Source organism: Curcuma longa, chromosome 8 (assembly GCF_044706935.1).
Source record: "Curcuma longa cultivar G26 ecotype Majalengka, Jawa Barat chromosome 8, ITB_CL_G26_1.1, whole genome shotgun sequence".
In the NCBI taxonomy this organism is placed as follows: Eukaryota; Viridiplantae; Streptophyta; class Magnoliopsida; order Zingiberales; family Zingiberaceae; genus Curcuma; species Curcuma longa.
The window spans coordinates 9,050,628-9,118,985 of record NC_133868.1 but is presented as its reverse complement, the minus strand read 5'-3'; the positions used below and the strand labels follow the sequence as shown (position 1 = coordinate 9,118,985).

The following is a 68,358-nucleotide window of genomic DNA, read 5'->3' as shown; positions in this document are numbered from 1 at the left end:
TAAATATTCTAGTGTAGAAAAGAAAATTAGGAGGAATAATAAAATCTATTTTAAAAAAAAAAGTGGCTTCCTTTCAACATTTAAAAAAAAATAAATTTATAATTTTATTAACTAAAAAGAGTGCCAATAATTATTAAAATCATTAAAAAGGATTTTCATATCGAAAATATGTTATCCTAATACCATTTTAATAATCACGAAGTAGTTATTAGAAAGCGTTTAAATAAGTCATTTTTTAAAAATAAATTGTTGTCAAAAATATTATATATAAAATTTATTTATCAAATTAATAATATAACAATTATTTAGTGATGACTATAATATTATATTTATTAAATATTTTTTTATAATATTATAATAATCACTTAATGGCGGGGTAATAGCTACAATAATTTTAACATGATTTTAATTAGATTTATAAAGAATTGATATAAAATGTCATGTGTATAATATTTTTAGGGTAAAAATTATAAGGCGTTCCACATTTAACGAATCGATGCCTATTATATATTTTATCTAAAAAGTGTCATTATTTTTAATATTATTATAACAATTATGATTAGATATCAATATAAAAAATATTTTAATATAATAATATTTAATATCTACTGCTCAATTTCTTCCCGAGCAAGCAACCCTAGAAAAAAACTAAAAGCAACCAGTGACGACAGAAGAGAAGATTCACCATCGTAAAAAAGAAAACCTAAGTAACAAATTCCAATGGAAGCGACCAACAAGGATAATCGAAACGATTATAAAAAAAAAAGGAAATGAAAGTTCAAAATTTCAATTACAAGGATTAGATCGAGCGATCGACGAGTATCTCACCGTATTTGCGGCCATTTTGCAGTTATCGCACCGACCAGAACTACCAAAGTCAGAGAGAGCGCGAGGAAAGGAGCAGCGCAGGTTTCGCTTTCTCCGGCGCCACCGCCTCCTTACGGTGCCGATCGCATTGCTTTGACCCCAATCTTAATACTCCATTGGTTATCTGTAGAGCCGTCGGATCAACATCGTGCGGTGAAACACGAGTAAGAGCCGGCCCGTTAACGAACCGGGGTAGCCGTTGGATTAACATCGCGCGGTGAGAGATGAGGATGACCATTCCGATAGCGAACCGGAGCAGCCCCCGTTGGATCAAAATCGTGCGGTGAAGAGACGAGGATGAGGTTTCCAGTAACGAACAGGATCAGCCGTTGGATCGACATCATGCGGTAAAGAATGAGGATGCGTTATCTGAAGTAAAAGTAAACCTGATCAACATGGTTGATATCGCGAAGAAACAAGTAAAATAAATTTTATGCCTCTGGATTTACGATTCGATTATTTTTTTCAATTGAAATAAAAAACTTAAGTATTTATTAAAATTGAATTGAAATTAAATAAATCTAATTTTTTTCGAATCGATTAAATTTTAAAATAAAAATTAAATTAATAAATATCAATTAATTTGATAAAAAATTAAATTAATTAAAATTTTTAAATATTATAAATTAGAGATTTATAAGTTTATTTATTTAAAAAATTATCAATTATTTTTTTATTTTAATTTATTTAATTTAATCAAATAAGAGATTTTAAAATAAAAAATGACCAAATTAACTGATATAATTAATTTTTTTTAAATTAAAATTCTGAAATAACTAACTTAAATTTTTAAATTTCATCAATTTATTCAATTTAATTGAACTTTTACTCACCTCTACTTGCACTTTTAGATTTACTATGATAGCCAATGAAAAATTTTCGTAAAACAAGATCGATCATTTTCAAAATTAATCGATCCAAAGAACTAAATATATAAATTAAAAAAAAATCTACATTATGACTTCTTATCAACTTCCAAAATTAAGGCTAACTTTTGAATACCTGAATTACTAAAAAATAAAACTAACAATAAAATCTACATTATTCATTTCACATAAAAAAATAAATGTAATAAATTTGACGACGCTCATGGCCTAGAAAAACACATTGAATCCAATTATTCAAATAAGCAACTGGATGATGCTCTTTGGATTCACTGATGCATACATATATACAAAAACAGATTCTGATCACAAGGGTTTCCAGATCCAGATGGTTGGTCAGCAGTTTGTGCCACTTAGAGAATCAATGCATCTGTTGCTTTTCTTTTTTGGTGTACATGTAAGGAATTGAATCAATGCATCTGTGGCATTCTTTCCAGACCCACCTTTTGCTGCATTGGATTCACTGATGCATACATATATACAAAAACAGACTCTGATCACAAGGGTTTCCAGATCCAGACGGTTGGTCAGCAGTTTGTGCCACTTAGAGAATCAATGCATCTGTTGCTTTTCTTTTTTGGTGTGCATGTCGAGATGTAAGGAATTGAATATAGGCATTGATCCCTTGACACAGCATCCGCTGAATCTGCTGCACTTCTCACTGTGGTTGAATGCTACTTCCTGCCGTCCTCCGGTAGCAATCGTTGACTTGGTGCTGACGATGCAGTGTTTCCAACCTCCGATTTGCAAAGGGGGCACAGTGCATTTATCTCGAGCCATTTATCCACACAACCCTTGTGGAAGAAGTGGCTGCCCGGCAGTTCACGGAGCTCCTCGTTGTGCAGATATTTAACCAGGCATATGCAGCAAACCTACAAAATTACAGAGCATTAAGAATACTTGAGAATTTTCAAACTATAACTTGCAAAACATACGATCTTGCTTGCAACTACTCTACATGTTTTAGTAGTTAGACAACTCACAGCATCTTCAGCAGATAGAGTTCTCTCTTTATCTGTGCCAGGAGCAAATATCCTACCATCACCTTGACTATGCTGCCGCTTGGATTTGAATTTGTAGGTTGGAAGCGCATTGATTGATTCTGGAGTGGCACCTTGATCATGGCCCCTGTCTTCTCGAAAACCCATGATGGATATTATAGAGGGCAAACAGCAGCAGAAGATTGCATATCCAACGCAGTTGAATGCAAGACCATACATAACCTATGATTCGAGAGAGTGTTGATAAAGAATACTGGTTGTGGGAAAATCAAGTTGAAAGTTTGTATGTGTACCGATATAGATTAGGTGCATCCTCGGGGGAGGAGTGACCAGTGACCACCAAATATCCACACATTTCCGGCAACAAACCGCAAACCATCCAGCAAAAAAGCAATCCAAGCCCATCTTGAAATGATAAAAAAACGCATTAATCCTGAAAAAAAAAAAGCAATTCACAAAACAGGTGTGTGTGTGTGTGTGTGTGAAAGGTAACTCTATAGTTGATTCGATAATGCCCACTAGCAAGGACATTAAACAGGCTAACAGTATGAGACAGCATGTGCAGGAAAAAAATGAAAATGGAAGGGGGAGAGATTAAGAACTGAGAACTTTGATAAATTTATTTGCCTGTGAAACAGCAACTCCTTTAATACAAAAATAAAGAGAAAATGGAAAGGATTAGAGATTATGAGGGAAAAACATTCCAGCTACTAAATCATTATACCAAATGATTTTTCAAATACAACCCACTTTTACTTTAAACCAATGTAATGAAAAAATATACTGGACTAATTGATCACTGGAAAATTCAAATGAAATGCTGACTAATCTGGTTCATCTCCAAGACCAGAGATACAAATATCCCAGATCGGCTCTGCCAAGTTGAGGCTTCCCATATTATATCCAATCTGATCATTAATTTCTTAATTTGGACCTTGGTTTGTAGAAGTTAGATCGATGGTCAGTTATGCTTGACTAGTACACTATTTTCTTGCTATAAGAATTCACATTTTTAGGCCATATCCATAGTGTACCAATGGATTGGGGATGACAATTCCAAGTTTAAATTTTGTTTTGCTTATATTTGGCATTTATTATTGCTTATATGTATTAACTTTCAATACCTATTGTTCCTATGAAGATTTTATATTTTGGATCATCTTAATGTCACAAAACATTCAAACATATTAATATGGTAAATATATGAACAATGTAATATACATATTTATGTGCTAAACATTTATAGAGCAAATAGTAAGTTCCATATGAAGGATTGACAATGTCAGGTAGGAAAAGGTTCTTCTATTTCAAGATCAAAATAAGTTTTCATATAATTAAAAAATGGTATAGTAATGGTCGACTTTGAATAAATATCAAATTAAAAATGATGTTAACGTAAAGTTATCCTGTTGTGAAGGTTATCATGATGGAGATCCTATATGAGAATAATGAGAAGAAAAAACAAAGGATAAGATCGTAAGTATATAAATATCACAAACAATTGCAGATCCTACTTGGGATTGAATGTAAAAGTTAATTTGGGTTGTAGGATCCTGAGACCTAATTATAAAGTTGAAACACAATTTCGACAACCATGTTTTATATCCCTCCAGAATGGAGTTAGCAGATCCTAGAGAAATATCTCACAGCAAACTATTTCATTTTCCATGATCCAAATCTATTCTGGATGATGTAGCTCTCACTGTTTTCTTTTATGTTAATTTTTTCCTCTTCAATTTGGTGATAGCTGATAGTTCTGCATAAGAAGATTTTTATCCTCTTTTTCCAAGTAGATTCACTGTCATTGCTCTTATTCTATGTGATTACATTGACCAAAAGTCCAAGCACGGGCATGTTCAAGATTTATGTATTTTTTGTATATGTTAGGCATCAGAAAGGCCGTAGGGGTAAATCTCCTGGTCTGTATTGTCTATGTGTTAGTGTTGACCCATGGGAGTAGATCTTCTTTACTAATTCCAATAACCACCTTTAGTTTTATTTGCTTAGTTTTGCTTTATCAGACTCAGAACACAATTAGTTCTTCTCAGAGTTCTCACTTTGATCAAATAACTTGCATATGTATAATCAGATACTTCATACTATAGTTGATGTTGCGCTAGTAGTTCTAGTTGAAGTCTCTTCCACATTCATCCCAGCAGATGAATGATCCACATACATTTTATCTTGATCTTACAATTGCTCATTTGAAGACCAAAAACTACCGCTTGATAACCTATGTCATTTCTGTTGAATGGTTCTTTGACGTCTTATTTCTTTCCTTAGTATTTTATTGTAATATACATTCTCATGATAGCAGTAGAGGTTTAACTTATCACACATATCTAATAGCTATGCTGAAAATAACTTCATTGATAATAATAGAACCTAAGACTTGGTATCTACAATGAAAAGCTACAGGTGTTAGTCATCAAGTGAATAATATTATAAAGGGGACTTCTCAATTGTCTTTTTCGCTTACTACCATATCAAGTTTTTTGTTAATAGAAAAAGTCATTTATATTTGTAGGGAAGTTGCTTTACCTTAATTACATTGTTGAAGTAAAGAAGAACTCATTATACTTCAAAGTTCAAAACGACTCACCATTGGGGAGGAGCACCTCCTTAAGCATACCCCTGATGCCAAAACTTGTCCATGTCAGACTATAAGCATGAGCAATGCTACTTCAACACGCCCTTTCATGCATCATCATAAATGTTTATGCTATAGTAAATGGTTTAGTAAACTTAAACAGATTAAGTATGATAAAACATTAAATGAATGTTAACATATTGGTTAACTAAAGAGGGATAGTACTAGTATCTCCCACTCTCCTTGGAACTAAGTACACTGAATAAATGATTGTGCCCTTATGGTGCTTGTGCTCTAAACTTTGCTCTTGTTCCCTGTCTGGGAGGGTGGATAATGAGAGTAGAAGTAACCAGCTGCATCCGATCTTAATTCTAGGAGATCTAAGCTCATATAAGCCTGCCCTAGGCACAATCTTCGATTTGACTAGGAATTTAACATATATTGCCTATATCTGACTTTCCAAGGCAAAATCATGTCAGCTTGGTCCATTCCATTAACTGATATGGTTCGAAATCGATTGATTTTGGAAGTCTTATTTGATACACATAGGCAATTTAGAACTTCAATCAGCAGACTGGTCATGATAGACCAAAATTACAATAAATTAACTATATATATTGGAGTTTGCTTAAATTACAATTACTAAAGCTTGAAGTAGCTGTAGCAGTATCGTTCGTGTCATGATAAGGTAGAAAGCAAACATGTAAATACGGCCCACAATTTTGTAATACATTAAGTTCAAAGCCTAGCTTCAGAGCAGCAAAACCCAAAAAATGGGGAAAATATGAATAAACAATTTCTACATCCTTATATGTTCATAGAAGAGTACCTTGGATTTGTCCAATTTGTGCAACAGCAGCAATGGAATGGTTGTTTTCACGCCCTGAGTTTGCAGTAACAGAAGCAATTTCATATTCAGGAGTATTGTCGTGGGTGTTTGTCTGATTTGAATGAGTTGATTCTTGACTAGAACCTTGACTGTTGCGGTGAATGTAGCGCCAATAAAGGTGAGGAAGGGTAACAACACAGCCTACTGTATAACCTATAATCCATTCGAATAATAGAGCATGTGGATGCTCATTTATAGACAAGCAGATTACTATGATAGCAGCTACAATCTGGGTGACATTGACAACAAGTTCAACAGAAATCCAAAAACCAGAATTTAGAGGGTTCTTGTTCCTTCGAGCATAATTATCTGCACTTCTATTCATAGCACCATTTCCAGAATTAGCATTGTCTGTTGACACTGAAGATGTTCGAGAGACACGGGGAGATGTGATGTTTGAATATGTGCCAACATGATGTAACTCTGCTGACAAATTGGTATTGTCTCTCTCATTTAACTTGTGGTATATCAACCAAGTGCTCATGGGCAGCTGTGTTAACACCTCTATCCATTAGGAGAGGATGCCTGTCAGTCTCACCTTCACTATGAATTTCCATAAAGGGAACTATCATAAACATCCACAAATATTAGTGAAAAAGAAACTAGCATGAAAAAGTAGTAGCCGACTACCTACACTTATCCTTGCATGATACTATCTCTTTTTTTTTTCGGGAAAATGCCTTTGCACGATATTACTAATAGTCCTTTGCAGTTAATACCTAGTTCATCGTCCAGATTCCATTTCCATGAGACACCGAGGTTGGACAAACTCAATGGCGTATAATTCTAGAACTCTTCATCTGTTGCCAATAGCAATTGTATGATAGCTGCAAAAGTGTATACGTGTAGTGACATTAATAGATCACTTCACTGATTGAAACATGGAAGAACTAAATTCAAGTGGAATGAGAATTGGCAATAGTACTTGTGCATGCAAAAACAAAATACTTTTTTTCTTAATGAAAAATGAAAAGTTCAGGATCAACTGCAACATGATAGTAATCACTGTGGTGGTGTCTAACGGCCAAAAGCTCGGGAAGTCTTGTTACTGCCACCAAAGGTAAACACGGTATGCACATCAAAAGCCAAAACCAAAATTCCCATTTGACCATTTGAATCACGCTAACACATCAAAACGAGACCTTTAAAGGACATAGCGAAGAACGAGCAGAGACAAATCAGCCAGATTATATGTTCCATAAACTTGCAAATCAGAAATCAACCTAGCGATGAAAAACAAGAAGCCGGCACGAAGACACCACTTGGAAGAAAGAACTCACTCAACAGAGATCGCAAAGGCTGCGACTTTAGCTTCTAGTAAAAATCCTACGTTTTTTCCTCAAACCAAAACGGGTAATCTCCTCACGGTAAGAGTTACAAGACTGCATCCATCGCCGAAGCTACAAGTTAGAGGCGGCACCCGGCAGGCGCCCGTCCGTCGCGGGAAGTGCAGCGGCCCAGGACGTGGAGGGAGGAGTCGAAGAAACCTGGCAGGCTCGTCCGAATCAAAGGCCAGTGGCCCAGTGGGCCGTGGGCTGTGGCCCGCTGAAACAAATCGGGCCTTTGAGTGGGCCTGCAGCCCAAATTTCTTCAGTCTTCCGATCAGGGGTAAATCGGTAAAAGACTACACTTCATACCGATGACAAAGAAGACATACTCCCCTCCTCTGAACCCAAATCCATCCGGCACACCCACCATCTAGACGAATATGATCGAAAAGAACATCCTCGGTTCAACTCCAACTTATGCAACCAACGAACACGTCTTCAACTAGAGGAAACCAAGCAACCTTATTCGACACGATACGAAGGGCATTTTAGTATTTTACTTATTAAAATGATGTTCCATCCTTCGATACTACATACACTTCCTTCTTAATAAACAAATCCTTCGTGAACGTTGAACAACATAAACAAATGAATTTGAAATCAAACATTTGCTTACCCATCTACTCCACCAATTAATTAATACCAAAACTATGCTTGTTTGTTGTGCCACGCATCTTTAACTCCACGTGTCGGCGTCACCTTCGCCGCATATCTCATCATAGACGAGTTAATGCTCAATTTGGCGTGTGGTTTAATCAAGTAGTTCAGGCAATCTTCGCATTAAATGAAATAATAAATAAATGCAATTATTTGCATGCTCAATATCCAACTAATCTCGCCGATTTGCTTATTAATTAATTAATTAATTAATTATCCATGTAGATACGCCTTAAATATGATGATGCCACATATGGTTGGCAGTTCACAATTAGTCATAAAATCATTTACCAAAAATGATGATAGATTTTTAGATATCATTGTTAATTAAATGCCTTTAAAATGTAATAGATTTAATTAATGTAAAAAATATTTTATTAATAATTTGAAAGGTAAATAAATATTTTAGTCGCGGGAGGTTTGACTTAATAAAATTTTAAATAATTTTAGGAAAATGGATTAATTGGTCAAGATCTTCTTCGGGATTGATTGACGGTCTGGATTGATTTGGAAGCGACTCAAAGTCCAAGTGCTGGTGAGCTGGTGACAAAGGTAACGCAGCAGCAGCGCCTATTTAAGGACGCTCCGCGGCAGGCCGGAGACTGCTCCGACAAACCCTAGGAGGAAGAAGAAGAGGTCGCGGTGCGGTTCGTTGCGCAGAAGTTGATTCAGTTGGAGCTTCTCTCCTCTACCTGGTACAGTTTTCTTGTTCCCTTCTTGTTGGCTTCTTTTTTTCTTCTGCATTTGGATCGTTTTGGATTTTTTTCTTCTTCTGCGAAATGTTTAATCTTGCTGCGGTGAATTTGGGGTTTCCAGATTCTGTTTTACCGTGATTCGTGGAATAATTTCGCTTAGTTTGTATGAGGATTTGGCGGAGCGTTGTGTGGTTGTTATTCCGTCGGGAAACTACTGTTCATGTTGAATGATTAAAGGATTCTGTTGACAGCTGGATGCTGTGCATCTTTTTTGGTCGTATCGAATTATTTGGATGTGCAAAGGAAGGACACAGTATTTTCGAGTTCTTCTTGGTAGAACTCGATCTAGTTTTCACTTGGCTTGTGGCGTATTCTTGGTGTCGATCGTTAGCATATAACTGCTTGTTGAATTCTGCAAGGAAGTAATGTGTTAATTTAATTTAAACTTTGTAGATTGCCTTTTTCCCATCCCTCCCTGTTTTCTACCTAATGTAATCTCGTGTTGTTGTCTATGGGAAAGAAAATCCAGGAAATTTTAGTTTCTTAAGATTTTGATAGGAAAAATCTCTTTCCTGATTGTGTGTGCTTGAGTCTTTTTTGAACTTTTATTTTATTATGCTGGAGAAATTCCTTTATTTTGGACTCTTCAGGTGTTTAATGATTCTTTATTCAAGCTAATCATGAAAACATTTAAAAGGTTTAAGAATGGTTGCTACGGTGGCATCGTCGGCCTTTTTCCCTGCTTCGTCTTCGGCATCTTTGGTCTCAGCTAAATCAACACAGCCCGTTGGTGAAGGCCCTCAAAGCTTGGGTGTCAGAGGCACGGTAGCTAAATCTACCTTATCATCTGGTGCCATGGGGGTGAAGGCACAAGTATCTGCTAAGGCAGGTCGTACAAACGTTGGTCTGAAATCCGAGATCCATAAGGTTGAGGAAGATGCTCCATCATCTGCAAGGACATTTTACAACCAATTGCCGGACTGGAGTTTTCTATTTGCTGCCATAACAACTATCTTCTTGGCTGCTGAGAAGCAGTTTACCCTGATCGACTGGAAACCTAGGCGCCCTGACATGCTTGCTGATGCATTTGGGCTTGGGAAGATTATGCAGGATGGTTTAGTTTTCAGGCAGAACTTCAGCATTAGGTCATATGAAATTGGAGCGGATAAAACTGCCTCTATAGAGACTTTAATGAATCATCTGCAGGTTTAGTGGAAGATAATACTTTGGTTCAATTTGTTTCTTGTTTTTGTTAAAGTGTTATTTACTTCTTTATCTATTTATTATATGAAGGAAACTGCTCTCAACCATGTAAAAAGTGTCGGGCTCATGGGTGATGGGTATGGTTCGACACCTGAAATGAGTAAGAGAAATTTGATTTGGGTGGTAACCAAGATGCAGGTTGCTGTTGAAAAATATCCTTCTTGGTATGTTCTTTTCCATGTTCCTCTGTATTAATTTATTGCCAAAATAGTTGGTATTAGTCCCCTCCTCACTGCCACTATATTGCATGCCGAGCAATTATATAAATGTGTAAAAGAATTTTTTGGCTGTGATCAATATCCTGTTTGCTTTGGTGTTTGTTTGCCTACATCAAATATTTAATTTATGTTTTGAAGAGAAATTGTGGTTGATAATTCCTGTGGTAGCCATGTATTCCTTGTTACTCATACTGTTAAGCTACACAAGCAGTTGCTAAAATAGAAATTGTCTGAATGATTAGGTTTGTTAGGTTGTAATTCATTTGCAGATTGTTCCTTTAAAATCATTTGCAGATATGCTTTTAACTGAGATATAAGTCAAGTTGGCATCCTTTTGGTCATTTCTCTTATATTTGATCTAAATTTCATCTGACTTTCTGCTTGCTAGTTCTGTTCAACTTTTACATAATTCTTCACTAAATATTGTCCATATTTAGCTCCTATACTTTTATGTGTATTGATTGTTTCTTCACTTAATTGTCTATATGTTTTTTTCTTTCTCCTTTATTAGCTTAGGATGCATCAATTGTGTTATTTTCAGGGATGATGTGGTTGAAGTAGATACATGGGTGGCTGCATCTGGGAAAAATAGGATGCGCCGTGATTGGCATGTCCGTGATAATAGAACAGGCCAAACTGTTATGCGGGCAACCAGGTTTGATAAATTCATTATAACAGACTTGATTCTTTGTGCAAGTCGGGATTCATTCTCTCTGTTTTGAACTTTATTTTGAAGTGTGTGGGTGATGATGAACAAGCAGACCAGAAGATTGGCTAAAATTCCAGAGGAAGTTAAAGCAGAAATAGTTTGCTATTTTATGGACAGGGATCCTATTTTAGATGAGGATAGCAGTACGTTTCCGAAGCTTGAAGCTAACTGTGCAGATCATGTTCGAAGAGGCTTGACTGTGAGTCTTGTGTGTGTGTGTGTTTTTTTTAAATAGTTCTTATTTTTTGTAAGTTAGTTCACAATATCTTCATTTCTTCTAAACACAGCCTCGGTGGGGTGATTTGGATGTCAATCAGCACGTGAACAATGTCAAGTATATTGGTTGGATCCTTGAGGTAATTTATCTGACTTGCATTTACATGTGCTTGAAGCATCTAACTAAATATTTTGTCATTAAGTAAAAGTTCAAGAAAGTCACTCTTTGATGGCTGTGATCTATAGAAACTACTTTTACAGTAATAAATCATTCAGTCCGTTGTAAACGTAGCCAGTGACAAACCTCCACATAATAAACTATTGCCCGAGAATCTTATAACTTTTAGCCATTCGAGGAATTTAGATTATCTTATCTGCTTCATGCTGATGGGGTCACATGGTTTTGGTCAATGCAAGTATCATGACAACTATTGGTTCTTCCTTTTTTAAGCATTCCTTGCCGTATCGGTAGCTAATTTCACTGAAAACATGACAACTATTGGTTACATATGATCCACTTGCATCTAATAGTTTTAACTCTGTGGTCCTGCTACGATTGTTTATTGTCTGTCAACCTGTAGAGTGCGCCAATCTCAATCCTGGAGAGCCATGAGCTCTCTAGCATGACTCTGGAATACAGGAGGGAGTGCGGGAAGGGTAGTGTGCTGCAATCGCTCACTGCTATCTCCAACAACAATATTGCCGGTGACTTGGCCGAGCCTGGCATCGAGTGCCAGCATCTCCTGAGTTTGGAAACTGGAGCCGAGATCATGAAGGGCCGAACCAAGTGGAGGCCCAAGCGTGCCCAGGGTCTCCAATCCAATGGGCCAATTAATTAAATTGCCTGCCTGCCTGCTCTACTCCACCAGGATGATATCTTTCCCTGCTGCTCAATACTGTCAGTGTAAAATGATGGGAGTCCGTATAATGTCGCTTGTATTATTTTGTGCCCTTCTTTAACTTTCTCAATTCATATATTTTTCATTTTAGGGTGGTGGTCATATTTGTGCGCTGTGTAATTAAATGTCGTCACTTGGAAACTGTGACAGAATGCAATGCGAGTAGTTTCTTGACTCTATTCCAGAGTAATAATGGCTAAAAAATATTGTGCATCGGTGTTATTATTCATAAAGTAAGATGAATTATTCTCTCTCTCGATACACAATATAATTCAAAGATCTTGAATCAATACACAATATAATTCAAAGATCCAGAATTAATCCATCTTCTTCCGTTTCAACAGCACTCCTTCAGCAGCTCTTGATCGCCAAAATGCCCGTAAAAATGAAGGCAATGCGGCCGGCTGCGTCGCAGGAAGTCGCAGCAGACTCGGAAGGCCTCGAACACCACGCCGGCGGCAGCGCACGACTCGGAAATGTATGTCGGCAGCTCGACGTTGGGCTCCGGAACGAGGAGGAAGAGGAAAAGGAGGAGGAGGAGGAGCGAAAGCAGCTTCATGTGGCTCGGCAGGTGGTGGCAGATGCGGACGACTTGATGATAATGAGTGTAAATAGTAGATCTGGAGAGAGGCCGTAGGAAGTGTCGGTTTGTTGGGTCCTAGTGCTGTCGTACGGGAGATTCTTCGGCTGGTGGGCTTGTCATTCGGAAGTGGACGCGATTGTTTCTGCTTCCAGAAATCGAGTGACGCACTAAGAAGTACTCCATGAACAGGGCATCACTTGGACTTACAACGACTGAGAATGAAACTGATCGAATGCAGGGATGTTAGGAAATCGTGTACTTATATTTGGAATGCCCATCAGTTTCTAATATTAAATATCCTAAAGCTTTCCATTTTGTCATTAAATCGCTCTCACAATTGATGTTATTGTTTTAGATGTGATTTAAAGAGCTAAATATTTTGATCAGAAGCATTTTGATACTGAATTGAAAACTTTATTAATGTTAAAAAATGTCCCATCTAAATTTTTTGTTTTGTTATTAAAATTATCTCTCTATTGACAAATGAGTGACTTAAATGATAATTTAAAAAGGAAAAATAAGCAAATGACATTTTAAAAAGGAAAAAACTGATACATAATCTCGTCTAAAAGAAACCCAAAAAAAAAAAAATCAAGCACTAAAAATTTGAAATTTATTTAAATTCATCCTGTTTACGCCTTTCAATATAAAACTTTCATCCTTGTATCTTCACCCAAGCAAACAACAGAAAATTTGAATACATTATGTTTGGTCTGTTCCACTATTTCACCTAGGTAAACATAAGCTTAGGAAGGAATTAAATAAGATGCTTTGTGCAATCTCGACAGAAATAGGAAATGATTTTCTACTGTTGTGTGCTCATCCATGTTTATTACCTTCTCTCAGATAATCCTTCTAAGCTGCCAGTGTATATTGCATTGATATAGCATCTCTTTTCTTTGTCATGAAAAATGAAATTAACAGAGTTACTTAGGGTCGTTAATTCTGGTATAGATACAAGACTGAACAGGAACATCTCAGCAAACTAATGTACAAATGACTTCTTGGGAATATACCAGATTGAATAAAACAGCAAGGTGGATAATGGTGATAGGAACAAAAAGGGGGAAAAATCATTAAGCTACGGTTTAAAAGATGTATAAGCATGCGATTGAGGTGACGAGTGTTGTTAAGAGTATTGAGACTGCATTTACAGCATTGTTGTCTAGCATACTTGTTCCAGAGATCTTAATCACCGTGGGACCGTGTTTACCTACCACCTTCAAGAAGACACCACATTTCGGAAGAGATTAGCTAGGAACGTTGATGAAAACATGGGGGAAAATAACTGATAGACAAGTCGAAGATTTCATGTTACCTTCTTGCGTACTGTGCAATACCCACTAAATTGAAGGGTCGCACCCAATAGAGAATCAATCAGGCTTCCAATCAAACCAGCGGCAGCGGCAATGGGCACAACTAGCAGTTGCCTCCAAAGGACATCTAATGAACATTCTGTTGTAAGCAATCCAACCAGCGCAAATGTGATGCCAATTGCAAAGCCTGCTGCTATAGCTGCTACGAGTCCATGTATAGTGATAGCGCCATTTGTACCCTTCCGGACTTTCTAATGGAGAAAGTGTTTAAAATTATTAAGATCAAGCTAACTTTATTAAATCAAAAAAAAAAAAATCAGAAATAGTTAGGGCTGTGTTGGTTTAGTTGCACAGACAGACATAAGATTGCATGACATCTATGAGGAAAAATTTACTCCCAAAAATAGAAATTCATAGAGCCTCAGTAATTTTAGGCCAAGTTGGAAGAATGGCAAATCCATCTCTTTGAGATGGATATAGTTACTCATGATGAATGAATATTATCTGGTAAGTCAAGCTTAATGGCATTAGATATGAGGAATTAATATGGGCCATGGCTATACAACAGATACATTCATTGGATGGCTCCAAATATCAAAGACAGTTGGTTGTTCAATGGGACTAAATAAGATTGTAATATTATGAGTAGGAGAAAACCTTAATAAAAGCTGAAATCATGGTAAAGTTATGGGCTCAAGAAAATATGAAAAAAGAAAAGATTTCCTTACTTCAGGGGGTTGTTCAATTTTTAAAAAGCAAACACTAATACAAGAGCTGAATCTGAAATGATATAACTCTATAGTAAATAAAAGCACAATTAATGCTTTACCTTAAAGGTTGTGATTAGCCGAGGTTGCTCACTGCTAAGCATTCCCAATTCAGAAGACCAAGTATCTCCATTACAACAAGCGTAATGCCCAACAATACCTCCCAAGAGAGCCGTTACTACAGTTGAGTCTTTGGTATCCAAGCACTTATCCTGTCCTTGAGTTTTTATATTGAGTATCACCACCAAAACTGTGGCTATTATGCTATTTGCCAGTACTTGTATCCTGTAAAGTAAGATGAGCCAAACCTGCATTAAAAAAGCATGGTACGATTTTGTTGAATGGACCATTAAAGTGAATATTTTAATCAATTTTGGGTGAGTTCTGAGACTGAACATGGCCATCCATGAAACTGAATAACAAAAAAATTCCTTCATACATCGCCTAACTAGAACCCAAAACATGAAGCACTCAAAAATAAGGCTTAAAATACCTTCAAAGGGCGGTGGCAATTGCTATTTCCCAGGGCGCTGTTTAGCAGTGGTGAATCAAGGTATCCCTCACCCTCAGAATAGAATGGATTGGGTGGATTGGAGAAGGGATTTGGCGATGGCCTTAAGATTGAAGAGGGAGTAGAAGACCAGCTTGGGAGTGAAAGGAATGTCCAGCTTGGTTTACAGCAACGATAGGAACAAGATTTTCTTCACATGGGTGTAAGTACAGCTGATTGAACAAGGATGTTGACCGGTGATATTTTGACAGAGAGTAAATAGGGGGTTAGGAAGATCTAGTGTGAAAGATGACTAATGAGTTTCTTCAGCAAAGTGTAGTTGATTTGCTTCATAGAAGCCTCTCTGATAAAATTGTAGGAAGGTTGTTTGACATTAGTTGGTGGCATTAGGAGCATGTGTAGCCGGAGTGACATAATGCTTTTGATGAGGAAGTGATGGAGAAGAATCAGTGGCACAATGAAGATCTTATTATGCTTTTGATAGCATTGCCAATTGATTTGTGAATAGAGGTCGAAGAGGCTTGAGGCAACTAGAGCTGAGAGTTTTTGATTGTGTATCTTTTATCTAATATTATTGCTAGACTAGTTTAGCTTGGACTGTTAGCCTTTTGATTTTTTACTCGAAAAACTATCAAGGCAGTTCACTTAACAGAAAAAGACAAATTATATGTGAAAAATTACATTCTACGATTCAGAAATAACATATTAGAGGATAATCAACAGTCCATACATTCAGAACCTTATAGTTTTCTTATTGAATCAGCCCAATGCATCTTATCCAACTCTTAACACTATGGTGGCTTTGGTGCAATAACAGGTTATCTTATAACATAGCATGGATTATTATTCTGACAAACTATCAGTAAAAGATATAGCAAATAACTGGTTGTCTTCTGTTAATGTTTGGCACGCACAATAATATAGTCATAAAGTTATTTGACTACCAACATTTACATGTTTGATAGATAGCAGATCATTTCTACAAGTTTGATTTCCTAAACACTGCCACGTAGACTCATGACATCTCAAAGCACAACAGAATAAAATCATTAATAAGAATTGCTTCAGTAAGAATATAAGATAAATTGAAAGATAATCATGATATCACATAGATTTTATTCAGGAGGAAAAGGGCATTTGTGATAAAGATGTTACAAATTACCAAAGTAGATCAAAGGGAGGAGATATGAGATCATAGAGTTTGGTGAACTATGACATATGTTTTAGTTGAAGGGTGATTAGGTCTTGTTCAACAATCATATTTTCATCTTAAAAAACTACTATGAGTTATCAAGAAATTATAACCAAAATTATCCTTATATGTAGTGACAGAATTCACTAGAATCCTGAATCCATATGAGGTAATATAGATGACATTGGCAACCAAGTACACCATATTACAAGATTATAAGGGAACTTCTACAACCTCATTATCAAGCAATTCAATTCAACTTAGTGTATTATCTAGGAACTTTTAGCATATGTATTGACCGATAGTCAAGCTTCTTCTAATGATTTATCTTTCTACCGAGTCAATGGCCATTCAAAATTCCTAATATTATTTTCCTATTCATATCTGAGCTTGGTTTATATAATTGATTATTTAGCTTTCAATGTTATTTTATTCATTGTCTTTGTTAGATAATATGAATCAAATGGCTTATCTACATACTGATGTTAGATATAAGGATTCATTCTGATAAATCACTATAAAACGCATCAGGTATTCACGTAGATTAGCCATCATTCAGAAGGTTAATGATGAAGGAGATCTGAAAGTTCCTATATTCTGATCTCTCTAAAGGAAAAAAAAAATAATATAATTGATTTGCCGTTCATCCCAAGATCGAACCTTCTGGCATTGACATAACAGCATCATCAGTTTACTCACCAGTTCCTCTGCCCTCCCTCCTTGAAGTCCGCCTCGATTCCCCTCTTCTTCTCCTGTCCAAGCTTCGTAACCTTGGACGAGGTCGAGAAGAACACCAGAAGCAGAGCCGCAAACCTTCGCAGACACCCAAAATCATGATCAAGATGATGCGAATCGCTAAAACTTGACATAGGCGAGTGCGAGGGGAAAAAAACGAAACAAAACCTATATCCAGCCAACATGTGGATGACCATGGCGGGGATCCCGACGAAAACCGCAGAGAAGTCGACGGACTTGCGCTTCAGCGCTCTAGCGGCGATGGAGAAGGAGAACAACAACGAGAAGGCGAAGCGGATCAAGAAGCCGTCCATGGCGTCCTTCTCCTTCCTCGAGGGCGGCGATCAGGATTAGGGATCGGAGAGAAGTGAGGAGCTCATTCGCGATGCGATCTGCCACGCCAATTTATTCGCCCGGTTCGACGGAGACGACTTTTCTGAATTGATTGACAGACTTGAAGCAGAAGCAACCCCTTTATAACTTAAAAAAGTAAAATAAAACAGAAAATAAGAAACGGAAAACGCCAAAACAAAAAATTTTGCATTTTAAAAATATAGAATTGTACTTGGGGATTCAAGCTCATCCATGGCGACTTCTTGATCTATGGGCAAATCAACCATTCCACCAATATACCAAAAGGGAAAGAACATCGGCACGTATACCCCTTTACATTGAAGATAAATGAAATGAAGTGAATCTGAAGTAGGTCTCGAAAAAGGAACTCAGAAGAAGCTTATACACTTCATTTCAAGAACAGCATGGAAATCCCCCCCGGGCTCCATCATTTGGTTCGCTTCCATCTCCCTGTAAAACCACGGACTTCCCGCTGCCTAACACCGCCGCCTCCTGCTTCTGCGCTTGAGATTGAAATACTTTCCTACTTAAAATGTGGTAGATCTCCTTCACCACCGTCTCGAAGGCTGCAGCGACGTTGGAGGAGTCGAGCGCAGAAGTTTCGATGAAGAAGAGACCTTCAGTTTCAGCTATGGCCTTGCCTTCCGCCGCATCGACTTCCCTTGCGTCCTTGAGATCAGTTTTGTTCCCGACCAAGATGACCATGACATTCATGTCAGAATGCACTGTTGAAACGCCAAAAATTTGTCAACTGAAACTATCTTTCAAAATCGCTGGATCCAACAAACAAGAAGTGCTTACCGTGTAGTTCATTCAGCCACCGACCGATACTCTCGAAAGTCCGACGCCGGCTGATATCGTAAACGAGAAGTGCTCCTACTGCACCTCTGTAATACGCAGATGTAACAGCCTTGAAGCGTTCCTGACCAGCAGTATCCCAAATCTGAGCTTTAATTTCCTTTCCATCAATGAGCATCTTCTGAGTCTGGAATTCAACCCCGATGGTGGATTTGGAATTTGGATAGAATTCATTCCGTGCAAACCTTGCGAGCAAATTTGACTTCCCGACAGCAGAATCGCCAATCATCACAATTTTGAAAAGATAGTCCTCACTTTGCTGTTCTTCTCCATTGTTAGCCATCTTTCGACTTCCTCAGCGGCAGCTCTCCTGGTGGTCAGTAAATAATCATAGCCCAAACTGCAAATGAATGTATCACAGCTTGAGGCATCTAAATATTGAACTATTACATCAATAGAATCTATTGGCTTCCTATGAACATTTTGTATGCAATTTTTTTTCTTGATAAACAACAATAATTGGCATCATCATAAATCTTACAGCTCCACTGAGCTTTGTAATATCACCAATAATATCCAAACTATTACATAAACAAATGTTTTCTTTGGGCCTCCCTGTATTTGCAACACCTTCCCTTCTGTTTAAGCATCTATCACATCTAAAAGAATAACAAAAAGGGACTAACTATGCTCCAATGGACCAAACAAGGTGTACATGAGATAAATAACATTGCCTCAACATAAAATTAAGACACAATAAGCGAAAAGAAACTAAAACAGAGAGTTCAGGATGGTCTATTTTGGTTCATGCTATCACATTAATTGTCCATAAGTTTCCTTTGTCAATCTTCAGTTCATATATAAGATGCAATCCCAATTGAACTAACAAAACTTCATGGTTTCTAGCTGAAATATTGTGTAAAGGCCAAACCATTATGAGACATGTAACTTAACACATTTAAGAGTTTTCAAGTTCTTAGTACAAGGGTATAAGTTGAAGTTAATTTCTTAGAGAAAAAGAAAGATAATACTTCAAAATAACTGGTCATCCCACCATCAAATTTTGTAGAAAAGCAATGTAGCAAACCAATTTCAGAAAAAAGAAAAAAAAAAGAGAGAATATGTTCCATCTTCAGCGATCCATCTTCAAGTTGAAGAAATGAACCCAACACTGGAACTTGGAAAATAAAACTATTTATATCCCTCTTTCTTTTGTTCTTTTTTCCTCCAATGATCATTAGCCATTGAAATGGACTGATGCTAAATAAGGAGTTTCGAAAATCAAAACCCACTACCTTAAACTTAAGAACCAGTTTAATTAACCCATTTATTTCTTTTAAATGTTTCTACGCAGACAACAAATACTATGCATGCTTTGTCATTATTGAGAAATTAGTTCATATTAATTGTATTGAAGCAAACGTAGCATCATAATTTGTTTCACTAAAACAAGATAATTTATATCTACATATAATGGATGGCAAAATAAAAGCAAGACCAAAAATTTTTTTCACATATCAACAAGAAATACAGTTATTATGCAAAAATTTCAATTGCAAAAGTAAAAAATTAGTAATCTTCCATGGAAATCAAAATCTTGACTGAGTTTCATGACATTTCCTTGCCCTCTATCTGCACAATTGTGATCCATTGATCTCTATTTCAAGGTATATAAGCCTTTTAGTTGATAAAAAATACCACCATAATTCGAATTACAATAGCACATGATGCTAGAGAGTTGTCAAAACCCCACTAAACATAATCTTGTCTTCTTTTACAAATCATGGATATGAAAAAGGAAGGTATGAGCAAAGTCTAACATTTGGAAAAGTATATGCAGGGCATTAAGGAAATTCCGGAATTAGGAATTTTTTTTTTTTTTGTGTCAATTTCTTTATGACCCTCATGTTGGTCTTCACATCACTATTTAAGCAACATTACACTTCAAAATTACAATTCTAAGCACCTGAGATTCGTAACCCAATCTACTGAACTAAACAATGGAGGCTAAGATATAAAATGTAGTTTTCCAGAGAATACTCCACAGACAACCGTTCAAAGCAAAGCTTCGACAAGTACAATTGTGTATGTCACGAGAAGATCAGTTCATAAGCATACAACATGCAAAGAAAGGTCCCAGAATAATACGATGATGAAAAATGATAACTTAATCATACATTTCAATTTGATTCACTATAAACAAACAGAAGAAAGATGAACCGACTCGTAAAAAAAAGTTATAAAGCAAAAACTGAAAATTTCTTCAAAAGGATACATGTTTCACACGAAAAGTGATTAACCCAATTGGTCAATTTCACAGAGAACGAGAAGAAATTGGAAAAACAGGCACGAAAACCTAACACTTAATCTAAAATTTGCAAGAACCAGATCGCAATTGGAAGTAAAATATTCAGAATTAGACAAAGTGAACACGGGATTCACCGAAGTCCAACAGATCCGCCTTTGAGCACCCAAATCGATCGTACCACGTGCGGACGGCAATAATTGGCGCACCCTCATCAGGCCCAAGATCCGGCCGTCGTCCTCTCTCCTCGTGAATCCTTCTGCTACCTCGACGAAGCAATCTCCGAGCGCAGCGCCAAGGGACTGCTTCCCTTTCCGGGAAAAGAAAAACGGAACGATCGAATCGAAGAGGAAGGGTTTTAACGGAAGGCGGAACGGGGCTTCAACTCAGCTCGCGAGCGGTAACTCGACTAGAAACGAAGCCGGTGAGCGGAATCACGGCGTTGGCGTTCAGGAAATTAAAAAACAAACTGCGCAAGGTCAGCCGTCGGCGTCGTGCGGGCAACGCATCAGAGTCTGGACCTCCGCGGAGCAGTCTCACCGTCAGCGGAGTCAAATAGCACATGTGTTCTCATGGACGAAAATCAAAATAGCACCTATTTTATTCATATTATGAAAAAGGAGTTCTATTTTTAAAAAATATCAAAAAAGCCCTTCTTCTTCATACCAGACTGGAAGGAAGATTGTCAAAACAGAAGTTACATATGAAGAACAGTGCATTTTCTCAGAAAATTCCAAACAATTGAAACATATTTTGGTCAATGGCAACCAAAAAAGACACAAATAATAGCAGAACATATCGAAAAATACCCGAAGAACAGAGTTCTCACCACCTGTTCTTCATATTATTCCTACATTGATAGATAGCTACATCACCTACAACTTGTTACCATTCCTAACATCTTGATTCCTGGTGCTACCTTGAAGTGTAACTCTGCTGACCATGGCTGGTTCCTGCTGAAGTCTCCGATTCAGTAGCAAATTCTTGTTTTGCCGGTGACCCGTTCGACGAGTTCTCACTCGCTGTGGATTCATGAAGAGAACCATTCTCCTTCTGCTTCAGCATTTTCTCCTTCTCGAGCTCCTGCTTGGCCAAAGTCGAGAACTGAGAGTCCAAGGACCTCGCAGCACCTAACCATGCCAGAACAATCACTAGAAGTATTCCTCCCAGGTAAGGAGTTGAGTTTGCCAGAGAACCGAATGTCAAGATCATGAACTGCTGGATCAAGGCACCTCCAGATTTTCCCAGGGGGTTGCAGACAACATCAATGGCAGCCTTCCCTTTGACCTGTAATACAAAGAATATCGACAGGGCTAAGTGAAACTAGAAGATCTGTAGATTAGTGGATGAATTAGACTGACCTTCATCTCTTCATCCATAGGAATGTAAGCCATTTCTTTGCAAGGATCAAACAAGCTGTATTTGGCACTCTTGCTGAAAATGTTCTGTAGTGCACCAACAAAAACAGCTGCAAGCAGAGGAGTCATGCCAAAACTGCCTAATAGGGGAGCCAATGGCTCACCGAACAGAATTAGCGAGAAGAACCCAACTCCTGTGAGCAGTAGAACTGTGGGAGTGATCATAGCTGCAACTCCCCATCCGAATTTTCGGAGAATCCATCTTCCTACCAACATCATTGTGAATGTTGCAATTCCAGTAGCAGTTGAAAAATCGCCCATGAAAGATGAGTATTCATTTGGACTAGGGAACTGTCAAATGGATATGCAGAAATGTAAGTTCAAAGGCAAAATGACATCCAGTTTTTAAGATCAATCTGCAGACCCAATGGAGGAATTCGATTCACCATAGCAGAACCCAAATAGTTACCTGTGCCTTAAGCTTGGATTTCCATGTGACTTCTACAAGGTTGATGCTTATACCATAAGCAACCACCAAGGTTGCAAGGTCTCTTACATATCGAGACGACAGAAGAACTTTCAGGCTCTCATTCATACCTAGCTTCGGCTTCTCCTGCAATAGATGTATCTTTAATAACTAGTGCCACAGAAGAGAAGGAATTAAATAAAGCACAGTATTGATCATATGATGAACCTTCTTTTTGCGTTCTGTTCTTGGAATGGTTGGATCATTTACAACAAACTTATTCACACCCCAATAGATTCCACATATTACAAGGCCGAGGAGAACGACGATACTCATCATTCCTTTGAGTGAAATTGCCCAGCCATCGACCCCTGGCCCCAAATTCTTACGCATGTTAGAGAAAAACTTCACTGTGCGTCCGGAGAAGATGAGGGCAATATTAGCTCCGAGTCCAAACAATGGGTAGAACTCTTTGGCTTCCTCGAGGGTAGTAATCTGGAAAATGCAAGGCCTTAAATTAGGAAGAAACTCTGAATGTGATAAAGCTACTTCAAAACAGATTAATGAACTGTAGAAGAACACTGCAAAGTTGTTTTTGGATGAAATTGCGAAAGAAATTGTTCAAGAAAGTGATTCCAATGTGTCACCTGGTTGGCAAAACCCCAGAAGAGTACCGAGATAACCACACTTCCCCATAGCTCAGCCATCACATAGAACAGGCAGAAGCTCCAAATCCTCAGAATTGCAACCGGGCCAAGGAAGCTCGGACCGAGCGCTGCCAAGAGCCTGTCGGCGAGCGCGGTGGGATGGATGGCGTCGCGCATTGGATACAACAGGAACGCAAAGGCCCCGAAGAAGGCGATGAAGGGCATAATCACGGTGTAGAAAAGAGCCTCCTTTGACAGCACGTTCGACAGTTTGGTGTACAGAAGCATGAACCCGATGGCCATGGGCAAGTTCACCCAAGTCTTCAAGAATGGAATGATCTCGGCGCTGCTCCCCTTGGCCGTCACCACCAGCACATCCTTGGTGTCCCTAAGAATGGTATAATTGAACAGAATACAAAAGAACATGATCCCAAGCGGGACTATCTTCTTGAGAGTGGACAACTCGACGCCCAGGAACTTGGGGCTCGCCTTTTCCTCGACAAGTCCGGCTCCGTCGGCCGGAATCGCCGCGCTTGCCCTAAAAATCGGACCTTTCCTCTGTCCACCGGTGGTCACTGGGTAAAGGAGCGATCTTTGGGGATTCGCTACAGCGATCGAGGTGGGTCTGTCCTGGGAGCCGAAGCCATGGGGAGCGCGGAGGGCGGGGGAGGGGAAGCGACTGCGGAGGGAAGGGAGAGGATGGAAGGCGCGAGGGTGAGGCTTGGAGGGGACGGAAAGAATGGCTTTCGTGGAGACGACTCTCTCCATGCCTCCAAGCGACGATGGGCTTCTCTGCAAGCGCGGAGTCGAGCTGGGAGGAAGATATGGAGAGAGGGAGAGAGTCCATGTCAATGAGCGAGGAGCACGGGCGCGATGGAGGAGCTGCTACGGCGACGCTGATAGAAAAATTGCTTTTTGACAAGACTCTATTTTTGACTTCAATTCGCACCCAACGTGGTTTGACTGCATAGCGGTGGAAAATGGAACGAGGGTCCCATGTCAATTTTTTTATTACATTTAATACAACTTAAATATAAAAATTAATTGAGATTTATTATTTTTTATTATTTAATTTTGTTTTATTTGAATACTATCGGTTAGGTAGGAATGAATAAAAGCCACCGTGCATTATTTTTTATTATTTTATTTGTACCAATATAAATAATTTAAATTTCTTATACATCATTGATTTTAATTTATCTTTTATGATTAATTTTAATACATCCTCATCTCACCAACGATACATAAATAAAATAATTTATATTTTTAATCAAAATATTTCATTTTTATAATTTCATCTAATAACTTATAAAAATCTTTATTTACAGTTTCATCATTGGAGGATTGAATACAAATTTCGCTATTTATTATAGTCTTTCTTTATTTTATATTCCTGGATATAAAAATTATATTCATTTATAAAATATGTTGGTCAAGTTTGTATCATTACTTTTAAATTTGATGAAAGATGGACTAATAATTCTTGTTCAACGTGAATTTAATTATCATGAATCTAAAATTAAATTTTAAAAAAATAATTAAAATTTTAAATATGTCAAATCAAATTTAAATTTTCTACTCACGTATGATTTGAATCATAATGTAAATTCTTCATCGCAGAAGCTATTAAACTCTTATGTAGATATTTCAAATTTTAAATTTTAAAAAATTTTATAAAAATAATCATAATATAAATTATTTATGATCAAAGAAAAAAATTAAAAAATATATACTCATTCAAATGAGATTACTTTTGAATTCAGTAAAATATATGTGTAGTGATCAGTCCACTTGATCGACCATGTAAAGAGAGTGACCGAATGCTGATTGGCAAGCAGATGAAGTCACTGCATCACTTCTGATTGTTTCTCAAGGTGGCAGCACACTAGCTTCAGTCCAGAATGCTTTTGAAAATGAACTACTTGATGTTGCAGATTGATTGTGATGAGAGTGACCAGATGCAAAAGGAAATTGCATTGGGTACCCTGACCTACATGATGAACTAAAAATGTCCATTGATGAGGCTGAGAATGTGGAAACTTTTGAAGTTTATTGGAGGACAATCAGTGAGAACCCATGGTTGCAAACACTATACAGTATGCGTCATAGATGGGTTCCAGCCTATCTAAAAGATTCCTTCTTTGCAGAGTCATCTACAACACAAGCTCTTAATTCAAGATGGTCTCATATGATGCTAGTAATCGATATTTTGGGGTGGTTTTCCAAGAATCTGAGAAGAAGGCATATTGCAAGTAGAGGTGAGTAAAAATTTAGTTAAATCGATCGAATAAATCGATTTAGTTAAAAAATTTTGAAATTTTGATTATTTTTTTTTAAAAAATCAATTAATTTGGTTCGATTTTAAAATTCCTTATTCGATTAAACCGAATTAAATAAATTAAAAAAATAATTTATAAATTTTAAGTAAATAAATTTATAAATCTCTAATTAATTAGTAAAATTTTCATAATATTTAAAAAATTTGATTCAATTTATAAATCTCTTATTCGGTTCAATTTGTTCGATTTTTATTGAAAAATTCAGTCGATTCGGTTGGTTCGAAAAAATTTATTTATTCGATTTTTAGATTCAGTTCAATTCGATTTTAACCGAATGCTCAATCTTAATTGCAAGTGCTTTAAATACGAAGGATCAGGATACAATTCACCTGGATTTTTCTTACTGGGTGTTACAATTCTTCTTCCTGAATATTGCATATCCTAAAGGTGAGCTAGAAAAGCTAAGAGTGGCTTGATGCTATAAGAAAGTGATCATGAAGGTCAATATTTACAGAAATCTCCCATCTTGTGGTACAATGATATATTGCATGATGCCATGAAGAGTGTGGAGAGGGGAGCAGTCTCTGTAGAGACATACAGGATAGGTCTTTGCTGAAATTTAGGTTTTGAGAAAACTGAAAGTAAAGAGATGATCCCTCATGTGGAAAAGGTCCAAAACAGAATCGGTTGAATAGGATTCACCACTCTTTTTTAGTTGTATCAATTCATTTTCATGGTAGATCAATTGTGCAATGCTCTTGTTGATACAGACAGATCATGAAGGTGACTTGGGCGAAATGCCCTGGGATGATCAATTTGCAAATTGCCAATTTTCCTTTCTGTAATTTTGGTAATCTGCAACTATAAGAAGATTATGAAGTTTCATGATAATTTTGGTAATCTGCAACTATAAGACCACAACAATGAGATCTAAAACATACTAAGCATCCAGATACAGATCTGTATCATCAACGTTGATTCCTGATAAATTAAGAGGAGCATCTGCACTAGGGATTGCCAGAATAAAGCTTATTGAAATTGAGTTGCAATATTGGCTGAGGACTATCATATGATATTCCATTGCTAGAATTTTAATTTAAAAACTATAGCCCGGACCATTAATTTATAAACTAATATATAACAGCGTCTAATTGTTAGGCAAAGACAAGCTTGAGAAAAGAACTGTTGCTGCTGATGGAGCACCAAAAAGAACCCAAAAAATCTGAAACAAAAGGGAAAGATTTTTTGTTCTTTGATAACATCATCTAAAAATGATCTAACTAGTGAGGCATCGTAGGAATCAAGTGTGCTCGCCTTACAAGAGCAAAACTAGCAATACGGCCTTCCATATATGGAACCAACTGATGTAACTTGATGCAAAACCTATTCCTTCAGCTCATCCTTGGTGATGTGAAACCCCTCGATCTTACGAGCAACCTCATCGGCACCAACCTTTTGTTTCCCAGAAGACGTGTTTGTGCTATAAGAATCATTATCATCAGCCATCGGACCCATCTGCCAAATTCTGATGGTGCCATCCTCAGACCCGGAGGCATAAGACTCACCTCCAGGAGAGAATCGCACACAGTGAACTGGACCATGGTGACCCTTGTTATAAACTGCACTTGGGGAAAAAATTAGGAATTTTTAACCTAACAGATCAATATTCTATGACTGCAGAGTTAACATGGAATACAAAAAAAAAATGAACTAACCAATTTCTTCACCCGTATGGAAATCAAAGACATGAATCCACATATCTTCTCCTCCAACAACAAATTTGTTTCCATATTTGGGCTCAAGTGAAGCGGATTCCACAGTGCATGGCATGTCATAGTTTTTCACAAGCCCAAAACTGAAAAACAAGTATCAATATTTTGATTTCAACAAAGGCTTGAGTATTGAAAAGAAAAATGGCAGAGGTAAGCTTACTGATTTGCATCCCAGAATTTGACAGTTGAGCCATCAGCAGTAGTTATATAACGTCCATCTTGACTGACTTCAGCACTAGTAACAGGTGACTTAGTTTCAAGTGTTTGCACAATTTTTCCACTTCTTATGTCCCATAATCTGAGATGATATATATTTATTGACCACAAAGGATTAGGACTACTATATGATTCAAAAGGAGGTAAACTAATATCTATATAGGAAAAAACCCATCAATGTCAGAGATCTTTGTAAAACAGTGAATTAGAACATAGAATATCATATTAGCAACAGATTATTTCTTATAAACTAGAAACCAAAAAACCACCATGCTTGTGTGTCATCTCCTCAATGCCGGCAGTATGGAAAAGGTTGATTCGGTAATATTGAGGTGCCCAGCAAGCATGATGATTAACGACTTCAAGAAGAAAAAAAGAACAAATGCACCAGCAACAAGCAAGAAGGGATTAAACAATCTAGCAATTCAAGGAAGATGTAGATAAGAATAGTCAATGAACACAAAAGGGCATCTAAGGAATAAACAGAACAAACCTCACACCTCCCATATCAGTGCAAGAACTAAGTATAGTCTGGTCACTATGAAGCCAAGCAACTGTTCTGATTGAACCAGGTGACTTATCGATCTCTCTTGGAGGTGCATCTGGGCGATTCAAATCAAATGTTCGTAATATTTTTTCAATTCCACCAGTCAACAGCAGGTGCATATTCTGCCACAAAAAATGGGCAACATGAATAATACAAGAAGAATATGATGCAGCTCGTGGTAGCCAACAAGAATGTCTCCAAAAAGGACAATTGGAGGCATTAATCGCATCAGTTCAGGTATAGATGGTAAAGCAAAACAGATGACTCATTCAAGTGATGTGATCTCTCTCATCATCTGTTATAATATGTCAGACTCAGGCATGATATGTCGTTGTTGAAGTGCTGGTTTTACAGAGGGGTATGGAGTAAATGAAGAGTCCACTATCAGAGCCATGTAGTGTTGTATTGTATTTGAAAGCCAACGGCAAATAAAATCCAGATAATGTCAGATATGCTATATTATTTATCTCAATGGTAAACCTTAGCAGATATGAAAGAAACAAACATGATATCATACCAAACACAGACACCAGACTTTGCTAGTGGGAAACAAGTGCACTAAAGGGGGAAAAAATCACAATAAACACATTGCAGATGAGGTGTTGGAGAATCCATGAACAGAAATACAATGGATTAACACTGCTAAGTCCAAAGCAAAAAGAATATATAATTCAAAAAACTGCAAATCAGTCTCATGTACCTCAGAGAAGGCACATGCTCGGACAATATGCTTATGTTCAAATGAATGTAATTCATTTCCAGTTAAAGCATCCCATACTTTCCTGAAAGAAATGAGGCAAAGATCATTCAAATGAAACATAGTGAGATCAGATGTTGTTTCCAAAGGAAATAAAAAAAAAGAGTCTAGAGCAACATATTGCTCTAAATTCTAAGAGCAAGAAACAATATTTGAATCCTAGTCCTAATAAAAGTTTTCACTACCATGGTTTAAGTTATAAGTCCACACTTGTCCAATATATGGATGATAGGTCAACTAGCCAGTTTAGGTAAACTAATCTATATAACTAACAGTTATCTCATTCATAAAATACTATGTAAATACCAATGTGTATACAACAGGCCATTGTTTGGTTAGATTTGAATACAAATCCTAATTTACCAGATGAAGCCATACTTTTTATTCTATTGTAAATGAGAAACAATGAAAATTCAGGAACCAGCTTCCTTCCTGAGAAAAATCATAGTATGAATCTTTCACAATACTGCTAGTGAAAAAAAAATTCTACTTCGACTGATTCATTTTAAAGTTAACAACAGTGTTTGAGAAAGGCATTTAGAAAAATGATCTATATAAATAACACTTATTAGTGCAAATGCTTCAAAAGGATATGAAATGTAAACTGACTTGATTTTGATGATACCTTTGCACAAAATAAATAACACTTATTAGTGCAAATGCTTCAAAAGGAGATGAAATGTAAACTGACTTGATTTTGATGACACCTTTGCACCAAATGAGGAAGATAGTGATTGATAGAATGCACACACACAATTGAATATGATAGTGAGCAAAAAGGCTCACCTTCTCCATTCATATTGAGAAAAAAGGTCACCAAACTAGGGATGATGATGCAAAAAATCAAAAAGCATCCAATCACCTATATTTGTCCTATAATTTGGCAACTTAGTAGCACCATCAATTGCAGCATTTTTAATCCCAACCTAGATCAACCTGGGTTGTTAGTAGTTCAGAGACAAAAGGTCAAACTACAACACATGATAGGGGTAAAGGTAGGTAAACCATTCAAATGAGATCAATGAGTGTAATGTTGAAGACGAATAGACAACCTGCCCTACAAAAGTTTAATTTGTTGTAGGCTCAATATGATTCAAATCATTTTATTGAGTGGAGATATATTTTCAACCAATCCAACAATTATTGGATAAGCAATATGTCAAAAGGGCAAGCTTATGGAGACTTTCTTGAATGAAAGATCTTTTCTCAACCAATCCTGCAATTATTGGATGAGCAATAAGTCAAAAGGGCAAGCTTAACGGAGACTTTCTTGAATGAAAGCTCTTTTTAGTAGCCCGCCCAACCATACAAATTTAAAACATATGCTAAGGTTGTTGTTATATTAACTCACTAACCCAACCTGTTACAAAACCTTGCCAACAACTCTCTCTAATCCCTAGCCATGCAAGCATGTTAGGATGAATCCCTTACACAATCTCTTCCCTTTGTGAAGTCACTTTTGCTCCCCACCTCTTACTGTGGCTTCTTCAACCTTCACAAGTTTGTTTTCCCCCTATGACCTCTTCTGTGTGAATCCATCACAACTAACTGAACCCTCAATCTGGTGAGGAGGATACAGAAGACGTGAGCACTGGATGGCAATTCCCAAATCTCCTCTCTACATCTTCAAACTAAAGTGGGAAGGTATCATTGAGCTCTCAAATTTCATTGTTCTTTGTGATGGCTCGAGCAAGTAAACTTGTTCAGCCACTCTCAAGCAGAGCTCTGGCAGTGCCTCCCCATGTGATTCCCTTTCTCTTCCTCTTCTCCCAGCAAGGTTTGCAATGAGCCTCTCATCCTTGTCCAGTGATTTCAGTGGCAAAATCAATGGAACTCAGGCTTCCCTCTCCTTTTTGCTCCATAATGAGTTCCAACAATCTTTTGTTCTTCCTGAATTGGACAGCAGCTATGGCTTGGTTCGGCAAATCCTCTTTCCCAAATCTTCTCTCTATATCTTCACACTAAGGTAGGAGGGGAGGGATCATTGAGCTCTAGAACTTTGTTGTTCTTCGTGATGGTTCAAAAAGTAGTGAATTTGTTCTGCCACTCTCAAACAGGGCTTCAGAAGTGCCTACCTGTGTGATTCCTATTCGCGTACTCTTCTTGCAGCAAGGTTTTTGTTGAGCCTCTTAACCTTGTAGCTGTCCAGTGATTGCAGCAGCGAAATCAATGGTAAAAGAATGGTCTATGCATACAAGATATCTTCATAGCATATTGTTGGAAATAAATAAAATGGCATGCCCATTTTGTATTTAGCATTTAAAAAAAAGTGCATGTTATCCTCATGATATCTCAAATGATTGTTGGCGGGCAACTACTTTGTGGGAAAAGGGGCATGAAAGAAAGCAAGAAATCTTCCATGTTCACCTTTTTTATTCTAAGCCAATATTATCTCTTTAGATTTCACCTATATTATTAAATGCTTGTGTATCTTTCTATGCAAGATATCCGTAAAAGAAATATTCAAAGTTCAATATGCAAGACATCCTACCCTACATATTCATATGGTCCTATGCTATTGTCCCAAATGTCAATAGAAAGACACACAATTAAGATCAGGCAAAAGCAGAGATACAAATTTTTAAGCAATCAAGGAAAAGACTAAAGTAATTAATACTAGACTTGGGAACAAATGTACAAAAACACAGCTAAATTATTTGCTTATCTTGAAATATAACACAAGGATGAGTCATCACAAATAGAAAACGTAATGCAAATATTCAAGGAACACAAGATTAAATGCCCAGCACATTTATAGTACTGAAGTTAAACATCATTCCAATTTTGACTTTCATAAATTTTGTCATAAATTATGGAATATTCTAGATAAAATGGCATACGCAGAAAAATCAGCTGATCCAGTAGCTGCACGTAATGCATTGGTATCAAGGCAACAACTCCAAACTGCACCTTTGTGCCCTTCAAAAGTACCAATCCAATCTCCCGTCTCACCATTTCTAAGCATTGGATTTGCATCTACAATGTCAAACAAGCATTATCAATTTGAAATATCTTGTTGAGGATTTAATAGATATTAAACTCATTTAGTATGCAATTTCTCCAGACATTACAAAATGTTTTTGCCAGAAACAAGGAAAAAGGGCTACCCACCAGAATCATTCATGGGCAGAAATCAAGGTGAAACAAATTAGAGAATCTTATTCATCAATATTTTATTCTATCTGAAGTTCCAATGAAAATTAACACAAAAGTGATGATAAAAAAAGGAGAAACATAATGAGCATATTGTCAAGTTTTATGAATCTATTGGTGTAATGCTCATCAGGAGCAAAGCAAGTTTTTCAATAAAAATTATGAGTTTAGATAGTGTTGTAAAACGAAGAAAAACCAGAGGATCAGCAATAAGACTCCATCATTAGAGTACTAGAGGCTGGAATATATCTCATGGAAAGCCTTAACTCCAAATTTCAAAGAATTGTCCATTTATTCAAATATTTCAGTGATAAAATAACAGGAAACACTGGGATTGTAACTCAAAAAGGCATTTTTCACCTTGAAATTCAGAATCAAGACACGAAAAATGAAATGTGACAGTCTAAAGTTTTACAACCAAATGTGACAATCTAAAGCATCTGCCTACATTTACCTTTTTCTTCTATGATTTCTCTCTTCACTATATTATTTTCTTAATTTGCTTAGCATCATTGCGACTCAGTATTCACCAATGCACTCTCTTCCTTCTTCCTTTCCACAAATACAATGAAGTATGCATATTGTTCAAATTGACAAATACTAATGAAATTCACTATTTAACATCTGAGAACTTTAGTAGGACCTCCAATTATTCCTAGATAGAAACAACCCACTAGTGTCATGTCAATGAATGTAAAAGCATTAGCTTTCATCACAGTTCCTCTATTTCCTTTAAGAGGACAACGATAAGGATAATAAATTACTGTATGAACAGATGGGACACTAGCCAAAAGAGTATTAAAAGAGGCCAGAAAGACTGCAGTATATGCGAAAGCAAACAATTTATGCAAGATGCCAATGGACAAGAAATAAACAATTTCTTGCAAGATGCCAATCATTGACATAAACTTATGAACTATGGTATACGATAATATTTCTTATGGCTAGATCCACATCGCAGACTAATACAAGTTGAGGGATAGTAATTTCTATTCAATTTAATCAGTGAAAAATCAGCAACTGATCACGTATACAAGACTGACAAAAGAACATCAAGAATGATCCGCCGATACAACCATAAGAGGAATCTTATTGTTACATTCAAGTCTCAGATTTGCTTTATTTTATTGTTCTGCACACTTAAATCTTTTAGTTTTCTTCATTATTTGTAACGATCGTCTACAAATTCAAGAATCATTGATCCCAAATAAATACAACAGAAACAAAGAAATGCTCACCCTTGCTTGCACTGATCAGGAAGAATCCATCCGGTGTAACAGGGCTGTAGAACAAATCCACGACGGGCCGTGAATGCCCATGGCACACAAGAGGAACTGCCACCTTCTTCTTCTCCATGGATTAAAGAAGGCTATGCGACAGTCGAGGAGCAAAGATCACTGGCAAATAGGAAACCCTAACCCCATAATTTCTAACAATAACAAATCCACCTCCAAGATTAAAAAGAAAACGAAGATGGAAATCGACAAGAATCCTCAGCAGAGATCGCCAAGAACAACGTATTATCTACAACACTGCGGGATCAGTCTCTGGGAACAAAAATAGGAGCAAAAAAGATCATCATAAGAACGAGGAACGGCCCCCGGCGGTGAGTGAAGGGGGAGCGCCATTTTATACGCGGAAGGGAAGAACGGGATGGAATACTCGCCGTCCGATCAAGATTTTAACAGCTCCAAAGACGCCTATATTCCTCGCCTTGACCGGTTGATCCTCAATATGCGAGGAGGTCCCAAGATTTAAGTAAAATTCCACATACTCGTCGAAGTTCATCAAAATTTTCACTCCCCCTCCTATAATTTAAAAACACTGTCAAAATTTACCCCTAGGGTTACGGTGTAAAGACAAGATGATTTCGTAGTTAATTAGGTATTCATAGATCGATTTTCAACTATGACACACTACATTAGGGGTGTCAAAAATAAATTCGACTCCGAGTCGATTTGAAAAATATCAAATTAGGATCAGAGATTTTAGTTTGGGTCATATTGGATTGGATCTGAAATCTAATTTGAAAATTTTTTTGAGTCGGATTGGATTCAAATTGTATTTGAGTTGGGTTCGATTATTGACCTGAATAAGTTAAATCAAATTGTATTTGGGTTGGGTTCGATTTGGATTGACCTGAATAAGTTAAATCAAATTGTATTTTGAAAATATATATTTTATGTATATAAATGCTAAAAGATTAGTATGACAATGATGAAATATTAAGATAAAAAAGTAAAAAATTATTAGAGAAAATAATTTAAAATTTTTATTTTAATCAGGTCAATCGGGTTATTCGAGTTGGTTGGGTTATCCAGGTTTAGGTTTATAATTTTCAAATTGAGCTCGAGTTCGGATTGAGATTTTTTTGTAATATTCTATTCTTGCTTCGACTTAACCCAAATTCATTTGACTTACTCAAATTGACACCCCTATTGTGGATTAATTTCCTCTAGTGAGAAGATAATTTTAGAACGCTGACTACGAAGTGATATATTGTTCATGCTTTCCAATTTACCTTAGTGACCGATGAGAAACTTTCGTGAGATCGGACCGGTCACTTATAGGATTAATCGATTCAAATAACTGAATACCTGAATTACCAAAAAACACACACAACTTCAGCATAAGATGGAATCCGTCACCCCCAGCACAGTCGCCCCCATGACCATCTGTGAAGAAGTAAATTGAGAAGCTGCAGTTAGCCACTATGAGAGAGAAGGTATTGCCTACTTTGTCAAGATTCAACCTTTGTCCACCTCAGCAAATTTGACTCAAAAAAATACTCTTTTGCAAAAAGGTAGAATCTGTCAGTTGACCACGACGGAGGAAGGTATTGTCTCAGTTTTACTGAGATTCAAACTTTTGTCCTCTTCTGCAACTCTGCTTTATCATAATCAACTCAGCTATATATATATATATGCCCCGGGAGCTGATTCAAAAAACACACACACACCATCTCCAATTGATCAATTGGGCTTATTAACTTAACTAATGGGCTCGACCCAAATCCAGGCCCATTAGAAAGCCTGAAATGAGAAAGACAATTGAATTGATCTCTTCTTCTAATCTCCAATGTAACTTAACTCCAGCTTCTAGGCTAAACATCTATAGCCCGAAACCGCTAAGCTGAATCGTAAGGTTTAGCTAGCCCAATGGTTCATCGGTTCGATTCCGATTCGTAAAGTAGGTGAAGTTGGTTGTCTCTGGCTGATCATGATCAATTCGACTGCCCTGAAAGAAACATTATATTGAAGGCTCGAGCTGTAGGTTCCACTGCTTTAACTCCACAATTAGCCTGACTCAAAGGCCGTGACAAAACTGCAACAAATGTACACAGGACCACAAAACAGGTACCATCCTCCATTTCCACCCAACCACATGGTGCAGTATCCACTGTCCTGCTTGTCACAAGGCCTCCAAAGATCAAACATGTCACATGTCCCAAAACCCAAACAAGGAATCCAATTCAATTCCTCTCTAGGCGACCATGATGCCATGGATCGTTAGTTCCAGTCCAGTCGAGAACGTCAGTCTCAGTTATCGTCGTCGTCGTCGTCATCATCGAGCTGTGTGTTGTTTGCTCTGATTACTGATGAGGAAGCTAGCAGACGATAGCAGCAGTACTAAATGTGTTAAGAAAGATGATGATGAGAGAGTATGTACAGAGTGGGCCTCCCCTCCCCCCTCACAATGCTGGTGCAGACAGCAACAATATTCAAGCGATCGAAGAGATGGCCAACTACAAGGATGGCGACCGGAGATAATGGTGGGGATGTCGGGTGTCTGAGTGCGGGCAAGGTCTAACTCAACCATGTCGGCGGGTGGTCGGGGGAGACCTGGATTGTGATATCCCCTAGCTCCCTTGCTCACCAGTGCTGACTGCTCAGCATTCAATTGCTAAAGCTGGAGAAAGGCATTCAATGGCCCTACAAGAAGAACCACCCTCCAGTTAAGGCTAGCTACCTGATGGGGTTGAATGAATTTGCAGGTACGTATTCGATCGATCGATCACCATAGAGATACGATAAGCTCGATCTATCATTAGAGTCTTGGATGACAAAAGGTAAAAGATTTTCAATTCATGCAAAGATTTAAGTCGAGCGCCTGCCAATCATTTTGTAGTGGAGAGGAAATCTATGGATGGGGCCACGAGATCTTAATCAGTTTAATATCTCTCAGTGTGTTTTGTTTGGATGGAGGAGATGATCTGATCTAGCGATGTGGACATGCATGACTCATGCGTGGAGTGGTGATAAGACTTCACCATTGCTATACGTGATGTAGGAATTATGATCCTATAGCTATTTTAGCCATGCACACAATGGGAGAGGATCTAGTGAAAGCTAGCTGAGTAATTATTATGATCCAAATATACTGTTCTCGTTGAAATCGATATATCGAGATGTTTCATGTCTATCTAGTGTGATTTCATATATCCATTGTGTTTTCTTGTTTTAGGGTTTCAGGAAGATAAAATGAACTCTTCTTTAAAGCTAATAAGATGACTACATGACTAAATTATCATGTTTATTCGCTTCCCTCTTCTTCACCTCCTTAATTTCTCGTTCAACCATCAATTATTATCTTTTTTTTTAATCCAATCTCAACCTATTCCCCACTTGTTCTTCTTTTCATAATCCTTTTTTTGACTCTTCTTATTTGTTCAATTATACACTACAAAAATACAGCCGTTTAACAACAAAATTTTGCGACGAATAATATTCGTCGCAAATTTAGGACAACTTTTGCGACGAAAAAAGAATTTGTTATCAATTTGTAACGAAATATGCGACAAAATCATTTTTGTTGCTATAATTGTGATGACCAAAATTCGTCGTTAATTTGCGATGAATTTCACTATTCATCACAAATTAGCGACGAAATCACAGATTCGTCGTTAAATTTCACGATTCCGCCGTCACTTAAATACCTGGACCCACTTGATTTGGCGACGAATTCACTATTCGTCGCCAAATTGGTGACGAAATGGCTGATTTGTCGCCAAATTGGCAATTGAACCGATAAGAATTTATAGAACACCCCTATTCACTTAACAAACAACTTAAGCCCTTGATAATAATACAGCGATAAGGTGCTTAATGGTTTATTACCTAACACTTACGCATATATTTTCTTTTAATAAGATGAAAAATTTAAAACGTTGACTATTAGACGTGGAGATGCATATACTGATGATCAATAAAAAAATTTCTATGGAATCAAAAGTATCACCTTTTTTTTTCTTATTTAACAGACAACTTAACTTTAATTTGAACCATGCGTTGAACCTAGCCCTCGCTTTTATACTCGAAGGAGATAAAATAATCAGAGAGAGAGAAAAAAAAACAATAATTATGATTAATTAAACATTTCGCTTGTTGTTCTGTTCCCCAAAAGATTAGAATGTGCATTGCAATTTGTGCATGTTTAAATCATATTTTAACGTGATTAATTCATTCTCAGTCTTCTGCTGTGAAAGTGGTTTCTTCTACAAAGAACAAACCCTTCCAAATTGACGGATTTGTGTGAAGAAAATTCACATGGTAGCTTGCAAGGACCGGCATCAATTTATTATATTATAGTATATTATAACATTAATTCCACGACAATCACACCATTAATTATTTTTAATTGCTAGCAAAACCAAAAAGCTAACTATTAGTTAATAATATTAAATTTAACAAGAAATTTAAATGATATACTAAATTGGATAAATTAATTAATTATCACACAAATCCAAAGAGATCATTCCATGAAAGTGGCTACCTAACTAACCAAATAACTCAAAGTGCATGCAATTCCCGGTATGTTCGTACCTGAATTGTCTTTATATAGTGAAATATTTTTTTTTAAAAAAAATATATATTTGTAAAATAAAGGGCCTACTTATTATTATTTGTTGTTTGTTTGTTTTGCATATATAAATGCTAAATTAGCTCAATTTTATTTAAATTTGATCAACACACATGATTTCTCGATCGGCTCGGTCTCTCGGCTAAGCTCGACTCGTCCAACAAAGCAAATTAGTGCGGCTAAGTCATCGATCGATCAAACAGATTAAAGCCATCCATGTACATGTTTAGAAACTTTGAATGAGGCTTCTTCCTAGTTCCAACTGTGGATCAGATGTGCATTTGCCAGTGTATTTATTGGGCACCTAACGAGAGGTAGGTGTGTCAAACAGTGTCTTGCCTCACCCAAAATTAATTAAACATTTGGCTCATTATTGCCTCGACACCCAACTCCAACACCAGCACCCACTTTATGGCAGCAGCACTGTGCCATTGTTGTCAATAATTTGCCATACACAAGGTTGTTGTTGTTGTTGTTCTTCTCGACGTCAATGGCAATCATTGTTTCAGCTCGGTGACAGAGGAGAGTGAGAATTCTCCTCCTCCTCCTTCTCCTTCTCCTCCTCCGGGGCCTGGGAAACAGTGCAAGATGAGAGGAGGTAGCAAGCGAATGGCAATCAGTTTCTCATTTATGGAAGTAGGTCCGGGAAAAGGATGCCAGGGGTCAACACCAGATGAACAGAGTGTGTGATAAACAACTCTTCTTGATTGAATGGGAACTGGAAGAAAGTTTAATGGCCGACTGCAACCTCGTGACAAGGAGAGGCATGCAGCAGCAGCAGCAGCTTCAGACAGAGCCAAAGAAGGAGGAGTGTTGAATATTCTCAGTCAGGCGCCGTCTCACTCCATGGATTTCACGGGGAGGGACACTGAAGCAGAGCTGGGAGTGCAAGAAAAGATCACCAGCTCTCGTTGCACGCCGCTGCCACCAAGCTTCAGGGCTCATTATCCTTATTCGACAAAAGCTAAGGGAATAAGCTTCAGTGGCGTGCTATCCTTGTCTGCAGCGCAGGGAAGCACACGTCGCTGATCGCACAGGGCTCGGCGACAGGGAAGGAATAGGCGCTTGGAGGATTCAGTTTAATGCGCGAAAGGGACAAGGTGCAAATGAGCAACATTTGGGGGCTCCTCAAACTACTAGTGGGAGAGTAACAGAGGAGATCGAAAGCTTTGGCCATGCCTTTTTTGTTTTGTTTCTTTGTCGGATTCAAGCTCGTTTAAACGTTATCAGGCTCTGTTTATCTGTTGGGAGAGGAGAGGAGAGGGGAGGAAGAAGAAGTCCAGATGTGTAAATAATATTTTTTAAAAACTATTTCACATTAAAATTAACTTTTATTTATATTTAAATTTCTTAATTTAATTAAATAGGTTTCTTATGTGCTATAACCTCAAAATCTGCTTATATAGATAGAACTTATTTGGAATAATTATTTATGAAATATCATTTATTTTTTTAAAAAATAAGCCATTTGGTTAATTAAATAAAATTTAAAGCATCTAAATTTGAAAACAATTTCTTTAAAATGAGCATTATCTACTAAATGAAAGGCATTTTAATTAATTTTATATTAGTACGAAGAGAATTACTGTAACAAAAAAAACACAGAGATTTTATTTTTGACCAAAAATAAAAAATTGCTATAAATAATAATAATAATTATTATTATTATTATACGAACAGTGTAGGTTTGTTTTATCCCTCTTTACCTAATTGATCGATGGATCTCGCGTCAATAATGGACTACACCCATAAAGCGCAGCTGTGCGACCACTTGTGAACAGGTCAATTTGGTCATTACATCCCCACGTCGTTGACCCTTCTAACCCCGACGGCGGCCCCCAACGGCGCCGGCTCTGCTCCCAACTGCGCCTATATAACTCCGCTCTCTCTCTCTCCCCCCACCTCTCTCTCAAAATCCGAAGCTATACCCTCCCCGTCCTTCGCTTTTGGACTCAGCTAGCTCCCTTGCTATAAAACAAGCCGCAGGGAAGCAGCCTCTGTTTCTGCTCCTCCCGTGGACTGCCAAGCATGGAGGACGACGGGGTGCGGTGGTGCTTGGCCGTGGCCGTGGCTGTGGCCGGCGCCGCGCTGGCGTGCATGATGCTCAAGGTGGCGGACTTCCTGTGGTGGCGGCCGAAGCGGGTGGCGGAGCACTTCGCGAGGCAGGGCATCCGCGGCCCGCCCTACCGGTTCTTCATCGGCTGCGTCCGGGAGATGGTCGCCCTCATGCTCGAGGCCTCCGCCAAGCCAATGATCCCCCAGAACTCCCACAACATCCTTCCCCGCGTCCTCTCCTTCTACTACCAATGGAAGAAAACCTACGGTAAGCACGCGCTCTCCCAGCTTGGTTCTTCACGATAGCCTTCATCCATTTACATTGTGACAAAAATATGCGAATTGTTCGGTGATCTTCCCTGTTATTAACATCTTGTTATTCCACATTTTTTCTCTCTTCGAGTCCCCACCTTGTTTTCGATCCCGTCGTCTGCATCACTGTCTACTAAATGACCCAGTCCCAGTGAGCTTTACTGCCGTACCAGCTGGTGGTTTTTGCCTTTATCCACATAGAAGAGAGGGACACACTCTGCTGCCCTACTCTTTCACTGAGCTCTGCCTCAGGAAATAGTCCTGTAGTTCTCGAGCTCTTCCAGCGGCTGTTACTTGTTAGCTTGCTTTCCTCCGCCGCCCCCACTTGATGTTAGCTTCCTCTGCTACGCTGCTCTGCTCTGTTCTGCTCTGTTCCGTAACTATATGGTTTTCACTTCTCTTTACTGTGACTAATTCTAATTAGAGAGTGGATCAAAATGCCTTTTTGCAGGCTCCACACTGCTGCTCTGGTTCGGGCCTACGCCGCGCCTCACTGTCGCCGATCCCGAGCTCATTCGGGAGATCTTCCTGTCGAACTCCGACGCCTTCGAGCGCTACGAGTCGCACCCGCTGGTCCGGCAGCTCGAGGGCGAGGGCCTCGTGAGCCTCCGGGGCGAGAAGTGGGCGCACCACCGCAAGGTCCTCGCCCCCACCTTCTACATGGAGAACCTCAAGGTGAGCAGGCACGCTTGGGCTCCGGCATGCAATCCTTTGTATGATATATGGTAGTCATTCGAGACGTTGCCGCATTGTTTGTTCCAGCTTCTGATGCCGTTTATCGGGAAGACGGTGTTGGACATGGTGGAGAAACTGACGGCGGTGGCAGCCGGCGAGGAGGTGGAGATCGACGTGTCGGAGTGGTTCCAGACGGTGACCGAGGACGCCATCACTAGGACAGCCTTCGGACGGAGCTACGACGATGGGAAAGCCGTCTTCCGGCTGCAAGCGCAGCAGATGGCCTTCGCCGCCGAGGCGTTCCGCAAGGTCTTCATCCCTGGCTACAGGTTCTTGCCGACGAAGAAGAACAAAGACTCCTGGAAGTTGGAGAAGGAGATCAAGAGGAGCTTGGAGAGGCTGATCGGGCTGCGAAGGAAGCGTTCGGACGAGGACGACGAAGGGAAGAGGCACGAGGGCAACGCGAAGGACCTGCTCGGCCTCATGATCGAAGCGAGCGCCGGGAAGCAGAAGGCTTCGGCGCGGCTGTCTGCGTCGATGACGGTGCGGGACATCGTGGAGGAGTGCAAGACGTTCTTCTTCGCCGGAAAGCAGACGACGTCGAACCTGCTGACGTGGACGACGGTGCTCCTCGCTATGCACCCCGAGTGGCAGGAGCGCGCCAGGGCGGAGGTCCTCCGCGTTTGCGGCGGAAGCGCACAAGAGTTCCTCTCCCGTGAGCACCTGGCCAAGCTCAAGACGGTAATATCAATCAACATTAACTCCGATCACCCTCCAATCTCGACATTTGAAAATATTTTGATTCAAGATCAATCTTTTCTTTCATTCAGTTGGGGATGATACTAAACGAGACGCTCCGGCTGTACCCGCCGGCGGTGGCGACGATCCGGAGAGCAAAAGTGGACGTGGAGCTCGGCGGCTGCCGAGTGCCGCGGGGAACAGAGCTGCTTATCCCGATCATGGCCGTGCACCACGACGCGCGGCTGTGGGGCCCCGACGTGGCGCAGTTCAACCCGGCACGGTTCGCCGACGGCGCCGCTCGCGCCGCCACCCACCCCGCCGCCTTCATCCCCTTCGGCCTCGGCGCGCGCATGTGCATCGGCCAGAACCTCGCCCTCCTCGAGGCCAAGCTCACCATGGCCATCCTCCTCCGCCGCTTCGCCTTCCGCCTCGCCCCCTCCTACGTCCACGCCCCCACCGTCCTCATGCTCCTCTACCCCCAGTACGGCGCCCCCATCCTCTTCCGCCCTCTTCCTCCGCCGCCCTCCGACGATCCAAATCCAAACCTCTCCTCGTGACGCCGCCTCCTGTTTTGTGTATTACAGGTTGACTAATTAAGCCCCTGCAACCCTGTAAGCTCGTGACCAGTGACCACCACCATTACTAACTCGGCAATGTAAAAGCTTGCCACAAATTTGGCTGGAACAGTTCGCTCAACAGTTTCATTTTCATTTAACTCAGGTAAATTCTCCCCAAAAAACGAATCTTAAATCTAGAATTTATCATCAGAAGCTCGATTCATCCTTTGGCAAATTCACCTACGTTAGTGGTGGAGTGGAAGTAGAAGGACGGAACAGTGAGCACCTGCAAAAGGGTGGCGATGATTGGACACTTATTTTGTTGGATGGACGTTAAAAGTGTGGGCTAGCTGTCACACTGCACGGCGTGAGCCAGTGACGACAGAGGTGGCGGCACTGTCGCTAGCAGGGCACAGAGTGGGTGCTCGGCGGCGAGCCTGCCGGAGGCAACAGGCGCAACCAGAGCAGGCGACAGAGCGTGATGGGTTTTGGCTGCTTCTTGGTCGTTAGGAACACTGCGCTCGGATCATTCATTCCGCTGACGCTGTTGGCCATGTGGGGCTCCTCGCTACCTTCTGCTCGCCCTTTCTCCGAATCATCATTTCCCTTCCCAAACTGTGACAAATCCGAAAGACACAAAAGAGGCTGATAGACAACTGGAATATAGTGATTTTCTTAAAAGATCTAGAGAAGAAAATGAGTGAAAATTAAAAATCAATGGCATTCGTTGTCTCTCTAGAAACATGCAAAGGTTCTCAGGGTTTTTGTTGTCTCTCCAACTCTGTCGACGCTCTTTGGGTAGGCGATACACTCTCTAAGACAGACAAACTCAGAGTAACTATGTACTCGTCGATCGGACTTCAATCACTTGTTTATGAAAACCAATTCTCAATCCAAATACCACTGTTCAATTCTCTTCTTGTGAGTCGATAGATCTATCGGCATTTTGAATCACATGGAAGGATCAAAACCCTCAAATGATGGGTGAAAGCAGCCTTTTGCTCAAAAGACAAGCTCTAAGCTTCTCTTCTCATGTGTCTCTGGTCCCCATGATTCATTAATTGCATGTGGAAGGCAGTCAAGGGAGGCAAGCCAATTAGCCCCCTACAGTCTCCATACTCCTCTCCCTCTGCCTCTGTCTCTGCACTCTTCGTAAAAAGAAATTAACATGCTCAAATGATACAGTCAAGACCACTCACCTTTCTTCATCATTGCTAAGTAGCTTTCTGCATGGAGAGACTATGAGCTTCAAATGATGAGGCTAACTAGATAGGGTTTAATTAAAAGAGCTTTATGTCTCCATTGATGTGGTTATCCGGGGAAGAAGAACTTTCTTTGTACTCACATGTCCTATGGAAATAAGAGTAAGAGCGACCCCAATTATTTGTGTCTTGTCGTTTTGCAAGTAGAGATGTGAAGGAATATTATTACTGTATTACGATCGAGGATATTGTCTGAGCATATTTAGGACGATCTCTGGCTCTACTCTGCATGTGAATATTTACTTCATCGTCTAATTTGGTGGATCATGATCAATCAGATCAAAGTCGTATCATCCAAGTTTGTAGAGAATTTTAAACTTTAGCTAATTAACCGTCCCTTACAACAAAAGATAGATCAATGCCTCGATCGATATGTCGACACTTATTAAAATGGCTAGAATAGGCACTGGACTGGACTACCATAGAAACTTATTGAATGCTATTGATGCATCATCACCCACCTCTTGTGCTATTATTGGAGACAAGAGACAATGTACCAATTATTATGGCTTAAGTGTATGCCTCCATCTCCATCCCTCTTTAAACTTAAAACGCATACTCATTTTGGAGTGGCATGTTATAGATCTTTGAGTTGAGTCAGTGGTTGCGGCTTCGAAGATCCTAACGCAATTATTCATAGGCACACTTGTCCATTAGCTAATTATGAAGGCCAATGCTCTATACTTTTGAATAACTTTACCGTTGCAAAAGATAATAACAACTTCAAAAATTAGTGTAGTAATAATTAATATTGAAAATTATAATAGTAATTGCTCATGACTGATGGAGTCGGGGAGTTCGAGTCCTTTAGAATTGGGTTAGCTGAGTTGATGGAGTCGTGAAATTTGAGTCATTTGAAGTCGAATGACCGAGCTAATGAAGTTGAGTTCTCTGGTCATTTTGATCTCTACCTCAATTTAACTCTTGACTTGACTTTGTGATATGTAAGTCCTCCTCTTTGCCATATCACAAGCCTCTTTTTAGTTTAGTCGAAAGATATTCGAATTTGACTGATAAGATTGTAGTTTGATTACTAACTCGTACCTCGAGATGACACATCATCAAGTGTCTCTGAACTTATCATCTAACGCCTTGATAGCACACAAGGCACGCATCTTTAATGTGGGATGATATGTGTGATGGCGTATCATTTCTGAAATTTTGTAATAATATACATTTTTGTAATTTTTTTGTAGTTTAAAAAGTAATTTCCTGACCTTTTAAAGTTTATTTTATTATTTTTAAAAATATTTATCCGGTTTGACTTGTGGACCGAGTCAGGTTCTACGTCGCGCTGTCCATTTCTTCAAGGACGGCCCGGTCCAATTTACGCATCGAGTAGGAATTCCCCCGGTTCACCGCTTGCGACGGAGGCGGCAACCACCCCACTGATTTTCTATTTTTTTCCTTTTTTTTATCGCGTTGTTTAAAAATTCAACGCGTAAAACAAATAAATTAAAATGATTCAACGAGAACAGGCAGTTTACAAGAACAACTTCAAAAGTCTAACTCATCTTGCAATTTTATCTAAAATAATGATATTTAAAATATGTTATTTAAAATATTATTATGTAAAATTAACCTAAAGAACAAGAAACCAACGTCAGCTCACAATAGTCTTCTTTTTCCTCGAGGAGATCTTTTCTTCCGCCTCTTAATTAACAAAGTCAACTCAGAGAAAATCTCAGTTTACCCCATACTTTTGTCACTATTTACAAATGATCTTACATTCCTTTGTAATAGTCGGGAAGGGAGGGGAAGAAATAATTTACAATAAAAATGTGGGAGTTTTTAGTAAAATTTGTTGAGTTGGGAAAAAAGGTTGAAGGGCTTACTTTAATTGTTCGTCTCCTTGCGATGTGGCTCTCTAAGTGATGGAGTCGAAGAACGTATTGGCCGCGGTGGTCGCCGCCCTGGCGATGATCCTCGCCGTCGCCCTGTGGCTTCTGATCCGCTACGTCGTCGTCAATCGGAGGCGGTCGTCGGATCTCCAGCGAGTGGCCAGCGAGGGTAGGGAGCTTCGGTTCCAGTATAGCTTCTTCCGGCGAGTCGCGGGGCTGCCCACCAAGTACTCGCTGAGGGACCTCGACAGGGCCACCGAAAACTTCCGGTGGCTGCTGGGCCGCGGCGCCTCGGGGGCGGTCTTCAAGGGGGTCCTCGACGACGGCACGCCGGTGGCGGTGAAGCGCATCGAGGGGGCAGAGTACGGTGAGAAGCAGTTCACGGCGGAGATCGCGGCCGTCGCCAGCGTGCAGCACGTCCACCTCGTGCGCCTCCTCGGCTACTGCCACGTGACCGCCGGCGGCGGCGGGCCGTGCTTCCTCGTCTACGACTACATCGAGAACGGCTCCCTGGACGAGTGGATATTCCCGTCGCCGCGGCGGGGAAGGGGGCTGACGTGGCCGTTGAGGTACAGGGTGGCGGTGGACGTGGCGCGGGCGCTGGCGTACCTGCACCACGACTGCCGCGCGCGGGTGTTGCACTTGGACATTAAGCCGGAGAATATTCTGTTAGACGGCGAATTCCGGGCGGTGGTGGCGGATTTCGGGCTGTCGAAGCTGATGAACAGGGACCAGAGCCGGATAGTGACGAGCATGCGGGGGACAAAGGGATACCTGGCGCCAGAGTGGCTTCTCGGCACCGGAATCTCCGAGAAGTCCGACGTGTACAGCTACGGCATGGTGCTGCTGGAGCTGGTCGGTGGCCGCCGGAACGTCAGACTGGTGGAGGTATTCAATTCTGAGAAACTTTCATTCCGCCCCCAAATTTTATCATTTTCACTTTACGTCAAAATATTATATATATAGAAAATTGATATCATGAGCAGGATTCGTACGCGTCCGTGAGCGACATCGCCAACCCATGACCACTGCCGCCGGCCTCGCCACACCGTCCAGCTACCGCTGGCCGCTGACTCAGGCGCAATCGACACACCGCTCGCTGGCGCTTCGTCCGACGACGGATTCCGATCGGATAGTGATCGGAATCCGATATAATTTAATCAGAAACAGTCAAATCACGTGGCCCCTCACTGCGCGACCACTGTCGATTGCGATCAGGCTGGATTTCGGCCAAATTGCGATCGGCAGTGCCCGCGTCACAACGATGGCTCAATCGGGCCAGATTCCAATCAAATTGTGATCGGAGATCGACTGAGGAAGGACTGGTGTGCGACGCCGACCCGTCCTCAGTCGGATTCCGATCATGATTCGGTTGAAATCTGGACCGATCACGGTCGGCAGTGGCGCGGTGGGTGATTTGGCGATTTCTGGCCAAATTACGTTGGATTTCGATCGTTATCCGGTCGGAATCTGATGTCGGACGAAGCGCTGGCGAACGACACGTCGATCACGCCCCAGCCAGTGACCGATGATAGCCAGACGACATTCGCCGATGGCAGTGGCGGTGGATCAGTGGTGTCACTCACGGGCACGTATGAATCCGTCGCTCAGGATATCAGCTCTCTATATATATTCACACACGTATACTTAATAATAATAATAATAATAATAATAATAATTTTTTCATGTAATTTTTCGAACATTATGGGAGCAGAATAAAAAGGTTACATATGAGGGGGCAAAATGAAATTTTCTCATGTTGCTTTAACTAATCTCCCGGTTTGATAGTATGTTTAGATTCTTAATAGGACGGCGGCGGCGGCGGCGTTGGTGAAGGAAGGGGGAAGCAGAGTAAGTGGTCTTACTTCCCGAAGACGGTGATGGAGAAGGTGAGTGAGGGGCGGCTGATGGAGGTGGTGGACGAGAGGCTGCAGAGGGAAGCGGACCAGAAGCAGGTGACGACGATGGTCCACGTGGCTCTCTGGTGCATACAGGAGCGGGCGGAGCTGCGACCGACCATGACGGCGGTGGTCGAGATGCTGGAGGGGAGGATAGCCGCGACCGCGCCTCCTCCAGAGACGGAGATGCTCGTGGTGGACCTGCTCTCCATCATGGACGACAACGGCCAGTCCAGCTCCGCCGCCACCGGCGGCGGCAACATCGCGGCTAACGTGGCGACGTCGGCGGCCGTCCACGGGGGTAAGCGCGCGGCCTTTACGAGCTCGAGCACCAACTCCTTCGCCATGTCGTATCTATCGGGCCGATAAAACTATCTTCGAAAAAAAAAAATCTGGTTCTTCCTTCTGATACCTTCGTCGAGTACGATGAACTTCATTGAATTTACCACGAAAAATCCACAACTGAAACTCGAAGAAACAAGCAAGAAAGTACATACAAGATTTCTTCCGATCTGTGATCAACTGGCAAATTAGTAATCTCAAAACAAACTAATTAACAAGGAGATAAACGCATGATCCTTCCGAAACATGAAAAGGCAAGATATTAAACAAAGAAAACTGTATGAATAGAACGACTGATTCTCGCTATAGGAAATTTTCCTGTAGTTTCAGATGGATAGCCATCCAACTTCTTTCCCTTGGGCTTGTGTTCAATTTCAATGATCTCAGCATATCCTACAAAAACCATGGAGACTCAGAACCAGCCTCAGAGAAAAGGGATTCAAACCATCATCTAAAATTGCACAGTACGTAATATACAACGGAAAAGGAAAATCGCTCCACTGAGTGAAAGAATAGAACCTTGATCGCCGGGAGGAGGCGAGGGAGAGAATTCCTACGGTGAGCAAGAACAGCGCTACCAGTTTGAATCCGGCGGCATCATTGACGTATTAAAATAATAAGATTCAGCACCTGACCTATCAACTCCCATGCGGCATTGAATCAGCGAAGGTGTAAATTAATGAATGCTTGACCCAATGGATCCATTTTGGCTGGCGATGAAATCCAAGGACGGCGTGTCCAGTCCGGCGGTCAGCCCCCGGTGGTCAGCCCAAGGAGCCCGGCGTTCACACGTCAAGAGCTACAGTAGTGACTCCAGAATTATTAATCAGACTAGGAGATGCTCTTCATCACCAGTTTTGCTCCCTTCCGATCGAAGCTGTGCAACTAATTAAGCAGTCGCTGAGAGAGAGAGAGGATAGCAGCGGTCATGGCTGAGCTGCGAAGGTCTGAGACGACGTTCCGGCGGTCAGGGTCGTCGGGCGTGGTGTGGGACGAGACGTTCTTATCATCACGAGACCAGCATCCGACTCGGATCAAGAAGCACCGGGAAGATGGCGGCGGATTGCCGGAGAGGAAGCTGCGGCAGCAGGCCGAATCAAGCGCAGCAAGCAGTCACCCCTCTCAAGCACACCTTGATGCCGGCGCGGCTGACGCTCTGTCTCCTCGTCCTCTATGCTTTTGCTGCCCGTTCCCTGGCAAGAACAGCTCCACGAAACCACCGAGACCAAGAAGTAGCTAATTCATGCATGAAGTGCAGAAGAATGATCATAATCTGTTTAGTTTGGGCAGGTTTTGTATGATATGATAAGTATGCGATGTTGGATACCTTTACTTGTGTTCAACTTTATTCCCAAAACTAGAACATAACTGTCTTCCCCTTCTCCAACATTCAAATTTCCTCCACCACAAGCTCGACGCAACTGCTTCCATCAGAGAATAATCATTTTCAGAAAATCCAATTCAAAAACTTCCACTGATCGCACACAAGCAAGAAACTTTATTGAGTTGCCCAATGCACCATACGATGAACAACTTGAACAAAACTACCAAACTGTGAATAGCAACTGAGATATTCACTACACTTGATATGATCGTAGGTAGCATCAACAAACAGCAGATAAATCCCAACTTTACTCAGGAAGGATACGCCCGTCTGATACGCCCATCTAAATACGATACTGGGCAACTTGAATTGGAAACCGAGTATTGCGCTTATATGATACTGAAATCCTGCAGCAGAAAGAAAGCAAGCTAACTATTTTCGACTGAAGAATTCCATAACAGAAACGATTAAACTGACAATACTTCAGCAGAAAGAAAAGCACTCAGGAAGCGAAAGATGAAGTGGAGATATGATGAATGAAAGGGATCATATATCAGACATATTTTAGAAACTTGTTTTCGCTTTTAAAAACATTGCTTCATTAAAATTTAAATGCTTAGAACTAAAAACTCGATAAATAATGTAAAAGAGAGAGTGATTTACTAATAAACCTCAACGCTTTGAATATTGAGGAGATTTCCGAGCCTACGTTAAGCCAACTTTCTTCCTCTCAACAACTCGAGAATCTCTTGTCAGAAGGCCTTCTTTCCTCAGAGGAGCCCTGTGATTCTCTCCGACTCTAAGCAAAGCGCGTGCGATACTAAGAGAAATTGCCTGGGCCTGACCAGAGAGCCCTCCCCCATGAGCTTTGATGAAGACATCATAACTGCTTTCTATCCTAAAGTTGATAAGGGAGTTTTGATGTATTGCAGCCACAAAGGATTTCCTTGTAAATATTCCTGCATATTTTAGCTAGTAGTTAACAAGCATTGCAACCAACAATGTTTCTATTGCTCATGTAGAACATAAATAGTGAACAACAACAATCACCAGATACAACATTAAATAGAATGAGGTCGGCAAGCCATGTTAGTCCAAACTATTTGGAATTTGCTACATGGATCATAATGAACACTAAGCAAGATTATGCTATTTGTAATATCTCAATCTCTTACTGTGTTATCCAGAGTTGTTTTGGACTCCCTCTACCTAGATACCCTAAATCCTATTTGATTCAATTTGTTTAAATATAACACTTATTAGTCACCTTTGAAAATATTCATAATCTCTTAATATGTATATTTTTATTTTATCATCTAGTGAACCTGCACCTAATTACATTAGATGTTAATGACTTTCATCTTTTTTAATAATCCTGTAAATCAACAAAATCACATAACCAAGCTCAACAAGAAGGGATTTGCTCAGCAAAAAAGATGGTACCACACTATTGAGTTTATGCACTTTGAGGTAAAACATCTGAACTAGTTAGTGTATGTACAGATCATTTAGCTACCTGAATCCTGATAGCATTCCAAGAATAGAACTATGTGCCTAAGGGAATCAAAGTCATCCCTATCACTTGCCCTCTCTCCAACATATAAAGTTGTATGCAAATATAATGTGAAACGACAGATTAGATCAGAATAAGCTTAATATAATAGAAATTGTAAAAGTATCAAAATAATTTCCTTGTACCCAGTTCAGGTAACAACACATCCCCTGTGAAAAAGAACTAATGTTTATAATGTTTGTCGAGAACTAGAACAAAAAGGTTACATATTATTACCATATAAAATATTGAATTAATACACTTGGTATGTAAATAGTATTCGGACTCCATAAACCCCGAAGGCACCATGAATGGTGAGAGATTCTGTGAATGGTGAATTGGTTTGTTGTGCTTGTCAATATAGTCATTAAAGTCAACAATAAGATAGTTACATGAATCCATTCATTGAGAATTTGATGTGTCGTTGACTAAAAAAGAATGCCCTCTTTCAAAAAACAACAAAAGAAAAGAAGAACATTTTTTCACTAAGTTGTTCTAGCATTTTACTGCCTGACGAAACTTTCACAGATAGAACATCAGAGGTAGCTTAATTGTTTTTATAAGTGGAAAGAAATGTCTCAACTGTCATGTTATATAGGGGTTGTTCTAATGAACATGTTGATCTTTAGCAGGTAGGGAAGCCTAGAGGAAGCATGCTTTCAGATTTCTTCATTGAATAATGCTTTCTGTATCTCAGAACCAAAACCAGCCCAACAAACTCCCATATAAATTTTGACTCTTCAAATTCCCATTCTAAAGCTATAAAGTTCTGCATTTTCAGCATTTCTTTAACAAGATGGATGAGTCATCTCCAAGAGTCCAACTACAGGCTTTCTACATTAGGACAGGGAACAATGGTGCACCATGATCCTTGCATAGATGAGCTCTAGTTAGTCATTCAGTCTCCTCCATCTCAAGAATATTTCCATTTGGAACTTAAAGAACATTATAAACAGCAATATCCGCCAACCAAAGCTATTAATTTAGCAAGAAGCAATGGGAGCGTGAAGAATGACAACCATATTATAACTAGAATTGAATTTAGAACACTCAACTAAGTAAAGGATAACGACTGCAACACCTGGGCATCGCGGTAATTGATGACGAACTTCCCGGTTCCTCCTTGGAGAACGACGCGGGCAATGGCGCATTTCCTCCTCCCGGCCCCGATTGTCCTCTGGGCGGCGAACCCGTCGGGAAGCTGAGACTTGACGTACTTCTCAAGGCTCAAGCCCTCGACCTCTTCCTCGGAGATGGAGGCACTCCCGGCGACTGCGCCGACCGCGGTCAACGAAGAGAAGGCGGCGACGATCGGGTTTAGCCGGCGCGAGGAAACCGTACCTGGGAGAAAGATAAGACGGAAGGCTTGGAGGATACGGAGGAGGAGAAGGACAGGGAGGAAGAGAAGGCGAGGGTGAGAGCGTTGCTCTTCCCAAGGTAGAACAGGATGAGAAACGGATGGATGGATAAAAGTCGGTACCTTTATCAGTCCATTTCGGGATAAAAGCGGAAATGTGAAGAATACTGCTATATCGCCGCCTTCTGGAAGAAAACCGACGAAGATACTTTCGGATCCGGCTTCCCGCTCCCATCGCCGGAAGCGCCGCCCCTCTCCTTCGATAAGGAAGGCGACGAGGAATCGAAAAGAGTGATCTTTCTGTTCGAATTCTTCTTCTTAGTGTTAGTCTCCGGAAGCGCTTCCGCCTCGAGGCTGTCTCCGGAGGCTCTCGGCTTGCAGTCGACGATTTCTAGTTGCAGAACGAAGGGGAGAGGAAGATCCCGTGGAGAGGATTTTGTCCAGGCTTCCGACGAGGGAGGTGAAAGAGAAAATTCTGAAACTATTTGCACCAAAATAAAATTTGGCAACCGCGATCAGAGCCACGTGTGCTGTCGAAAGGACCCGATCCTAATGCGACAGGTCATATAAACGGCGGAGCTTAATCCGCATAAACATATTTATACTTTGCGATGCATGCCTAATTTCCTTTCCCCTCCGGATTGGGATTGGAAATGGCAATTAGCTAGCTAATCCAATAAAACCTCTTCCATTGCTTCCTCCGTCCATTTAATTGTAGCCTTGTAGGGAAGCCCAAGAAAATGTCATGGTGGGGGCGATCGCTGGTGGATTCCCTCCGCGCAGCCGCCGCCGTGGTCGACGACGACGACGGCGACGATGAGGAAGAAGAGCAAGCGACGGAAATTACCGGCAGAGCTGAGCAATCGGGCGTCGGATCCCCGTCGGGAGCTCAAGAAGTAGAGGACGACGAGGAGCAGGATAATCGGGGCGTAAAGGAGGACTTTTCTGAGCTGACCAAGACCCTCACCCGCCAATTCTGGGGCGTCGCCTCTTTCCTCGCCCCCGCCCCCGCCCCCGCCCCCGCCTCTCTCGGGCCCGACGACGCCGGCGATCGGACTGCGGGCGGGCTGCGCGACGATGGCGCCCCCGTTGTTGAGGCCTCGGATTCGCCGAGAATTGCCGGGATCCGCAGCGATTTCGCGGAGATCAGTGGGAAGTTCCGGAGCGGGATCTCGTCGGTGCTGTCGCACACGAAGACCGTCTCCGAGATCTCTAAGATCGCTTCTTCCATCTTGCCGTTCGGATTAGAGGAAGAGCGGGAGGAGGATGAGGATCTACTCGACGCGGTTGGTATCAATGAGGAGGTATTGGCATTTGCGAGAAATGTTTCTATGCATCCTGAGACTTGGCTAGATTTTCCTTTGCCCCATGGTGAAGAAGATTCAAAAGGTACACTTTTTCCTCCGCCTTAGATTCAAGGCTATAATTCTTTGTAATTCATTGCTCAGTTCATCATTTGATTTCTTATCTTCATAATGTCCTATATAGATATAATTGTGATTGTGATCAATATATTTTGGTCTCAGAAATCAGTAAAAACGTCATTCCATTTCTTCTTATTTCTTTAACAAGTAATGTTGGCTTCACAGGTTCGCTCTTAATCATGCGCTTGTGCCCAATTACTTATATGAAACTTCGTTTTCATATCCATTTTATTCTTAGCTTTCCTTCTTCATCATTAGGATATTCGTCTAAAACCATTTGTTCAGAGATTACAATATCTCAGATGTTGGATGCTGATCATGATAGCAAATGGGAAGTGTCTGGCTTCCTTAATTTCTCTTGAAGGCTTTACACTTGCTGGATTGATTCCCTTTGCTAAGGGTTGAGCATAAAAGCATTAATGTCAATGCATTTTGGAGCCATGATAAAGTTAATCTAAACATACACACAAGGAGGAAGCAAGCATAAGCACAATGACAAGTTAAAAGGAATAATAAAAAACTTAAGTAACATGCAAGGAAAAAAGCAAGCACAAGAAAGACAAAAAGCTTGTGGTTGTTCGCCTATCCAATCGGTTCTTCCTTGGATTTCAGAGTTTTAATTCTATCAGGCTTCAGCTTTTCTATACTTATTCCTAAACTAAAGACACTAGTCAGTCTCTTCCCTTAAGTATATCCTTGAAAAGCCAGTCTGTAGGTTAAGACCATTTCTGGATCTTCAGAGTTCGAGTAAAGTTTCCCTATTCCCTCCTCTCTTTGCGCTTGTCTCTTTCTATGTTGATTTTTGACTGAGACACGTGATTGTACTGCATCTCCTCTTCATAATGGTTCTGACTCCTGAATTCTTGAAAACAACATCAGATGATCTGCATAGGCTGAAGCTTTGAGGGCTTCAAATTCTCTTGGCCTTTAAATTACTCATCAAATTCTTCAAGAATGTAAAATGGATATTTTTTTGGTTTAAGGAAGATTTAGGAGTGTTGATGAAACCTTTAAAAGGCCTAATTATGCCATATAGTATTTGGGAGAAAGTTCTATTATAAGGAAACAAAACTAATATTTGGGACTTGAAAGTCAAATCTAGAGAATAACTAGCCATTTTTATTGACAGCTTTACATTTAGAAAATTGGTCTATCCTTTGCTACTACTGGTGCAAGATTTCATAGAGTTGCAATTGTTTTGGCTTATTTGAACTCATTTGGGGTCTAATTAAAGCACATTTTTGTAGCAAGATAATGTTTAAAATGTCTATAAGTGAAAGCTTAAAGGTTCAAAGGATAAAAGAGTAATTTAGGGTTTTGAGTTAACTTCATTGCAAACTGTGGATAAGTATAATTTCTATGTGCAAACCATTAAAGAGGTCACATGAACTTTGCAAGCTTCTAAAGAGATAAAATACTACAGTTCCAAGTATTTTAAGAAGCCATATTCTGAGTTAAATATGGTGGCAAATTGGCAAGTGAGCATGTTTCATATTATCATTATTTTATATCATTATTGATGTACTAACTTCGATTCAGATTTTAACCTTGGTACCTAAAACATAATGTGTCTCAATAATCTTCAAGATTTATTGACATGAGAAAACTAAGGTTTTCATTAAACACCCAGGAACTAAATTCATTAGCATTTGCCTTTTGTCCTTTTTTTGAAGGAACTGGTGCATTTATTTTTCTTGCTTTTGCTCAATTATGACAATATTGTATCCATCTTTATGCTGTTAAAAAAAGTACATGTTATTTGATCACCAAGTCACCCTAAGTTTTTCCTCAAAGAGAGATTTGTTTTATGCGCTGCCTTATCATCAGCATGTAAGAGCCTTACATATCATCATTTAGGATCTAACATGGGACTATTACAAATGAGCACTCTCGGACATAGATTCACATGATACAACCATTAATTTATGTGAAAAGAATGATGGCTATTTGGTGTGGCTAGCAAATTGTTATTGTGATCCATTACTCCTGAGCATTGCCTTATTATTGAGCTTGGCTTCCTGTGATAACTTCAGAAATTTTCTTTTCTACTAGATTTTGAATTGTCTGATGCCCAGCTAGAGCATGCAGTCGCCATTGAACGTCTTGCACCTGAATTTTCTGATATGAGAAGTGAGATTTGCCCTCGTCAAATGAGTGAAGAGTCTTTCTGGAAGATTTATTTTGTACTTCTTCAATCCAGACTTAATAGCAAGGATGCTGAACTCCTCTCTACTCCTCAGGTAATTTTGTTGCTTCCTTTTTGTCTGATTTTTGTTTTGCAATTCTCACTTTTATTGATAGACTATGAATGCAAAGAAATTGATTGGGATTAGAGGATATATGTATAATGTATGTGAGCTGTAAGCTTGTAATCCCATTCATTTGAATACAATATATTAAATCTACTTTCTAACTAAATGAGATTATATTTGGAAGAGTTAAATAGAGTTAAAATTGAATATTGAAATATAATTTCAATAATAAGAAAAAAGGAGATAATTAAGATGAACGCAGATTAAATTTCTCAGAATAAAAGTTTTACATATCCTTATTCAATTTGGAGATATTGATGCAGATATAGAGTAATTGATTGAAATGAGAGGAGATTGAGAAGTTTTTGTATGATCATCATGTACTCCTTAGGCTAAAATAAATATAAAATTGCAATGTGACTCATATTTTACCTATCAAGTGTTGGGCAATTAGTTAGGAAACAACAATATAAACATTTAATGTAACATATATATGTTACTGAAAAGGATCAAATCTAAATTTTAAAAAACGATTTGGGAGCAATAAATTGTAGTTTCTATTGATGATAAATTGAGCGAGAATAAACTAAGATGACAGACATGTTCAAAGATTATTAATAAATTCTATAGTTGCACAAGAAAAATCAATTAGAATTGAAGGTTTAGGAGCAAAAGGATACCAAAGAAAATTTCTGTTAACAGAACTGAAAGTGATTTATAAGATTTGATTATTACTAACAATTTAAACTTGCAAAGAGTTGCCATGGTGATGTTAATGTCATCAATATAAACTAGAGTTGCACTTATTACTTTGAATTGATATAATGTCATTGGATATGCTTTCATGTAACATGTAGATTTCTTTATACAAACCCTTATTTTTGCTATATCGTTAAAATCGAAGCTATGATTGATCTCATCTAGTGTCCTGATTTTAACAATCTTTTTTGTATCCTCATCTTGAGTGTGTACCTATTGATCTGGCTCTTTGGAAGTCATTATCCTTGAAGTACTTTTTTGTTGTTCAATAGTAGCTTGAAAATATGCCAGGCAATTGAAGCCTATTAGGTATAAAATATCCAAAAGAGATGCCAGCAAACGCTTTAGCTAATGACATCTCCTCATTCTATGTTGTTGCTTGCTTAATAAATTCTTTTCTGCTTGTCCTAGTATATTTCCTTATATATTTTGCTGCACTTGTTTTTGGGCTTGCTTATTGCTTAGCCATTTGCATCGCAACAGAGTTTGAAGTGAGTGGATTCCTTGAGATGTGTACATAAATAACAAGTAACGACTACTTTGAAACAATAATACATGTGTGTTAAACTTGGGATTGGTTACTTCATTTGGTATGCTTAGTTATGCTCATCATCATCTTTTCACTTCCCAGATTGTGGAAGCCAGAGCTGCACTTTTACAGGAACTTCCTAGCCAGAGAAAACCAGGATCTGAAAGGTTGGGAGGAGAAGCATCTTTTAACAAAGATGATGGTGCAGCAATTCCTATCAAAGAAAATGTCACAGCACTAACAAGCACTGCTAATGTAACCGTACCACCCAATACAGTTTCATATGGTGAATCAGTTTCTGAGTCTATCAAAGACATTGAAACTGAAAAACATTCCACCAAATCGATATCCTCTGATTCCACTGAAGAGGTAGAGACTGAAAAGCATCCCGTCCTAATTGAAGCCTCTGGCTCTATGGAATATGCTGAAACTGAGAAGCATCCTGTCCCAACAACTGAGGTGAAAATTATTGATAAATCAGTCACTGAAGAAGAGCCAGCAAATGGAACTAAGATTAAAGATATAACAACTGAAACATCGAAAAGCTCTGTTCAGACAAATGAAGAAGATGGCGACGGATGGTTGGAGGATGACATTGGTGAAACAAACACCACAAGGGGTGCCACTGTTCCTTTGGGGCAGGAAGAGGATGTCTCTTTTAGTGATCTGGAAGTGGACGACGATGATGATCAGGGCCCAACTATTAGCTCCAAAACCATTCCAGTTGATTCCCAAGCAAAAGTTTCTAGAGCTTCAGCTGCAGGTGACCACTCCACTGGTTCGGAGATGAAAGAATCCAATGATTGGCTCGATCTTGAAGACTTTGATGTGGAATGATGAGCTGATCCTTGTTGTCCGTGGCTTTCATGCATCAATTATTCTTCTAAACACAAGATCTATCTCTCATCCACACTAAAGTGTGTTCGTGGTATTCCATTGTAATGTACATATGGCTGGCACTATATATGTTGCACGCTGTGTCGTTGTGGGACTCCCATTTCTCAAGTTTGTTGTGGACTCACGGTATAACTTGTCTTGTTTGACTTTTTCAAGGAAGTCTTATAACTTATTGCATTGTAGTAACCCAGGAAGATCCATGTCATGCTTCAGGTAGTGTTTTGAGAACAAGATTAGATCAGCCGGTTCATGCAGTCAAAACTGATATGGCTTGGTCAATGGACGAATCCCGGTTTGAAAAACACCGGTTTAGGTCCATCCTGACGTTGAGGGGCATGCCGACATTGCCCTACCTTTTAGAGTTTATTTTTTAAAAATCAATTCTGATATAAAAAAATATATGTAAAAGTGAAACAACAAGCTTTAGTGTTATTTAAGAGTAACTTTATTAGATCCCATTAGCTGGACCAGGTCTATAATACTGTCTGTAAATTTGAATTAGTTTTTTCTGAAATCCTTTATTTTTTTGTCTTTAGAATTCTTGTGAATATATATGTCTAGATCATTTTTTTATCAATGTAAAAATAAGAGATGAAATACTAGGGATGTAATTGAATCGAATCGAATATTAAGAGGCTTGAGCTCGATTTATTTTTAGTTTGAGTTCAATTCAAACTTTACTTCTTAAGTTCAAATTTGGCTCATAATGAAATTAAATAGTTCATGAACGTTTCGAATTTGGTTCGTTCTATATATATACATGAATATTTTTGCGAGCACACATTTACGAGCTTCTAATGCTCTGTTTGGATGGAATTAGAGAAAGTTCATTAACAGAAGAGGAAGAGAGAGGAAGGGAGGAGAAATAAAGTATTTACATTATCCTTGTTTCGAAAAGATGGAAGATTCATTAACGGAATATGTGTTATTTTGTTTATGAGAAAAGTAAGGGGAATGAAAATTAAATATATAAAGTTATAAAAATACCTTCATTATTTAAAAAAGACAACACATATAAAGGATGGATGAGAAACTACAAGATTTTGTTAATATTACATATAGAAATTGGAATATGGAAGATTCAACATATGTTCTTTAGATAAGTCTTTATCCTTGGAGGAAAATAAAAAGAAGAAGAGTTGTATTATATGTCTTTGTCCTTGGAAGAGAATAAGAAGAAGAAGAGCCGCAGATTACATGTCTCTATCCTCTTGAATCTGGTTCTCGAAAAGATTTGTGATGAAGATCGATATGCTGACATCGTGGAGTGTGAACGATTGAACACTGAGTGGTGACATCACATGTTGTGTAAGGAGCGATGGTGAAAAACGAGATACATCAATAGATGAGTTAACTTATGAATTAATATTTTAAAATAAAGATAAAATTAAAATAAAATATTTTTGAATTCTCCTTTTCCTTTCCTACACTCTAAATCGGAGTGTCAGAAATTATAGTGATTCATGCGCATGCAAAGGTAAACTTATCTTTCTCTCCTCTTTTCCTCCTTAACTCACTTCATTTCAAATAAGAGTCAAAATTTTTTTCCCCCTTATTTATCCTTCCCTCACCTCCTCCTAAAAACATAGCGTAAAAGAATATTTTTGTGAGTTCACGAATCAAATACTGTTAAATTTGAGTTCGATTGATAATATTTTTGAATTTGAAATGAAGTTAGCTCGACGCGTTAACTTGAATGATTTTTTTGTTGAATCAAGACCTGAAAAACTTATCAACTACCAAACTCATTTACCATCTAAAAAATACAAAATAAACAGCAAGAATTAGTAGCGGTTTTTAAAACACTGCAAGTTAAAATAAAACAGCAAAAGGCAGTCTCTTTGCACGAAATCATGATGGCACGCCTTCTTTTAAAACATGCCTCCTTCCTTTCTGAGCTTTCTTTGATTATGCTCGTGCATTGTGCTTTTACGGTTGCCTACTGACCGCTTGGACCGCTACTCTCTCTCTCTCTCTCTCTCTCTCTCATGCCTTCCTGCTTCTTCCTGAGCTCCGGCTGCGTCTCCTTCCTCGGCCTCGGCGGCTGCTCGGGAGCCAAGTCCCCAGCGAGGCGGCGGCCGGCGCCGGGCCGCCGCGGGCTCGACCGGGCGGCGTCGTGGGTCGGCAACATCCTCACCGCTGCCTTCTTCGCCTCGATGGAGCACTGCTCGTGCATCAACATCGCCACCGAGGGCGACGACGACGTGCCGCTCATGCAGCACGACGACGGCACCGTCGACGTGGCGGAGGAAGGTGGCCGGGGAGGGTTGCGGAGGAGGAGGAGAGGGAGAGGAGTTGAGGGATGCTGAGACGTACAGATCGATGGTTGTATGATCTTGTTATCTGTTTTGATTTTTTTTCATGTTGTCTGTTTGTTTTCTTGCCATGAATTGTCCAAAATTCAGTTGTGTTTCATTCACCTCAATTGCAGCACGCAAGAACATTCGATCCGTTATTCTTATTCCAACCACACCAACGTCACAAACCACGATTCAATCATCGATAGATGATCGATAAATACGACGAGACGCAAGAACAGCACAACAAGAAACACACATTCGGCTACGTTCATTTAGCGGAACGCCGATCAGCGCCCGGCCTCTCTTTGCCGCGGTCTCCTTCGGAGGCGGCGCCGCCGCCGGAAGGCTGAGGGTTCAGCTTGACGCCGGGCCAGTCCCGGCACATGCAGTGCTCCCCCTGCCCGATCCGCTGGTAGATGGAGGCGGCGTGGAGGCCGCAGCCTTCCCACCCCCGCTTCCCGCACCGGGAGCACTTCACCTCGTAGCACATCCCGATCACTTTGCTTTCCCCGGCGATGGACGACGAGAAGCCACGAGGTATTTATAGGGATCGTTTGGACCATTGCAAATCCAAATCCACGAATTAATAATACACAAGGAACGTTATCCTCGTCGTCGTTTGCTTCGCAAGGCGGATTTACAGAAGCGACAGCATTTGTTCGATCGATTTCGAGGCTGGCCAAAGAATCAGATCATTAATTAACCATCTGCAGCTGTGATCGGCACGCTTCTAGAAGAACAGGAGATTGCCTCCACGTGTCCGCGAGGTCAAGCTTAAAGACAAGTCAAACTTGACCAACAAAGGAATTAGACTCAATTTAGAAGGAACTTAGAGGACCTGATCCAATTGAATCAGTTCAGCACGCCCATCGTAAGGAGACGAATCTGCGTAGGGACAAGTTGGTCTCGGACATCGATATCATCCTCGGCTCGACCTCAAACCCGCTGATATTAACACTGACCTCATATTTGACTCAGCCATAGACGTCAATCTTATCTCCTATTCAACAAGGGCAGAGCCTTGATGGGCTTAAAAAGGAACTATTATTTAAATTTACTATAGAAAAAATAAAAAATCGATGTAAGAGAGGATGATAGTCCGGGGACTTTCGATTAGATCGGAGTTAACTCGGAGGTTATAAATTTTCTGACTCTACCATGACAATTCGGCCACAGACTCCGATTTCATCTCCGACTCGATCATACTCGTCACCTCGTCTATCCTTAGAGTTACTCCGTATTGACTTTATCTCCTCATCCATCTTTGGCTTGGACTCACACCCTACGTCAATGGCGGAGTCAGCTCAAGTGATCTATCCGAGTTGATCTCCAATTCTGAACTACGCCGACGATACACCCGGGCTATCTTTTTTGTTCTCTTAAATTTTCTTATCTCTCATCCATAAATTTAATTTTTTTTTCTTTTTCGATGCCATCGAACCCCCGAGCTATAGCCCGGATAGCTACAAAGGTGACTCTATCCGTGCCCTACGTGACCCATAGAAGATACAAGAGTGCAGGGATAAAGATGTGTTTGATTCATGGAACCGTTCCTTGTAGAAGACATGGGAACCATTCCTTTTAGAAGACATGGAGAACGATAGCCGTACATCTTAAAACATGTGGGTAACAAAAAGTATACATCTCCAAATACGTGATCAACAAGTGTGCACGTCCATTACACTTACCGTTTGCTCTGAACGCAAATATGCATATAAAAAAAATTTTTAGTTAATTTTTTTTTCTTCTAACATAATTTTGAAATACTGTTTTTCGAGTCCTTTTACTCCCCTCGGCGACGATCTACATGGATATGCAAGTCAGTTCATTTATTATTGATCAGATCAGATAGTTGATAAACACTTTCTCAATCTATTTGGTGGGAAACTTCCGGGGACCGGGCTGACCACCCCCAGAGATGTGGTTATTGAGATTATCATTTTTTAATGAGCATAATTAGTCCCTGGGGCAATAGTAGGACATTCGGGTTGTGATCCAGGGACTCACGATTCGATCCCCAACTACGACGTATTTACAAGAATTTTCTTTCAAATGGGGAACGCAATCAAAGGATGTTGGGCATCTGGATTGACCGCCGTATGCGCTTCCCGATTTACCCTGGTGGTCCACCCCCAGACCGGCCAGGGATTGAGTCCATGAGACTGACTGAGATTTATCATTTTTTTAATGGGCATAATTAGCATCTGGGTTGGCTGCTGTGTGCGTTTCCCGATTTATCCTGGTGGCCGGTGGGAAATTTTCGTAGGGCCGGATCGGTCACCCCCAGGGATTGAGTCAATGCGACTGACTGAGATTATCATTTTTTTAATGGACATAATTAGTCCCCGGGGCCATGGTGCCGCGGTAAGACATCCAGGTTGTCACCCAGGCACCTGCGGTTCGATCCTCAGTTACGGCGTATTTGTATGAATTTTCCTTCAAATGGGTTGGGTTGGCCGTTACGTGCGCTTTTTGATTTACCCTGGTAGTCGGTGGGAAATTTCCATGGGACCAGGCCGGTCACCTCGAGAGCTTGACTCAATGCGACTAACTAGGATTTTATCATTTTTTTAATGGACATAATTAAATTGATGAATTAAATTTATAAAATAAAAAATAAAATATTTTTTTTCATATTAAAAAAATAGAGGACTAATGAAACTTTTATACTTTGAAAAAGACTTGACTCGCATTCGTCCAATTTGGTGCGGGAATGAAGCCAAATTAATCAATCAAACACGGAGACAGCACGGATCGAGCTGGCCTCCACGTCTCCATCGAGCCTTGACCAAGTCTCTTCTTCGTCGCTTGGCAGTTTGCATGGGTGTGGTGCCCTTTTACGTGTCCGGAATGGCCTGGAAAGCAACACAGGCAAGTGCTCGGCGCCTTCCCTCGCTACGACTTGGTCTACGCTACCAACGAACTGTCCCCCTCCCGCCACAATATGAAATGCCCTTTACTTTCCACGCGTCATTCCTTAAATCCTTATAACCATCCTTCCCAACGCCCCCACTCAACTGACGGTCGACGCACTTCTCCGTTCCGCCTGCATGAAGTCTCCGGCGTGCCTCCTCTTTCTTTTCCCCTTCCTCTGTTACTACCTTCCCTTCTGCCACCTCGCCGTCTCTGCTCTCCCTCGCCGCGAGCTCATGGCCCTCCGACACCTCCGCGACTCGCTCGCCATCAACACCACCTCATGGCCCACCAAGAGCAACCCCTGCGTCCGCTGGCTCGGCGTCCGGTGCGAGAACAACACTGTCATCTCGATCAACCTCACCGCCGTCAGCCTGAGACCGACCTTGCAGCCCAGAGCACTCGCCGCCGACATGATCTTCCGCCGGCTAAGGAACCTCTCCTCCTTCGACGCCTCCGGTTTCCCGTACCCCGTTCCCTCCCCACCGCCTTCGGCGAGGCAGTTTCCCTCTCCTACCTCTCTCTCTCCCGGACTGGCGTCTCCGGTGGCATCCCCGCTGTTTTGTCCCGTCTCAGCCGGCTCACGTTCCTCGACCTTTCCAACAACAGACTCTCCGGTACTGTCCCAGCGGAGCTCGGCGGCCTCTCCTCCCTCGTCTCCCTCGATCTCAGCTACAACTCGCTCTCCGGCGAGGTGCCAGAGGATCTCTTCTCGGAGTTTTCATCTCTAAGTTCCGTCAAACATGGAAGCGTCTTTAACCTGTCCCATAATCAATTATACGGATCGATCTCTTTGGAATTCCAAAGGGTACTTGTTCAAAGATTCAGCGAGGTGGATCTCTCGAGCAATTACTTCACCGGAAGCGAATCAGTGAGCTTTCGCAATGCTTCGTGGAATTGCTTTAGTACTGCGGTGAATCAGAGGCCGTCGGTTCAGTGCAATGACTTCTACACCAAAAGGGGCCTCGCCGTCTATTCAACGATTGCATCCCACAGCAAAAGGAGCTGGCGTCTGTGGTATTTGCTGGTGGCCATATTTTGTAGCTCGGCCGTCACCGTTGCTATTGTTCTGCTCTGCATCAGTAGACGGAGAGCTTGTTCGAAGGCTGCCGCCGCCAGCAACAGCAGCCTCCCTCCGCCTTCCACAGAAGCAGCACCGCCGGTGTCTTCCCCTGCAACTCCCGGCGACGGTTTCAGCTACGATCAGCTGTTGAAGGCTACGTCAAATTTCAGCGCCGCAAAGCTCATCAAGAACGGCCACTCCGGTGACCTCTACCACGGCGTGCTGGAAGACGGAACAGAGGTGGTGGTGAAGAGAATCGACCTGAAATTCGCGCATCGAGAATCGTATTCGGCCGAACTGAACTTGCTCGACTCTGTTTCCGCCGCCGCCCTATTGGTGCCCTTCCTCGGGAGCTGCTCGGAGAAGGAAAGCGAGAAGCTTCTTGTCTACAAATACATGAAGAACGGCGATCTCACTACTTCTCTGCACAAGAAAGTTGTGATCGAGGGAGATGATTTGCAGTCGCTAGACTGGATAAAGAGGTTAAAGATCGCGATCGGCGTCGCAAAGGCTCTCTGTTTTCTTCATCACGAAAGCAGTCCTCCGATGGTTCATCGGTAAGCATTACATCGATCGATCATTCTTCCAATGATTCCTGCAACTTATTATGTTCTGTTTTCAGAGATCTTGAAGCAAGCAGCATCCTTCTTGATGATAAATACGAGGTCCGATTGGGGAGTCTCAGCGAAGTGTGCGCGCAGCAATTCGACGTCCACCAGAGAGTCTTGGCCAGATTCCTGAGACCATCGCAGTAATTCCTCAACAAATCCATTCCAAAGCTCGAAAAGTAAATTGAACTCGAAATCGAAATTGAAACTTGTGTTTGCTGCAGGAGTCTCAATCGAGGCTTATCGTGCTCTTCCACGGCGACGTGCGCCTACGACATATACTGCATGGGGAAGGTGCTCCTCGAGATCGTCACGGGGAGGCCGGGGATCAGCGGCTTCAACAACGCCGCCACGAACCGGTGGCTGGAGGAGACGGTAGCATGCATCAGCATCATGGAGAAGGAGCCGATGGCGAAGATCGTGGACCCGGGGCTGGTGGTGGACGACGACCACATGGAGGAGGTGTGGGCGGTGGCGGTGGTGGCCAAGGCGTGCCTCGACCCGCGGCCGGCCAAGCGACCGCAAGCGAGGCACGTGCTGAAGGCGTTGGAGAGCCCATTGAAGGTCGTCAGGGAAGTGAACCTGCCGAGCTTTTCTTCTTCGTGGAGTTCGTGGCAGAGCGTGTTGATCGGCGGGTGGCTGCACAGCGTCTCCAGCGCCGCCTCCGTCAGGCCTGTGGAGGACCCGGTGCAGAATCCCAGGTCTCGTGGGAGCGCGGAAGGGGACACGGACAGAGTGTGAAGAGTATTTTTTTTACTTTAAACAGGGTTTATATGAATGAATTCCTTGTGCTAATGGCAAGCTCAGCTTCGTTAGTCGCCGGTCGCCGGCGCCGGCCATTGACTCCCGGTCGCTGAGTGGCAAAGACGATCAATAGCAGCGAGTGATAAGTTTAGAACTGGATTCGATTAATGTTTATATACTATCATTAATTTTTTTTTTTTTTATATTTTGAATATAGCCGTCAAGACAGGCCCGGCTTTAGGCATAGGCCGGTAAGGCCTATGCCTAGGGCCCAGATTTAAAAGGGGCCCAAAAAAATTTAAAGTATTTAGGGTTAATGGGTAATAGATGGTTAAAATCCGATCCGGAAAATCTCGCCGCGTCCCGATAATGATATCCCCTTTATCTCCCCTCTCCTCGGTCGACGCGTTCTCCCCTCTTCTCGACGTTCTCGTTCAACGCCGATCTCACAGACTTACGACAGTTCGACTCTTCATCTCCCTTCTCGTTCGACGCCGACGCGATCTCCCCTCATCAGAGGCGCGAGCTCAAGATAGCACTGAGCACCTCGCATGGAGCACCTCCGTCCGTTCGACGCGAGCACTGAGCTCAAGAAGCCCCTCTGGCCCTCTTCTTCGACGGTTTTCCTTCCTCGCCGGCGAAACCGCGAGGCTCGCCCCTCTGGCCGTCTTCCTTTGTTCCTCGCCGACGAAACCGCGAGGCTCGCCGCCTCGCCCCTCTGACCGTCTTCCTCGCCGGCGAAACAGCGAGGGCCTCGCCCCTCTGGCCTCTGGCCGTCTTCCTCGCCCCTCTGACCGTCTTCCTCGCCGGCGAAACCGCGAGGGCCTCGCCCCTCTGGCCTCTGGCCGTCTTCCTCGCCCCTATGGCGGCTAGAGTCTGGCCGTGACTGTGAGGCTCTCCAGTGGCCGCGGCGAGGCTCGCTCCTCTGGCCGTCTTCCTCGCAGAGTCGCAGGCGAAATCGTCTTCCCTGCCGCGTTGGATCCGATTACTCCGTATTTGGGCGTCCTGTTTACAGATCATCGGATTCCTTGATTGCTGTTTACTCCATATTTGGGCGTCGGATCCGATCCGGTAATTTCTTTTCCTTTTTCCAATATTATTGTTGCTGAGATTTAGCTTTTAGATAGTAATTTTTTGTGTTTGATCCAGCTGTTCTACGAGTCTTTTGACGAATCGTTCGAGAGCAGTGGATCTCATTTGACGGACTACAAAGGTAAATTATTTCTGTTTTATTATTAATTGTTAGTAGAAAGTTCATTATTAGAGTAAATATTTATCTTTCAATTTCTATTATTATTTAAATATAAATATGTCTACTAAAAAATATGATTCTGGACATACAAAACGCATGAAAAAAAAGAAAAATAGAAGAATTTAATGAATCTCAAAAAGGTACACTTGATAAATTTGTTATTAATAATAAAAATCAAAATTTAGAAAATAATATAATTGATATTTTAAATGAAAAATCAATTGAATTAAATAATTTAGCAATATTATCAATTGAAAAAAATTTAGCAATATTATCAATTGAAAATAATTTAGCAATATTATCAATTGAAAATAATTTATTATTAAAACTTGAATATGAAAATTTAATTAATAATTTTGCATCTAAAAAAGCAAGAAAATTTAATTTTATATAAAAAATTTATTTTTAAAATTAAAATTTTAATTTATTTTAAAAAATTTTTAAACCCACCATTGTCGGTCTCAAGTCCGAATAAAAAAAGGTGAGAGAAAATTTTTTAAAATAATAACATTCATTTTAAAAAAAATTTCGCCTAGGGCCCTCCGTGGGCTTGAGCCGCCCCTGCGTCAAGTTGAATTAGGTTCGCTGGGTTGGTTCGTCCCGCCAAGTAATTTAGACGAGTTGGATTGAAATTTCATTAACCCATTTTAAGATGGATTCAGATGGGTTGGCCCGCCTAGATCCACGATCCGCGTGGGTTGACCCGCGACATACGTGGATTGACCTGCGACGGGCTTGGATTGGCCCATCGGTTGAAAAAGTTTATTTATTTATTTTAAATTTTAAAATTAAAATAGAAAATTCAATGAATGAGTGAGTTTGATCCATTTAAATTATAATCTAAATTTAAAAATTATAATTCAAATTTAAAAATTTCAACAATTTAAATTATAATTTAAATTTAAAAATTTTAAATTTTTTTTTATTTTTTAACATATCCATGGATTGGTTCGTCTAATCTGCAGTCCGTCTTGAATTGGGTTGGATTGGAGATTTTCTAATCCGCTAAGTTGGTGGATCAGTCCGTCCCTGCCCTATCATATGATAGATCCGTTATGGATTGATCCGTCCCACCATGAGTATCCGTGTGACAGTTTTAATTTTGAATATATAAATCATTCGACTGGATTATTCAATACAAATTTAAAAATTGATGGAGACCGATTGAAATTTTCTTGCACCAAAAAAAAAAAATATAAATGCAAATATTTTTGAGACAAAGAACTAGGAAAGACATTAAAAATCCTTCCATGAGAAATAAAATTAAAATTGCTTAAATATCATCCGTGCTTATCTTCTTAAGTTTTAATTATGCAGCATAATCCTTATTTCTTTAATATTGAAATTGTTGCCCAAGCGTCTTTAATTGTAAGAGATTTGTAGATTTAAAGGTTTACAACAGGAAAGATTTGGTGTTTGGTGGTAATGTTTATAAAATATAAAGATCATGGTGCAAAATGAAGCTTTGATTTAAAAAAAAAAAAACCTAATTCATCTTGTCTGACTCAGTTCTGGCGAGTATATAGTGTCCGCGAATTCGGAAGAGATCATAGATACTCGAATTCCAACGGCGATCAGGGAGGGTTCCTTTTGCTTCTCTGTTCCACGACGCCGAAGCGCCGATCTCTCTTCGCCTTCCTCGCTAGATTGACTGACGCCGCTGCCTCTCGTTGGTAAATCATGTTTCTCATTGTATTTCATCTCGATCTGCAGTTGGTAAAACGCAATTTCAAGCATGCTATTATTCAGATCTGAAAATTTTTACTATTTTGTTCGTTTCCCGTCGATTTGTCTTTAATCATTCTCAATTTGGCCTCTACTCTTCGTTTTCTTTTAGATATCGATGGTCTACTTTTTTTTTTTTAATTCC

The 68,358-nt window shown here is 40.3% G+C and overlaps 9 protein-coding genes and 2 pseudogenes across 13 annotated transcripts; 5 read left to right on the top strand and 6 right to left on the bottom strand.

Annotated features, from left to right (window-relative positions):
• Window positions 1-1,957: 1,957 nt before the first annotated feature.
• On the bottom strand, window positions 1,958-6,809 carry LOC141833577 (uncharacterized; annotated as a pseudogene).
• Window positions 6,810-8,807: 1,998 nt separating this feature from the next.
• Window positions 8,808-12,395, top strand: LOC141833386 (palmitoyl-acyl carrier protein thioesterase, chloroplastic-like). 2 transcript variants are annotated; one of them, XM_074720811.1, is made up of 7 exons: window positions 8,808-8,911; window positions 9,609-10,117; window positions 10,205-10,338; window positions 10,934-11,047; window positions 11,129-11,300; window positions 11,389-11,457; window positions 11,899-12,395. In XM_074720811.1, the coding sequence occupies exons 2-7, from the start codon at window positions 9,617-9,619 to the stop codon at window positions 12,154-12,156; spliced, it is 1,248 nt and encodes a 415-aa protein (XP_074576912.1). In that variant the 5' UTR covers window positions 8,808-8,911; window positions 9,609-9,616; the 3' UTR covers window positions 12,157-12,395. The 2 variants fall into 2 exon arrangements, with proteins under 2 accessions (XP_074576912.1, XP_074576913.1); XM_074720812.1 differs by lacking the exon at window positions 8,808-8,911 and adding an exon at window positions 9,250-9,333.
• Window positions 12,396-13,711: 1,316 nt separating this feature from the next.
• LOC141833387 (protein PGR-like) lies at window positions 13,712-17,639 on the bottom strand. Its single transcript, XM_074720813.1, has 5 exons — window positions 17,489-17,639; window positions 17,285-17,398; window positions 14,945-15,167; window positions 14,118-14,366; window positions 13,712-14,019 (listed from the first exon to the last, which is right to left on the bottom strand). The coding sequence occupies exons 1-5, from the start codon at window positions 17,632-17,634 to the stop codon at window positions 13,888-13,890; spliced, it is 864 nt and encodes a 287-aa protein (XP_074576914.1). The 5' UTR covers window positions 17,635-17,639; the 3' UTR covers window positions 13,712-13,887.
• A 427-nt stretch (window positions 17,640-18,066) lies between these two features.
• LOC141833388 (ras-related protein RABA5a-like) lies at window positions 18,067-21,264 on the bottom strand. 3 transcript variants are annotated; one of them, XM_074720815.1, is made up of 3 exons: window positions 20,915-21,264; window positions 18,476-18,842; window positions 18,067-18,399 (listed from the first exon to the last, which is right to left on the bottom strand). In XM_074720815.1, the coding sequence occupies exons 2-3, from the start codon at window positions 18,813-18,815 to the stop codon at window positions 18,068-18,070; spliced, it is 672 nt and encodes a 223-aa protein (XP_074576916.1). In that variant the 5' UTR covers window positions 18,816-18,842; window positions 20,915-21,264; the 3' UTR covers window position 18,067. The 3 variants fall into 3 exon arrangements, with proteins under 3 accessions (XP_074576916.1, XP_074576917.1, XP_074576915.1); XM_074720816.1 differs by having other exon boundaries at window positions 18,476-18,872; window positions 20,959-21,264; XM_074720814.1 differs by having other exon boundaries at window positions 18,476-18,872; window positions 20,915-21,263.
• Window positions 21,265-21,474: 210 nt separating this feature from the next.
• LOC141833385 (plastidic ATP/ADP-transporter-like) lies at window positions 21,475-24,113 on the bottom strand. Its single transcript, XM_074720810.1, has 5 exons — window positions 23,249-24,113; window positions 22,830-23,096; window positions 22,605-22,748; window positions 22,139-22,486; window positions 21,475-22,064 (listed from the first exon to the last, which is right to left on the bottom strand). Exons 1-5 carry the CDS (start codon window positions 24,014-24,016, stop codon window positions 21,693-21,695), a joined length of 1,899 nt encoding a protein of 632 aa, XP_074576911.1. The 5' UTR covers window positions 24,017-24,113; the 3' UTR covers window positions 21,475-21,692.
• A 2,532-nt stretch (window positions 24,114-26,645) lies between these two features.
• On the bottom strand, window positions 26,646-33,567 carry LOC141833328 (uncharacterized). Its single transcript, XM_074720743.1, has 7 exons — window positions 33,211-33,567; window positions 31,660-31,795; window positions 28,763-28,844; window positions 28,009-28,184; window positions 27,460-27,597; window positions 27,243-27,382; window positions 26,646-27,146 (listed from the first exon to the last, which is right to left on the bottom strand). Exons 1-7 carry the CDS (start codon window positions 33,326-33,328, stop codon window positions 26,911-26,913), a joined length of 1,026 nt encoding a protein of 341 aa, XP_074576844.1. The 5' UTR covers window positions 33,329-33,567; the 3' UTR covers window positions 26,646-26,910.
• A 6,187-nt stretch (window positions 33,568-39,754) lies between these two features.
• Window positions 39,755-42,382, top strand: LOC141833579 (cytochrome P450 734A6-like). The gene is made up of 4 exons (XM_074721059.1): window positions 39,755-40,154; window positions 40,650-40,873; window positions 40,961-41,614; window positions 41,704-42,382. Exons 1-4 carry the CDS (start codon window positions 39,860-39,862, stop codon window positions 42,169-42,171), a joined length of 1,641 nt encoding a protein of 546 aa, XP_074577160.1. The 5' UTR covers window positions 39,755-39,859; the 3' UTR covers window positions 42,172-42,382.
• A 2,925-nt stretch (window positions 42,383-45,307) lies between these two features.
• On the top strand, window positions 45,308-47,541 carry LOC141832781 (putative receptor-like protein kinase At5g20050). The gene is made up of 2 exons (XM_074720164.1): window positions 45,308-46,162; window positions 47,083-47,541. The coding sequence occupies exons 1-2, from the start codon at window positions 45,308-45,310 to the stop codon at window positions 47,539-47,541; spliced, it is 1,314 nt and encodes a 437-aa protein (XP_074576265.1).
• Window positions 47,542-47,873: 332 nt separating this feature from the next.
• Window positions 47,874-52,160, bottom strand: LOC141833714 (small ribosomal subunit protein uS9c-like). The gene is made up of 6 exons (XM_074721206.1): window positions 51,871-52,160; window positions 51,472-51,731; window positions 49,502-49,797; window positions 48,842-49,245; window positions 48,034-48,750; window positions 47,874-47,907 (listed from the first exon to the last, which is right to left on the bottom strand). Exons 1-3 carry the CDS (start codon window positions 51,980-51,982, stop codon window positions 49,732-49,734), a joined length of 438 nt encoding a protein of 145 aa, XP_074577307.1. The 5' UTR covers window positions 51,983-52,160; the 3' UTR covers window positions 47,874-47,907; window positions 48,034-48,750; window positions 48,842-49,245; window positions 49,502-49,731.
• Window positions 52,161-52,444: 284 nt separating this feature from the next.
• On the top strand, window positions 52,445-57,767 carry LOC141834108 (uncharacterized). Its single transcript, XM_074721555.1, has 3 exons — window positions 52,445-53,136; window positions 55,224-55,411; window positions 56,814-57,767. Exons 1-3 carry the CDS (start codon window positions 52,488-52,490, stop codon window positions 57,546-57,548), a joined length of 1,572 nt encoding a protein of 523 aa, XP_074577656.1. The 5' UTR covers window positions 52,445-52,487; the 3' UTR covers window positions 57,549-57,767.
• Window positions 57,768-62,917: 5,150 nt separating this feature from the next.
• On the top strand, window positions 62,918-65,432 carry LOC141833496 (uncharacterized; annotated as a pseudogene). The gene is made up of 3 exons (XR_012602211.1): window positions 62,918-64,441; window positions 64,507-64,635; window positions 64,717-65,432. The product of XR_012602211.1 is annotated as an uncharacterized LOC141833496 (transcript).
• Window positions 65,433-68,358: the final 2,926 nt, after the last annotated feature.

Excerpts from the sequence above, each read along its gene's own strand:
- LOC141833579 (XM_074721059.1), top strand. The coding sequence starts at position 39,860 with ATGGAGGACGACGGGGTGCGGTGGTGCTTGGCCGTGGCCGTGGCTGTG. Across the intron at positions 40,155-40,649 it reads CCAATGGAAGAAAACCTACG|GCTCCACACTGCTGCTCTGG; the intron begins GTAAGCACGCGC and ends GCCTTTTTGCAG. Across the intron at positions 41,615-41,703 it reads ACCTGGCCAAGCTCAAGACG|TTGGGGATGATACTAAACGA; the intron begins GTAATATCAATC and ends TCTTTCATTCAG.
- LOC141833385 (XM_074720810.1), bottom strand. The coding sequence starts at position 24,016 with ATGGAGAGAGTCGTCTCCACGAAAGCCATTCTTTCCGTCCCCTCCAAG. Across the intron at positions 23,097-23,248 it reads TCTGGGGTTTTGCCAACCAG|ATTACTACCCTCGAGGAAGC; the intron begins GTGACACATTGG and ends TGCATTTTCCAG. Across the intron at positions 22,065-22,138 it reads CTATGGATGAAGAGATGAAG|GTCAAAGGGAAGGCTGCCAT; the intron begins GTCAGTCTAATT and ends TTTGTATTACAG.
- LOC141833388 (XM_074720815.1), bottom strand. The coding sequence starts at position 18,815 with ATGGCTAACAATGGAGAAGAACAGCAAAGTGAGGACTATCTTTTCAAA. Across the intron at positions 18,400-18,475 it reads GTGGCTGAATGAACTACACG|TGCATTCTGACATGAATGTC; the intron begins GTAAGCACTTCT and ends GCGTTTCAACAG.
- LOC141833387 (XM_074720813.1), bottom strand. The coding sequence starts at position 17,634 with ATGGACGGCTTCTTGATCCGCTTCGCCTTCTCGTTGTTGTTCTCCTTC. Across the intron at positions 14,367-14,944 it reads GGCTAATCACAACCTTTAAG|AAAGTCCGGAAGGGTACAAA; the intron begins GTAAAGCATTAA and ends TTTCTCCATTAG. Across the intron at positions 14,020-14,117 it reads ATTGCACAGTACGCAAGAAG|GTGGTAGGTAAACACGGTCC; the intron begins GTAACATGAAAT and ends GTCTTCTTGAAG.
- LOC141833386 (XM_074720811.1), top strand. The coding sequence starts at position 9,617 with ATGGTTGCTACGGTGGCATCGTCGGCCTTTTTCCCTGCTTCGTCTTCG. Across the intron at positions 10,118-10,204 it reads CTTTAATGAATCATCTGCAG|GAAACTGCTCTCAACCATGT; the intron begins GTTTAGTGGAAG and ends TATTATATGAAG. Across the intron at positions 10,339-10,933 it reads GTTGAAAAATATCCTTCTTG|GGATGATGTGGTTGAAGTAG; the intron begins GTATGTTCTTTT and ends TGTTATTTTCAG.
- LOC141834108 (XM_074721555.1), top strand. The coding sequence starts at position 52,488 with ATGTCATGGTGGGGGCGATCGCTGGTGGATTCCCTCCGCGCAGCCGCC. Across the intron at positions 53,137-55,223 it reads TGGTGAAGAAGATTCAAAAG|ATTTTGAATTGTCTGATGCC; the intron begins GTACACTTTTTC and ends CTTTTCTACTAG. Across the intron at positions 55,412-56,813 it reads AACTCCTCTCTACTCCTCAG|ATTGTGGAAGCCAGAGCTGC; the intron begins GTAATTTTGTTG and ends TTCACTTCCCAG.
- LOC141833328 (XM_074720743.1), bottom strand. The coding sequence starts at position 33,328 with ATGGAGAAGAAGAAGGTGGCAGTTCCTCTTGTGTGCCATGGGCATTCA. Across the intron at positions 28,185-28,762 it reads GAGCATGTGCCTTCTCTGAG|AATATGCACCTGCTGTTGAC; the intron begins GTACATGAGACT and ends TTTTTGTGGCAG. Across the intron at positions 27,383-27,459 it reads AAATTCTGGGATGCAAATCA|TTTTGGGCTTGTGAAAAACT; the intron begins GTAAGCTTACCT and ends CTTGTTTTTCAG.
- LOC141832781 (XM_074720164.1), top strand. The coding sequence starts at position 45,308 with ATGGAGTCGAAGAACGTATTGGCCGCGGTGGTCGCCGCCCTGGCGATG. Across the intron at positions 46,163-47,082 it reads GGAACGTCAGACTGGTGGAG|GACGGCGGCGGCGGCGGCGT; the intron begins GTATTCAATTCT and ends GATTCTTAATAG.
- LOC141833714 (XM_074721206.1), bottom strand. The coding sequence starts at position 51,982 with ATGGGAGCGGGAAGCCGGATCCGAAAGTATCTTCGTCGGTTTTCTTCC. Across the intron at positions 51,732-51,870 it reads CCCGAAATGGACTGATAAAG|GTACGGTTTCCTCGCGCCGG; the intron begins GTACCGACTTTT and ends TCTTTCTCCCAG. Across the intron at positions 49,798-51,471 it reads TCAATTACCGCGATGCCCAG|GAATATTTACAAGGAAATCC; the intron begins GTGTTGCAGTCG and ends TAAAATATGCAG.